Source organism: Schistocerca americana, chromosome 3, assembly GCF_021461395.2.
Source record: "Schistocerca americana isolate TAMUIC-IGC-003095 chromosome 3, iqSchAmer2.1, whole genome shotgun sequence".
Taxonomy (NCBI): Eukaryota; Metazoa; Arthropoda; class Insecta; order Orthoptera; family Acrididae; genus Schistocerca; species Schistocerca americana.
Window position 1 is genome coordinate 717,759,958 of NC_060121.1, and position 72,089 is coordinate 717,832,046.

Here is a 72,089-nt window from a genome sequence, read left to right on the forward strand (position 1 = left end):
GTACTGTTGAATGTGCGTGGCTGCACAAGATCGTTAGTCAACAGTTGTGATACTATTAGTTAGGTAAGCCTATCAACCACGGTGGGTCGTACGACATAGAATGAGAAACATCGGTTTATAATTGTCCTGGGGCCAAAAACCACACGAAAAGCAAAATTACATCGGGTTTTTTGTCCTAGCGCCAAAAACTGCGCAAAAACAAAATGACATCCCTTTGTAATTGTCGTGAGACTGGCTCAAGACATGTTCAGTATGCCGTCCGCCATTTTCTGATACTAGTTGAAATCGAGAAACCCAAGTTCCTCAACAGATCGGCGTGTCTAAGAGTCACGTTCAGAATGCGTTGTGCAATGCACACCTTCAGTTCGGCGACGTTTGTAGCTGGAGCACTGAACACAACATCTTTCAAATAGCCCCACAACCAGAAGTCTCATAGATTAAGATCAGATGATCTGGACGGCCAGGCTTTTGTATGGATAGCAATGCAGGATGTTTGATAGGATTTCAAGCACTGCGCTCACAGGCATGTACAACGGCTGGACAATTCCTAATGCACTGCATGTTAGCATAACACCTTTCGAACCCCCTGTAATGCTTTGGGCATATGTTCGACAGACGTCAGATAGCTATTTGCCATCCTTTGCCACATTACACTTCGAAAGTACCTTTAATCATTTTCTCCTGGCCCTTAGCGGACATCGGGCGAATGCCTCTTTTCCTGCCCTTTAGTGTCACGAAATTCTGCGGTGCAACTGCCGCACATTTACCGTTCTTGTAAAAGAGCTTTACCAGCATTGTGCTATTTTGCATTGAGACAGCCACGTTGAGCGCGTCGGACGTTAACTGAGGAATAGCTGTATGCCCCGCGTGTGTTGGTGAGCGTGTCCTGACACTTACAGCACCACCTATTGGCCAAGTTGTGGTAATTCTGTTTTTGTTTCATGATGTTTCACCCCGGGTCAATAGCATGCCGTTCAAATTTAACGTAATTATGACCCTTGTTTCTCTTTCTACAGCGTTTTCAAATTGGTACTTTAACTATGGACACACTGTATGTAAGTGGAAACCAGCCTCAGTGAAATTAAAGCAAATGTAATTACACTAAGAGTGTAAAAAGAACTCCATTGTTAAATGACGAGGACAGAGCGGGTACGGGGAGAGAGTACACTGAAGGCCCCTACGAGGGGAGAGGAGTAGTTTCAAGACATTACAGAAAAAGGATTTGGTGTAGTTATGGAAGACGTAATGGATTCACTATTAAAGTCAGAGTTTAAAAGAGATGTGGAAACCTTGAGATCACACAAGCCAGAGGGGATATATATCACTCCACCGGAATTTACAAAATCAATGAGGGAAGCGAGTACCGAACGACTATTCAGGTTGGTAAGTATTTTCTATGACAGTGGCGACGTCCAATCATACTTCTGGATAAACCTCATCCCCACAATACCGAAGATAGCAGGTAAGAGAGTGAAGCAGCCCGTAAGTTTCTCAAGAGCTCGTGCATCCAAACTGCTGGCAAGAATAATTTACAGAATGGAACAGTAAAGTGCAGATCTGTTAGACGACCATCATTTTTGCTTTAGAATGGTAAAGCTACCAGAGAGGCAGCTCTGAAGCTGCACTTGATAATGGAAGCAATCTGAAGAAATATCAGGACACCTTCATAGAAGTTTTCGACCTAGTAAAGGGGTACGAAAATGTAAAATGGTACAAGACGTTCAAAATTCTGAGAAAACAGGAGTAAGCTATAGGATAAGAGCGGTAATATACAACATGTACAAGAACCAAGAGGGAACGATAAGAGTGGAAGACCAAGATCGAACTCATTTGCTTAAAATGTAAGTAAGGCAGGGATGCAGTCTTTCGCCCCTACTGTCCCATCTTTTCGTCGAAAAAGCAATTACGGTAACGGTTCAAAGTGAAATGATACCAGTGATGAGATTCGTTGATGATACAGTTATCCTCATTGAAAGTGGAGACGAATTAGAGGATATGTTGAATGAAATCAGCAGTATAATGAAGACAAAATGTGGATTTAGGTTCAATCGAGGGAACACGGAAGTACCGAGAAGTAGTAGAAATGAGAGCGAGAAAGTTAAAATCAAAACTGGGGACCCGAAGTAGACGAAGTTAAGGAATTCTGCCACCTGGGCAACAATGTAACTGACTCTGGACGTAGCAAGGAGGTCATAAAAAGCAGACTAGCATTGGCAGAAATGGCGTTCCCGGCACAGGGAAACTGGTATTAAACTTTGACATTAATTTGTGGGAGAATTTAATGTGAATGGACGTTTGGAGCACATAATTGTAAGGTAGTGAGGCATAAACTGTGGTTAAACAGGACATAAGACCATCCAAGTATTTGAGATGAGGTGCTACAGTCGAGTGTTGGAAATTTGGTGAACTGGTAAGGTAAGGAATGATGAGATTCTCCGCAGAATCGGCGAGGATAGGAATGTATGTAAAACACTGGCAAGAAGGAGGTACAGGTTGACAGGACATGTATTACATGACGTAATAACTTCCATGGTAGTGTAAATAGCTTTAGAGGGTAAAACTGTAGAGAAAGACGCAGATTAGAATACATCTAGCAAGTAATTGGGGACGTAGAGTGCAGTTGCTACTTTGACATGCAGAGATTAGGGTAGGAGAGGCGGCCCACATCAGACCATTTATAAACCTGATACTTAATAAGTGCAAATAAATAAATAAATAAATAAAATCGTACAGCGTCTGTGCACTAGCGTACGAGGCCAGGAATTGATCCATAGAATAACTGAATCACTCACACCGTAGTAAAGATTAGTGGATGGTAAAGTGGTCTGCCCGAATGTGTTCAGGTGATTGTTGAGTTGGTCGCTACCTCAGAAACAGGGAAAATACATCACATATAAAAACGACGATTCGTAGGCTTAAAATTCACACTACCATCCGCGTTTGTGTTAGCTTACGGTGCTGGCAGGTCATTAAGGTTCAGAGAAGTAAAAGATGGTCGTGGACTACAGTGAACCCTAGACCATCATGCACTATACACAGAGCATATACAAACATGTAAATATGTGCAAATTCTGTACATATTCTTCTCTGACTCATAATTTGGAGGAGATCTTGAGAATCAGTTGCATATAACAATTCCCAATAGCGAGTTGTTAAATGATACTTTAAAACTGTTGAAAGATTAAATAATATAGCTTAAACTACAAACGTATGAGTAAATAACGTTGGTTGCTCTTTTGTGTGAAAATCTGAGACTTCAGTTGAATTCTGAGACTATTCATATTCAGTTTATGCTTTACATCTGAGACATTCCGTGAAAAGCGACTTGGTCCCTACTGAGCTAATGTGTCACTGTTCATCGATGTTGAGTATCAGAAAGAGTCTGACGCAGCAGCTTCTGTTTGCCCCAGGCGTCCCGTACCGGTTAACCGACCCTTCGCAGTATAATGGGGAACAAAGGAAGGAGGCAGCGAGAAAAGGCCTCGTTTCTCCTTTTATCTTAGCCCTGCGCGGCGCTCGGCGAGCACAAACAGAAGCCAGCGAAAAGGGAAAGACAAACAGGCTCTGGGCCCTCGAGGTCTCTGACGGCCCGATCCAGGCATGAGGTCGTGTTGGCCGCAAAAACAACTCGTATCTTTCACTTCCCGCCACTCGACGCAGATGAGCAAATGATTAGGTTACCTCTACGATCCCTATCTCAAAGAAGCCCACAGTTTTCTGCACCCTGTCATTGGCACGCAATTTCATGCAGATGTTATGTATTAGATATAGGCCTTCTGTGTTATACATTCTTTACGTCTTTCACATTTAACGCACATAATAGAATTTATCATTAGGTATACGAAAAATTTGTTTGTTCGTTAGTTGTAGACTTTAGTAACCTGGCTATCCTAGATCAATCCAATTCCGAAAAAGGTAGGTGCTTACAGGAGTAAATTTTAACGCACAACCACGTTAATTAGTCAAAGTTGCGCAATAGCCACGCTGCAGTCGTTCAATAAGTGGTGTAAGTTCACGAACCTCTTGTCGACTCCTGTTCACGAGACAAGCCAACGACTGATTGCTAAACCGTGGAGGTCCCTTTTATATAGAGGGCATAGAGTACTCCACCACTCGTAAAGTGCAGTCGACAGTAAAACTATCTCGAACGTCGCTACTCTTGATCAAACCTAGTCGATTGTCACATCGTTGATACAAAGTAAACCGCCATATCTTACCTGTTCTGTTAAATTAATGTGGTGTTTATAAATCCTTGTGGCTTCTTTACACACGTGCATAATAATGCGAGGTCTTAGCTAACACGCTCGTATCACTAAATTTTATTTCATGATCACCATCTTCAAAAACATGTTCCACTACAGGCGATTAGTCGGTGTATCCCAGACGAAAGTTCATGTCGTGTTCGTTTAGGTGGGTATTAAATCTTATTTTCGTTGTTGCAATATAAACCGTCCCACAACAAAACGGAATTTTATACACCCGAGGGATTGCTAAAGGGTGTCGAGTACCTTTCGCTAATGTTAAACATTCGCTAATCTTCTTGGTAAGTCTAAAGATTGTTTCAAATTGAAACTTGGTCAGTATTTCCCCAATACTGTCCGTAATATTGTGAATAAATGGAAGAAAAACTCTGTCCCCGTAGTAAATTGTATCTTTCGATTAATCCTATTAAAATGCACCAATAAAGCATTTAATTCCTTTTCATCATGATTGCATATCACAGTTGTTTCATCCACATACCGACACCACTTTAAAGGACTTTTATTGGCTGACTGCAGCGCCTGCTGTTCTAAAAATTCCATATAAAGCGTAGCAACAGCTGGACTTAGAGGGCTCGCCATTGCCAATCCTTCTAATTAGAACTCATTATTATACTGGAAATGAGTCGTGGATAGCCGATGTCCAAACAAAGCTACTAAATCAGTGGCAAACATGTCAGCTATGTAAGAAAGAGGTTCGTTAATCGGAATCATGGTGATCAGGGACACCACATCAAAAGTGACAAGGATATCATTTGGGCTGACAATCCGCATCACTTGTTCGATAAAGTGCTCAGAGTTTTCAATATGATGATCAGTTTTTTCGATATACGGCTGTAATAAGAAGGCGAGATATCTATCCAACTCTTGAAGGGCTGATCCATTAGCACTCACTATCGGTCTCAGTGGAACATTAAGCTTATGATACCTGGGCAGTTCATGTAATCCAACTCTTTAAGTGCTGATCCATTAGCACGAACTGTCGGTCTCAGTGGGACATTAGGCTTATGATCCATGGTCAGCTCACATAATCTGGGAGGATAAGCTTCCTTTCTGCAAATATACTTTTTATCCGCTGTAGGAATGGTAGACTTTCTTATTAATCGAGTTTTAGCTGTTAACACTTCCGTTGTAAGATTCTTTCTCAAGTTTTTAAAAGTGGTACGATCGAAGACATCACTGATCTTCATGTGGTAGTCTTCACTCTTCAACACTACTACTTACCAGCAGTAAGTACGATAATATTCTTGTCCACATTAATCTCCCATAACGCTTTCTTTTATCCTTGAAACAAATTTTACCACTAGGTGGCTGAGCTTTACGTAGTATCCTGGCTGTTTCCTTCCTACTTTTATGAGCAAAATGTGATGGTAACAGACGAATCCCTGCTTCTATCATCCATTCATTAGCTCACCTCGGAAGATGTTGCCCGCAGTTGGCTACGAAACATCAGGAGGAAGAATCTCTTCGCCCGGAAGTTTTAATTAATGAAGACGTCGACCGTGAAAGCCTGCATGTTGTGATTATGCCTAAGTAAAAACTAAACATTCATTACTAATAAAGTTATTTATCTTACTATGTTTCACATTTTAAACTGTTATTATTTTCTTGAATTTTATAGTGAATTTTACAACAATTTATGCATGAATTCAGGTATTATAGTATAGGCCAGTAAAATTTTACTGTATATATTAAGTCATATTTACAACTTTTAGTATTAGGTCATACCTCGGCCAACGGTTGCAATAATAGGCGATATTTGGGCCAACGATTTCCAAAAATGAATACATTTGTCATATCTTTAAGGAGACACGAATAAAAACATGATAGAGTTACTCACATGACAATGTTTCATTTGATATTGTCACAAACAGACACAACGATAGTTACAAAGCTTCATTTATCATAACTGTAGTAGACAAGCAGTGTAACACGCTAGTCCATTCGATGGCGTAAGACATTGTTGCGCAGGGTCCAACAGCAGCGTCCCACACATGTGGTCATACTAGTTTGAATACAAACTCAGTTTGGTTCAAGACGTTGAAAGTAAAGTGTTCGAAAGGCATGAAGTTGTTATGTGAAGTGGAAGTCAGTGCGGCAAAGCGCTTTAATGTGCAACAATACTGTAATACTGCCAAACACAGGCAGCTGTGTTAAGACAAATGCTGTTATTTGAGCAGACAGGTCGATTTTAATTGTGCAGTTATTCTTTAAGGCCAAATGTCATGTTGTTTGAAAACTGTGGATGTACTGTGGCCAGGTGGAGTGAAGAGAGGCCACGATTTGTTGAGAGTAACAAATGGGGCTTCATATGTGGATACAGCAACCAAGAGGCTTCAGATTCTCTATCTCTGTGTGGTTCACGTCACTTCCCTTGCACATGCATCACACAGAGGTCAGACGAAGTCTATTAAATTTCTCTGGTGTGGACAAATTAAGTTCCTGAAGCAAGAAACTCCATGTGAAAGCTCCACAACGAGAGCACACTTCACAGCCCCCACCCCCTCCCTCTACCCCTCACCCTGTTCTTATATGATGGGGTTCTTGCCTTTATAATGCTAGTGTTACTGCACTAACCAAACCAAAATAAAGAAAATCTCTCTTGCATTGAAGCAAGTGCCATCAAAACTGTGGAAGACGTCTGGAAACTTGGCAGACATCAGCGCCAACTTTTTCGTGGTACTGAAAGTCACCGCACGATTTGAAGCTGCTGGTACTCGACTTTGTGACGCCTGGGATGTTGTGTAACGTGTGCAGAATGAATTGGAGAGAGCTCGTGGTCATGTGACTGACGAAGCGAGCAACAAATTGCAAAGTGCAACATCAGTGAAATTCTGGATATTCTACAACTAAGTTTCACGTGAAGATCGAAAACGTGAACCACAACGATTGACTTTAAAAGTATATCAGTTAATTATTGGTATTAGTACATTGTAAGAAATACTGCAGTATAATTTACGTGGCGGTTACGTATGAGATAGCTTTGTACACGATATGTGGCGCAATTGGTGATTATTGCCCAATAGAAAATGCGACAACCAAACCCTTGACATCTATCTGTTTGATTATACATGACATTACAGTTGCTTACCTATAATTCAGTCACAGTTTGCATTCATTCTTACTCAAATTACTAACATCAACATTTTTTTTCATATCCATAGGTAACTAATAATATGTAATGTACTATTTGAACTGACGGAACACTATTTACCACTACCATAACTGTATCTGCTATTAATGAAGAATGTACCATCTACCAAATGGTGCTGTCATACGACTTGTTTTCTTTCCGTCTTATTTCTCACTACATCCGCCAAAGTGATTGAAAACAGCAATGACTGAAATTTTAGTCTGCTCAACTCGACAGTGCACTTCGACAGTGACTAGATAGTTTTGGAAAGAATGCAACTGAGTATCTACGTCAGTTAGTTATTGTGAATTAGGTGCGGTTTAAACGCTTAAAGCCATAATCTAAACACCAATCAAAACTGAGAAGTGGACTGCATTCGTCAATCCACTTTTTATTCTTCTTTTCTTAATTTTCAGTTATGGCATCTCTAAGACCATTGGAAGCCCTTTCATAGAATTAATTTTCCTCTTCTTCTAGAATCTCTTCATCCTTTCTCTTTTTCTCTCCAGCTCTTCTACCGAGATCTTCAGTCTGCTCCACTGGTTACTCTCTATCCTTTTCATGTATCCTTTCCTGTAGTCTTGTAACTGTCGGTCGTACTTGCTTCTCCAATTTTCCTTTCGGGCTATCTTTATCCTGAATTCAGACGATCCTGCCGGAGTTCAACAACCCACTTGGGTCCGGTCTTTTCCCCTGTTTTCACTGTTATTTTCCATTTTCTTCTTGTCCTTCTATTCATATTAATCCTAACTTTATGTCCAGCACACATTCCCCTCTTCAGTTTTATTTCTGCCGATACTGTCCTCATGTTCCACTACTGTTTTTTCCTCCGTCTTGTCATCCATCTCGCAACCTCCCCCCTTTTAGGAACTAGTATTTTCCACAGTATTTGTCTCTCCTCTATCTCTAGCTGTTGTGCAATTTGTTCCTATTGGGATCGATAAGTAGGATATAATACCATATTCCTCAGCTTTCTAGGGTCTGAGCTTAGCGTCTGCATAAGGGCAATTCCGGTTAGCCGTGCGGTCTCAAGCACTGTTTTTCGGGCGGGATGGCATGCCGGTCCCCGGCACGAATCCAGCCGGCGGATTAGTGTCGAGGTTCGTTGTGCCAGCCAGTATGGGGATGGTTTTTAAGGCGGTTTTCCATCTGCCTCGGCGAATGTGGGCTGGTTCCCTTTATTCCGCCTCTGTTACAGTATGTCGGCGATTGCTGCGCAAACAGTGTCTCCACCTACGCGTACACCATAATTACTAAGCAGACATTTATGATTACACTCGTCTGGTGTGAGACGTTCCCTGGGGGGGGGGGGGGGGGGGGAGGAGGTCGACTGAGGGCCGAACCGCATAATAACCCTGGGGCGGCGGTGGTGTGTGAGTGGATTGCTGTAGCCTGTTGTTGGGTTGTGAACCACTGAGGGCTACGGCGGGGATGGAGCCTCTCCGTCGTTTCTAGGTCCCCAGTTCAATACAATACAATACAAGGTCAAGTCAAATGATATTGAGTTACTTGGAGATAAAGTGGATAAACTGCTCATTATTTCAAAAATAATCGTCATCTCTGTGAACACTATTCCCACTGTGAGACAAGATGCTCAACACCTTCATGGGAAAATGTTTACGGTTACCTTTGAAACAATGGTTTCATTTTGGGTCTGCAGCTCTTCGTCCGAAGCAAATCGACCACCCGAATGTCTTGCTCCAGGGCTCCAAACCTTGGTAATTGCATGGAGATGGATCGGGACTGTATGGATGATGTGTAATGGCTTCCCAGGGAAACTTCTGCAGCGTAGTTGAAACAACCTGCAAACAAAAATGCCTGCACACATATTGCAAAGGTTGTTTGGAGCACGCTGCATGAGTTTCGCTGGGAAACCATTATACATTCTCCAGGCGATTCTCAGTGGCACTCTTATGGATGTCTTGCTTAGCTTGTCGAGTTGCGTCTTTGTGACTTTTCTCATCTCACTTACTACCACTATGTCGTCCGGAAAGCTTAGGCAGTACTTTTTGTACCTGTTGTTCTTTTTGTCCCTCGCATGTGTCTCTGCTATTCCCATTTTTTCGATTATTATTGCTCTTCTCTGCCTGATCAGTACGTCCAGTGTTATCCTGAAGAAGAAGTGTTCCAATCGATGACCACGTTTGACACGGGCGTTGATCTGCTCTGAATCTCGTCCTTGCCCTTGTATCTGTCAGAATTTCCTTATTCACTTCTCATGTAGTGCAATAGAGTTCTCTGTTCTTGTGGACCGTCCAGGAGTCGTACGCCGCCATGAAGTCCACAAATGTTACCACAGTCTTTTTGTTCTTTAAGACCCTACGTTCTGTCAGTTTCTTCAGGATAAATACTCGTATGTTCTATGCATCGTATTTCTTTCCTAAATCCCACCTGAGAGTCTCCAACAGCACTTTCGATATGTTCTTATAATCTCCTGAGGAAGAGTTTCGACAGTACCTTGAAGTCTACCTCTAACAGCGATATTCCTCTGTAGTTGCTTACATCCTTTTCTCCTCCTCCTTATGTAATGGCACTATGATCCCATTCTCCCATCCTTCTCGTAACTCCTTTGCTATCTAAATCTGGCAGATAACGTTGGTCATATCAGCTACTACTTCGCTGCGCCCCCACTTTATCATCTAGGAAGCTACCACATTGTCTCCATTTTCGTCATCATCCTTTGGATCAGTTACGACCTGTGCGATGACATCCCTGGTTGGAAAACGCTCTCTTCTCTCTGTCTGTCTTCAGTTCCAGCTTGTCTTCAGGTGGTTCGCAGGCCATCATGTCGTTTTCTTTCGCACAAACGACCAGTTCCCCTCTCTTATAAACAGTTGTCTGCCTTTGTATCCAGTCACACAAGATTTTAATTTCCCGAAAAAGTCTCTACTCATGTTTTTTCATTAAGATGTTCTGAATATCGTCCAGCTCCTGCTTCATGCCGTTTTCTGGTCCATCTTAGTGTTCAGGGCGCTTCCCTCCTTTTTCCTAGGAATGCCTATCATTTATTCCATTTTTCTTGCTGTTGCAGCACCTCCAGGCCGTCTTGCGATTCTCCACCATTTCCTCAGAATCTTTGTTGCGCCACCAGTGCTTCTTTCCCTTTTCTTTCTTTCACCAGAGTTCAGACTGTTTTCCCACCTTCAACTTTATGTCGTTGCATTCACTGGAAGTTTCTATTTCTTTCTCGTATTTGTATCTATAGCGTCTTAATTTGTCTCTATCTGTCTTCATGTTTCCGGTCGTTCTCATACTCTCTGACACTGTACCACTATTTGCAAGAAGCCAAGATTCTTTTCTTGTGTTCTTCCTGATCTTTCTGTTAAGATTTCTTCAGATTTCTTTAGTGTTTGCCCGATTGATTGCTAAATGGCCAGTCCAGTCTGCAGTTCTCCAAGGTGGGTGCATGGACTTGCCCAGTTCTCTCTTCTTTTTTTGATTACTAGGTTTGGCACGGAAGACTTGTCATCATTGTCATCAGTTTGTGTTCTCGACACAGTTCAGTTAACCTTACCACCACCTCCTTTAGTTTGTCCTCTGCTGTACTAGGCACTCGCCTATTAATCCGTTATGTTGGTCCTGCCTTCCTATTCGTGCATTAAAATCGCCCAAGAGAACTTTAACTTGTCTGCATGCTACACTTTCTAGATCCTCCCAGAACCTTTTGTTCTGTTCTGGTAAATTAGTAGGTGCGTGTCCATTTACTATTCATACTTTTACTTCCCCCCCCCCCCTCCCACCCAACAAGAACCATAGACCTTGCCGTTGGTGGGGCTTTCGTGCCTCAGCGATACAGATAGCCGTACCGTAGGTGCAACCACAACGGAGGGGTATCTGTTGAGAGGCCAGACAAACGTATGGTTCCCGAAGAGGGGCAGCTGCCTTTTCAGTAGTTGCAGGGGCAACAGTCTGGATTATTGACTGATCTGGCCTTGTAACAATAACCAAAACGGCCTTGCTGTGCCGGTACTGCGAACGGCTGAAAGCAAGGGGAAACTACAACCGTAATCCTTCCCCAGGGCATGCAGCTTTACTGTATGGATAAATGATGATGGCGACCTCTTGGGTAAAATATTCTGGAGGTAAAATAGTCCCCCATTTGGATCACCGGGCGGGGACTACTCAGGAGGACGTCGTTATCAGGAGAAAGTAAACTGGCGTTCTACGGATCGGAGCGTGGAGTACCAGATCCCTTAATCGCACAGGTACATTAGAAAATTTAAAAAGGGAAATGGATAGGTTAAAGTTAGATATAGTAGGAATCAGCAAAGTTTGGTGGCAGGAGGAACAAGACTTTTGGTCAGGTGAATACAGGATAATAAATACAAAATCAAATAGGTGTAATGCAGGAGTAGGTTTAATAGTGAATAAAAAAAATAGGAGTTCGGGTAAGCTACTACAAACAACATAGTGAACGCATTATTGTGGCCAAGATAGACACGAAGCCCATGCCTACGACGGTAATACAAGTCTATATGCCAACTAGCTCTGCAGATGACGAAGAAATTGATGAAATGTATGATGAGATAAAAGAAATTATTCAGATAGTGAAAGGAAATGAAAATTTAATAGTCATGGGTGACTGGAATTCCATAGTAGGAAAAGGAAGAGAAGGAATCGTAGTAGGTGAATATGGATTGGGGGAAGAAATGAAAGAGGAAGCCGGCTGGTAGAATTTTGCACAGAGCATAACTTAATCATAGCTAACACTTGGTTCAAGAATCATAAAAGGAGGTTGTATACATGGAACAAGCCTGGAGATACTGACAGGTTTCAGATAGATTATATAATGGTAAGACAGAGATTTAGGAACCAGGTTTTAAATTGTAAGACATTTCCTAGGGCCGATGTGGACTCTGACCACAATCTATTGGTTATGAGCTGTAGATTAAAACTGAAGAAACTGCAAAAAGGTGGGAATGTAAGGAGATGGGACCTGGATAAACTGACTAAACCAGAGGTTGGACAGAGTTTCAGGGAGAGCATAAGGGAACAATTGACAAGAATGGGGGAAAGAATTACAGTAGAAGAAGAATGGGTAGCTTTGAGGGATGAAGTAGTGAAGGCACCAGAGGATCAAGTAGCTAAAAAGACGAGGGCTAGAAGAAATCCTTGGGTGACAGAAGAAATACTGAATTTAATTGATGAGAGGAGAAAATATAAAAATGCAGTAAATGAAGCAGGCAAAGAGGAATACAAACGTCTTAAAAATGAGATCGACAGGAAGTGCAAAATGGCTAAGCAGGGATGGCTAGAGGACAAATGTGAGGATGTACAGGCTTATCTCACTAGGAGTAAGATAGATACTGCCTACAGGAAAATTAAAGAGACCTTTGGAGAAAAGTGAACCACTTGTATGAATATTAAGAGCTCAGATGGAAACCCAGTTCTAAGCAAAGAAGGGAAAGCAGAAAAGTGGAAGGAGTATATAGAGGGACTATACAAGGGGGATGTACGTGAGGGCAATGTTATAGAAAGGGGAAAAGGATGTAAAAGAAGATGAAACGGGAGATATGATACTGCGTGAAGAATTTGATAGATTACTGAAAGACCTAAGTCGAAATAAGGCCCCAGGAGTAGACAACATTCCTTTAGAACTACTGACAGCCTTGCGAGAGCCAGTCCTGACAAAACTTAACCATCTGGTGAGCAAAATGTATGAGACAGGCGAAATACCCTCTGACTTCAAGAAGAATATAATAATTCCATTCCCAAAGAAAGCAGGCGTTGACAGATGTGAAAATTACCTAACTATCAGTTTAATAAGTCACGGCTGCAAAATACTAACGCGAATTGTGTCAGACGAATGGAAAAACTGATGGAAGCCGACCTCGGGGAAGATCGGTTTGGATTCCGTAGAAATGTTGGAACACGTGAGGCAATACTGACCCTACGACTTATCTTAGAAGCTAGATCAAGAAAAGGCAAACCTACGTTTCTAGCGTTTGTAGACTTAGAGAAAGCTTTTGACAATGCTGACCGGAATACCATCTATCAAATTCTGCAGGTGGCAGGGGTGAACTACAGGGAGCGAAAGGCTATTTACAATTTGTACAGAAAGCAGGTGGCAGTTATAAGAGTCGAAGGATATGAAAGGGAAGCAGTGGTTGGGAAGGGAGTGAGACAAGGTTGTAGCCTCTCCCCGATGTTATTCAATCTGTATATTGAGCTAGCAGTAAAGGAAACAAAAATTCGGAGTAGGTATTAAAAACCACGAAGTAGAAATAAGAACTTTGAGGTTCGCCGATGACATTGTAATTCTGTCAGAGACAGCAAAGTACTTGGAAGAGCAGGTGTACAGGATGGACAGTGTCTTGAAGGGAGGGTATAAGATGAACATCAACAAAAGCAAAACGAGGATAGTGGAAAGTAGCCGAATTAAGTCGGGTGATGCTGAGGGAATTACATTAGGAAATGAGACACTTAAAGTAGTAAAGGAGTTTTGCTATTTGGGGAGCAAAATAACTGATGATGGTCGAATTAGAGAGCATATAAAATGTAGAATGGCAATGGCAAGGAAAGCGTTTCTGAAGAAGAGAAATTTGTTAACATCGAGTATATAGCTTTAAGTGTCAGGAAGTCGTTTCTGAAAGTATTTCTATGGAGTGTAGCCATGTATGGAAGTGAAACATGGACGATAAATAGTGTATACAAGAAGAGAATAGAAGCTTTTGAAGTGTGGTGCTACAGAAGAATGCTGAAGATTAGATGGGTAGATCACATAATTAATGACGAGGTATTGAATAGGATTGGGGAGAAGTGGAGTTTGTGGCAAAACTTGACTAAAAGAAGGGATCGGTTGGTAGGACATGTTCTGAGGCATCAGGGGATCACCAGTTTAGTATTGGAGGTTAGCGTGGAGGGTAAAAAGCGTAGAGGGAGACCAAGAGATGAATACACTAAGCAGATTCAGAAGGATGTAGGCTGGAGTAGGTACTGGGAGATGAAGACGCTTGCACAGGATATAGTAGCATGGATATCTGCATCAAACCAGTCTCAGGACTGAAGACCACAACAACAACAACAACAACAACAACAACAACAACACTTTTCCTCCCTGCTCATATTGTCAGAGTTGATAACTCTTCTTGCCTATTCTTCATTTCAGTTATGCTATCCACGTTCCTCTTGTCTACTGTGAGCCTCAACCCAAAGCTGGGATGTGTTTTGTTTCTTGCATGGCAACTATCCTGAAGCCTGTCTGTTTACCAGTCTTTGTCACTGTCCATACATTTACGGTTTCCATTCAGACACTCGTTTTAATTTCAATCTTTTTTGAAGTTTTTGGGAACTCTAATTATTCCCTTATGTACTTTCCTAATGGTTCCCCGAAATCCAAATACCTTCTTTCGTCGACCCCCTTCCCCTCCCTAGTCCATTCTTTCCTTCCCCTTATCCGTGTTCATCTCCCCTTTCTCCCTCACTGTTTGTATGTCTCCTCCTCCCCTCTTCTGTCTGCACATTATCACGCTCACCCCAAGAGGAGGCTGACGGTTCCTACCCCTGCTGCACTTCTTTCCAGATCGTAATTAATAACTATGGAATCAAAAGTATCCAGACACCCCCAAAAAATGTTTTTCATATTAGGTGCATTGTGTTGCCACCTGCTGCCAGGTACTCGATATCAGTGATCTTAGGAGTGTTTAGACATCATGAGAGAGCAGAAGGGGGCGATCTGTGGAAGTCAGGGCTTCGGTACAGGTGATTGGATGATACTTGTGTCATACGTCTGTACGCGAGATTTCCACTCTCTTAAACATCCCTAGGTCCACTGTTTCCGATGAGATAATGAAGTGGAAATATGAAGGGGCACGTACAGCACAAAAGTATACAGCCCCCGTCTGTTGACTGACAGAGACCGCTGACAGTTGAAGAGGGTGGTAATGTGTAATAGGCAAACATCCATCCAGCAGACCATCACAAAGGAATTCCAAACTGCATCAGGATCCACTGCAAGTACTGTGACAGTTCAGTGGGATTTGAGAAAACTTGGATTTCATGGTCGACGGCTGCTCATAACCCACTCGTCACACCAGTAAATTCCAAATGACAATTCGCGTGGTGTAACGAGGTTAAACATTGGACGTTTGAGCAGAGGAAAAACGTTGTGTGGAGTGACGAATGACGGTACACAATGTGGCGATCAGATGGCAGGGTGTGCGAAAGGCGAATGCCTGGTGAATGTTATCTTCCGGCGTGTGTAGTGCCAACAGTAAAATTCGAAGGTGGTGGTGTTATGGTATGGTCGGGTTTTTCATGCAGGGGGATTGCACTCCCTGTTGTTTTGATGTCTCAGCACAGGCCTACACTGAAGTTATAAGCAGCTTCTTGTTTACCACTATTGAAGAGAAATTCGGGGATGGTGACTGCATATTTCAACATGATCGAGCACCTGTTCACAACGCACAGCCTGTGGCGGAGTGGTTACACAACCATAAAATCCCTGTGATGGACTGGTCTCCACAGAGTCCTGATCTGAATCCTATAGAACACTTTTGGGATGTTTTGGAACGCCGACTTCGTGTCAGGCCTCACCGATCGACATGGATACCTCTCCTCAGTGCAGCACCCCATGAAGAATGGGCTGACTTGTAAGTCATTTTCAGCCAGGTGTCCGGATACTTCTGATCACATAGTTTATGTGTTCCAAATTTGGTTGAAATCGTTCCAGGATTTTAAGGTGAGCTTTCAATCCGTAGCTACGCAGCTGTACACACTTGTAATACGTATTCCACATATATTTAACATATTGTACACCTATTTTTACACATATTCCACTTGTACTTCTGCCGAATTTCATCCAGCAATTTCATTTTCACGTATGTTTATGACGTAGTTTTTCCTGAACAATGTGGTGTACAATAATATAATTTTGCAAATGCATTCAATGGTATATGTGGCTACTGTCTCCGATAGGTGTTGGGAACAGCTTAAATAGCAACGAAGTAATACAATGTGGCCATTTTTCACGCACCTTAATGTTTATAACGTCGTGTCTCAATAACTGTGTGTCGTACAGTGATATATTTGTGTAGGTGCATTAAGCGTCACATGTTAATATTGTCTGTGAAGTAAGTTGCCAATAGAGTCAGTAGCAACGACGTAAAGAATTAAAACGTCTTAGATGACCCTCCCTCCAAGTCAGAGTGATATCAAAGAAATCTAACAAGACCTTTATGGATAACAGGAGAAAATGTGGTGCATGCTTCAAAGGGAGAAGAAGGATATTAAAGAACGCATTCAGATACATAATGTGCGCAAAATTTAGTGCGAAAATTATTTTAACTTAGAGAATAAGAATGTAGCAAAGGTGGAAATTAAAACTAGCCATTAAAGCACACAAAAAGACAACCAAATAGACTTTTCATTAGACAAAATATGCACTATAATAAGAAGAGTTACCAGCACAAAACCTCTGCAGCGAAGTTCATGTAATGAATGAACAAAATTTGAGTGGCGGGCATTGTATAAAGAGTTTCGTATCATTTGTAATAGTATCATGGAGAAAGGCAGGAAAGGAAGTATTATAATTCCAGTGCATAAATAATCGCTGAGCAATTACTCTGCTTGATACCACCTTACGACTGTTAACATCTGTAATAATATATATCAGTAATAAAACGACAATAAAAACACACTACAGGTGAAATGGGACAAGATAAGGGAATCAGACAAGGAGACGCATTAAGCCAAGTCCTGTTCAACTTAATAATGGACCACATCAGTGATGGTGTAAGAATGAACCAGGCTGTAAATGTTAAATAAAGTAGTAAATATTATATTTTATGCTGATGATGCAGTACTTGTAGCAAGTAATGAGGATAATTTGCAGATATTACTTCAAAAATTTCCTGAAGCAGATAAGCAATATAACATGGAAATCTCATCTAAAAAATCTAAGCATACAGTACTATCAAAAGGAATCCAGCCCAGCTAGCCGTGGTGTGTAACGCACCACTTCTCGAGAGAGAAGGCTTGCCGGTCCCCAGCACGAATCCGCCCGGCGCAAACACCGTTCCCACGTACGCGTACACCATAATTATTGTTCCACGCGAACATTTGGGGTTACACGTGTCTGGTATGAGACGTTCCCGGAGGGATCCACTGGGGGCTGAACCGCACAGTAACTCTGGGTTCAGTGTGGGGCGGTGGTGGGTTGAGTGGACTGCTGTGGCCTGTTGTGGGTATTTTTTTTTTTTTTTTTTGGTGGGGTTTAAGGGCGCTCAACTACGGAGGTCATTAGCGCCCAGTCATAAGTGTTAGGGCACATGGAATCTAGTAAAACTCAAGGGGAGGGGGGGACACCAGAAAGTCCGTACAAAGATGCAGATAAAATAAGTAAGAAGTTAGATGTCTTTGCACAAGCCAGTCAAAGTTATAAAACGCAGAACACGAGCAGCTGCTCGAGCATCATCAGCTAAAATATCCGGTAAAGTAGATGGCAGGGTCAGGACAACATGAGATTGACTAAAGCGGGGACACAACAGTAAAACATGGCGCACTGTTAATGCTTGACCACAAGGGCACTGCGGGGCTGGGTCACCGGAGAGCAGGTAGCGGTAGCTAAACTGGCAATGCCCAAACCGCAACGTCATCAGAAGGACCTCTTCTCGCCGAGACGGTCGGGAGGAGGTCGTCCAAGCAGTTGGGAGCGGTTTTACTGCCCGGAGCTTGTTTCCTTGGAGGGACGACCAAGGATCCCACCACAACGACACAAGCCTCTTACAAACAACCCCACGAACGTCAGATGACGGGACACAATGGGAGGCTGGCCGAGGCAGGAGGACTGCAGCTTTGGCTGCAGCATCAGCAGCCTCATTCCTAGGCACTCCTACATGTCTGGGAACCCACAGAAAACTGACAAGAGAACCATTATCAGCGAAAGAATTGAGGGACTGCTGGATCTGTTGTACCAAGGGATGGACCGGATAGGGGACTCCAAGGCTCTGAAGAGCACTGAGTGAATCAGAGCAGAGTACATACGATGAATGGCGGTGTCGGCGGGCATATTGAACAGCCTGATGGAGAGCAAAAAGCTCGGCCGTAAAGCTGGAACATTGGTCGAGGAGCCGGTAATTAAAGGTGACGGCCCCGACGACAAAGGCACAGCCGACACCATCGTCAGTTTTGTAGCCATCAGTGTAAATAAAGGTGTGACCGGCAAGTCGAGCACGAAGTTCGACAAACCGTGAGCAATACACTGCAGCCGGAGTACCCTCCTTCGGAAGTGAACTGAGGTCGACATAAATATGAACCGAAGCCTGGAGCCAAGGTGGTGTCGGGCTGTCACCGTCTCTGAAGGTGGTAGGGAGGGCAAAATCCAATTGTCGAAGCAGGCGACGGAAGCGGACTCCAGGGGGCAGCAGGGCAGACACATACAACCGGTACTGACGGTCGAGAGAATTGGCGAAGAAAGACTGAGTAGAGGGGTGGTCGGGCATTGACAACAGCCAGCAGGCATACCGACACAGCAGTACGTCGTGTCGGTAGGTCAATGGTAATTCGGCAGCTTCAGCATAAAGACTCTCTACGGGACTAGTGTAGAAAGCTCCAGTCGCAAGATGTAACCCCCGATGGTGGATGGAGTTGAGACAGCGTAAGATGGATGGCTGAGCAGACGAGCAGACGAGTAGACGAAGCTCCCATATTCCAGCTTCGATTGGACTATGGACAGATACAAGCGAAGCAGGAAAGCGCGATCCGCTCCCCAAGATGAACCACTAAAAACTCGGAGGTCATTAAGGGAACGTGTACAAGGGGCCGCCAAATAGGAGATCTGCGGAGACCAACAAAGTTTCGTGCCAATGTGAGTCCTAGAAACCTAGTTGTTTCCACGAATGGGAGAACAACGGGACCGAGATGTAAGGATGGCGGAAGGAACGCTTTATATCGCCAAAAGTTGATACAAACCGTCTTCTCTTCAGAGAACTGGAAGCCATTTGCCACGCTCCATGAGTATAGGCTGTCTACACAACGCTGAAGGCAGCGCTCCAGGAGGCATGTTCTCTGGCCACTGCAGTAGATCGCGAAGTCATCGACAAAAAGAGAGCCTGAGACATTAGGTGGAATGCAATCCATAATTGGATTGATCGCGATGGCAGAAAGGGCTACGCTCAGGACGGAGCCCTGAGGCAGTCCATTCTCCTGGAGGAAGACGTCGGACAATATGGAACCCACACGTACCCTAAACTTTCGATCCGTTAAAAAGGAATCAATAAAAGGGGGCAGGTGACCGCGTAGGCCCCACCTGTGCATAGTGCGGAGGATACCTCCTCTCCAACAGGTATCATAAGCCTTCTCCAAGTCGAAGAACATGGCTACCGTTTGGCGCCTTCGCAAAAAGTTGTTCGTGATGAGTGTCGACAAGGTCACAAGGTGGTCAACAGCGGAGCGGCGGCGACGAAAGCCACATTGGACATTGGTAAGTAGCCATCGAGATTCGAGAATCCAGATTAACCGAGCATTAACCATGCGCTCCATCACCTTACAAACACAGCTTGTGAGAGAAATGGGGCGGTAACTAGAAGGAAAGTGTCTATCTTTCCCGGGTTTGGGTATAGGAACAACGACAGCGTCACGCCAACGCATGGGGACCTGACCGAAGGGTCCAGATGCGATTGTAGGTATGAAGAAGGAAGCTTTTGCCCGCCGGAGAAAGGTGTGCCAGCATCTGAATGTGAATGGCATCTGGCCCCGGAGCAGAGGACCGGGACAGTGCAAGCGCACGTTCGGGTTCCCGCATAGTGAAAGGGGCATTATAAGTTTCCAGATTCAGCGAGTGGAAGGAAGGTCGCCGAGCCTCTTCTGCCTCTTTCCTGGGAAGGAAGGCAGGGTGGTAATGGGCGGAGCCTGAAACATCCGCGAAAAAGCGGCCGAAGACGTTGGAGGCAGCCACAGGATCAACGTGGACCTCATTATCTGACGTCAGGCCAGGTACTGAGGAGTGGGCCTTAATGCCCGACAGCCGGCGCTGGCCACCCCAAACGACAGAAGAGGGAGTAAAACTGTTAAAGGAGCTAGTGAAAGAGGCCCAACAAGCTTTTTTGGTGTCTTTGATGACTCTACGGCATTGCGCTCGGAGTAGTTTGTATCCAATACAATTCGCCAACGTAGGATGGCGGCGAAAGGTGCGTAAAGCACGTCGTCGAGCACGGATAGCGCTTCTACAAGACTCATTCCACCAGGGGACGGAAACGCGACGTGAAGAAGAGGTAGTACGAGGAATGGAACTTCAGCAGCATTGATAACAGCCGTGAGATATTCGACCTGACTGTCACAACTGTGAAAATCGTGGTGCGGAAAGGCCGCCAGGGAGGAGTAAAGTCCCCAGTCGGCTTTCGGTATGTTCCAGCTCGAAGGACGTGGGGATGGGGTGTGGTGCAGGAGACGAACGACGCAGGGGAAGTGGTCGCTCGAATAGGTGTCAGAAAGGACATACCACTCGAACCGATGGGCAAGAGTGGTAGAACAGATCGAAAGGTCCAAGTGGGAGTAGGTATGAGTAGAGTCCGAGAGGAAAGTCGGGGCGCCAGTATTTAGGCAGACAAGATTGAGATGGTTGAAGACATCCGCCAAGAGGGAGCCTCTCTGACAGGATGCAGGAGAGCCCCAAAGGGGATGATGGGCATTGAAGTCGCCAAACAATAAAAATGGCGGAGGAAGCTGAACAATCAGGTGCATCATGTCAGCCCGACTAACTGCGGATGACGATGGAGTGTAGACGGTACAAACAGAAGAAGTAAAAGCAGAAAGAATAATACGGACAGCTATTGCTTGGAGTGGGGTGGTCAATGGGATGGGATGGTGATAGACATCGTCCCGAACGAGCAACATGACCCCACCATGAGCTGGGATACCGTCCACAGGGGTCATACCGCTCCGAGGTATAGTGGGTAAAGGCAGTATGGTTAGTTGGGCGCAACTTCGTTTCCTGGAGACCAATTACAAGTGCAGTGCAGGTGGAGGAGCAGTTGTAATTCCTCCCAATTAGATCGCATACCTCTAATGTTCCAATGTAACATGGCCATCGCTAGTCAAAAAAAAAAAAAAAAAAAAAAAAAGAAAGGAGGGGGGGGGGAGGGGGGGGAACGAGACGGGGGAAGAGCTGGTCACCTCGACGGCTGCGGAGGGCCAGGTTTCGAGGGAACAACGCTACAACCGGCGGGAGGCGGATCCTGTTCCATCGAATCATCGCCAGCTGCAGCCGCTGTCCTGGGTTACGTAGGAGGGGCAGCAACATTTGCCGACGAGAGGCCAGCTGAGCGCCTGGCAGCAGAGCGTCCCGGCGAAACTGAGGACGGCCGGGAGCAGCGACTCACAGATGGAGCGTCTGACGAAACACGCCGGGGTGGAGAGGGGGATAGAGACTTCTTCTTGGAGGTCTTCTTGGAAGTCTGAGGAGGCACAGAGATGGTGGGCTGGGCCCGAAGAGGGTCCTCATGCGTGGGGTCCGTTTTGGAACGCCGGACCTCGGTAGCCGGGGTCCGGAACGTTTCGCCGATGGGCGCCTGAGAAGAGGATCGCTTCTCAGGCAGCGGGGGGGGGGGGGGGAGGAAGAGGAAGGGTGGCCCCTTTGGCAGAAGAGGCGGGGGCAGCAGGGGAGGAGGATTTGGAAGAGAGGGATTTGGGAGGCGGAGGCATAGACCCTGGATGGGGGAAGGAGGTGGAGTGGGGACAGGGTAGGGGTGAGGATACTGTGGAAGGAGTGGACACACCTGAGGCAAACGAAGTGGTCAGCATCACAGGATGGAGGCGGTCATATTCCTGGCCTCAGAATAAGAGAGACGATCCAAAGTTTTGAGTTCTTGATTCTTCATCTCCTTCTGATACACGGGGCAGTCTAAGGATCTAGGCGAGTGGATGCCAGGACAATTAACGCACTGAGGTGGTGGGGTGCATGTATGTTCCTCACGAAGAGGACGTCCACAATCGCCACAAAGGGCCTCAGCCTCACACCGTGACGAGATGTGCCCAAAGCGCAAACACCAAAAACAGCGCATAGGAGGCGGGACGTAAGGTCGCACGTCGCACCGTTAGCACATCACCTTTACCTTCTCCAGGAGAACGTCCCCCTCGAAGGCGAGGATAAAGACCCCGGTGTCGATGCGACGGTTTTTGGGGCCATGCTGGACCCGCCGGACGAAATGCACGCCTCGGCGCTCCAAATTGGCCCTGAGCTCCTCATCAGATTGCAGCAGGAGGTCCTGAAGAAAAATAACCCCCTGCGTCCTAATCAGTGCCAGATGCAGGACAATAGACACTGGGATGTCCCCTAGTCAGTTGCACGCCTGGAGCGCCGCCGACTGCGTGGCGGAGGTGGTCTTGATAAGAACAGACCCTGAACGCACTTTGCTGAGAGCCTCTATTCCCCCGAAGATGTCCTCGATGTGCTGAACAAAGAACATGGGCTTGTAGGTGGCGAACGTCCCCCCATCGGTCCGAGAACAGACCAAATACCGGGGGAAGTACTTCGCCCCAAGCCGGCGGGCCTGTCCTTCCTCCCAGGGAGTGACCAAGGGGGAAAGGGCAGGAGAACCAGAACCAGAGACAGAACTTTTCTTTTTGAAAGACTTGGGCACAGAGCGACGTTTCATCTGCGAAACGTCCGCCCTGATACCACCCACTCCGACCAGGGGCTCTCCCACGGGCGCCACCCAGCCTCAGCAAGGGCCACCTGGCAGGATGACCGTTGCCGGGAGTCCTGATGCCCCAAGGAGACGGGCATCTACTCCTTGGCCGACGTGGGGAGGGTGCAGCTCAGGTATCAGCAGTACGATCCCTGTGTTGTCAGGGGGCTACAACCTAGAGGGTACATGACGACCCCACCACAACGGGCTGGCTACCGTGCTGGATTTCGGGTGCCATGGAAAGTCCAGCATGATCGTAGGTGCAGATGGGGACGCACTATGGGCGTAACTTTTACAACCCATCAGGCGTTTAGGCCCAATTTGTTGAATAGTGGGTATGGTTACAACGCCATTACAATGCTGAGTGCCAAGGTTTTAGTGCACAAGGACCAGTGATACACCTCGTAAGGTGTCCTTCCCCAAAAGGCTCGTACTTCTGTAGAATTTTGAAAAATGGAGGTCAAACCCCAAGGGGGACCATTACATGGAAGGCCGAAACGGCTGAAACTCCTTTTAGTCGCCTCTTACGACAGGCAGGAATACCTCAGGCCTATTCTTACCCCGGACCCGCAGGGGGGCTGTTGTGGGGTTGTGAACCACCGAGGGCTATGGTGGGACGAAGCCTCCATCGTTTCTAGGTCCCCAGTAATACATACATACATAAGTACATGCTTACACAAGTACAACTAAAAGCGACTGTATGGTGTGAATTAGAAGTAGATGATGTGTCAATTGAATAAGTGAAGAGATTTAACTATCTAGGGGCTGTTATCGCAAGCTATTAATTCTTAGCCACGTAAGTGAAAAATCAAGTGACAGAGGCAGTAAGGGTAACTGGATGTCTGCAAAATACGGTGTGGAGAAACAAATTTATTACAGCTGAAGGGGAAATAAAAATATATCAAACTACTTTTGCATCGTTTTGACATATGCAACAGATTAGAGTAGAAACAAAAAAGACGGCAGTGATAATGAAGCTACCAAGACAGATCAAAGGAGTAACCATAGAGACAAAAGAACAAATGTGTCGATAATGCAACAGATCAATTGAAAAGGATGGACTCATCCTGACTAGGAAACTACCCAGACAACCATCTAAAAGATGCGACAGCAATGTATCCAGTACATCCAAGGAATTAGGCAGACAAACAGGGCAAACCTAATCAGAAGCAGAAGAAGAATAAGTAGTCTTGCATGATGCGGCAACTTTTCACGCATCTTAGGATGTATAACGCCATATCTCCTTAACTGTCTGACACGCAATGACACAATTTATGTGGTATTTTCTGTGGTGTAAGTGATTACTGCATGGAAAATGTTTCACAAATACCATCAGTAGTAAAGAAGTATTAAACTAAAAAGTCATGCTTCATGCGACGGTTTTGCTGTGTGAACTGCGAAAATACAGTAAGCCAAAAACTTTTTTCCTTTTAATCATTTTGTGGAGGTTGTCAGCGAGAAAAAGCATCGTAATGGTTTGATATTAACAGCAAAGCTAGTTTCAAGTAACTAAGTACTCTCATTCTCAAATACTGGATGACTGAAGTCTGGGTATTCTCCCATCACTCGCTACACTGGTTTTTTGCTTCAACCGCCCCCCCCCCCCCCCCAAACCATTTCATAGGTAGGTGACTCTTAGCCCATAACGGTTGTTGTTTCCAAACTGCAAGTGGAATGTGTATCGAGTTTGATAGAAATCGGTTGGCGATTTGGATGGGAAATGTGAATCATTTATACATGCACACATTTTTATAATATATGTTGATTACAGTCATAATTATGTCACATCATAGGAAGTTAAAGTGCAAAAGATGTTAACATTGTAAATTTATGTTACTTTTATGTTTACTTTGTTACCCACGAGTTCGTTGATTATTTTATATTTTTATATTAACGGAGTCTTCTTAATCCATCTTTCCTTCTCCCTCCCTCTATCCATCTCCACCATCCCCTTGTATGTGCACCTCCTCCAGCTCACACTCAGTATCTGTCTCCTTCTGACCCTCTCTCTTTCCTTCTCCCTCCACTTGTTCTCAATCTCCTCCTCCCCTCTGTTCGTCTCCTGCTTCCCACTCTAGTTCCATCTCTTTGTCCCCCTCTCTTTGTCAGTCTCCTCTTCCACCTCTCTCTGTCCATCTCCCCTTCCCCTCCTCTCTGTACAGCTCCACTCCTTTCCTTTCTGCATCCATCTCTATCAGTACACCACCACCTCTTCCCTTCTCCATCCATTTTCCCCTCCCCCTCTGTCTGTTCATCTCCTCCTTCCCTGTCTTCCTGCTATCTTTTCTTTTCCCCTGTCCCTATCCACCTCCTCTTTCCTGTCCTCTGTCCATCTTAGCCTCTCTCATTCTGTCCTTCCACTATCTCTGTCCATTTCTTCCCCTTCTGCACCACCTCTTTCCACTTTATCACACTCATCCCAGTAGGAGGATGGTGATTCTTAACCCTATTGTATTTATTACTAGACTACAACCAGTATGTTCACCAAATTTGATCGAAATCATTCTAGGGGTGTAAGATGAGCATTCTGCCCGAGGCTTTGCCTGCCTATATCCCTCAAATATTTGTCACACATATTTAATACATATCACTCGCTGTGTACACATCTTTCACTTGTGTTTCTAGCGAACTTCAGCCTGCAGTTTCATTTTCCCGTAGATCAGTGATTATGATTAGGTATCTTCTGGAGTTAAAAACAGAATTGGTAACAAAGAAATAATAAATTAAAAAGCCATTGATGATGCCGCACTTCGTCATGCATGTCAGCGTTTACGACGTCGTATCTCGTGAACTATTTTTTGTACAGTGATATATTTGTCTAAGCACTTTTAGTGACATATGTGGATCCTGTATAGGAAATGTGTTGTGAATAGAATTAGTAGCAAAACAGTAGTAAATTAAAAGAATATACTACATGCAGTAGTTTTTTCATGCGTCTCACTGTTTATGCCTCATACCACCGAAACTGAGTGTCGTACAATGACGTAAGTTTTCTGATATATTAAATGGTATTAGTCAATACTATTTGCAAAGTGTGTCACGAATACAGCTGGTAGTAAGGAAGTAATAAATTATAACGTCATGGTTCATATTGCCGTTTTACTGCAGCAACAGCGAAAATGTAGGAAGCAATAATTCTTTTCCTTTTATAATTTTATGTGGGTCGTCAGGGAGAAAATGTTTGGGAAAGGTTTGAAATTAAGTGCAAAGTTTGTTGCTAGCCTCTAAGTGCTCTCCTTCTGACATAATGGGTGACTAAAGCCATGGATATTCTTGCTTCGTGGGCTACCTCTCTTTTTCATCCCCATTCCTCTTCAGATGAGTGGTTGTGTTTCTTACTCCCATATTGAGTCTTTCCAGGCAGTAAATGATATGTATACCACGCCTGATTAAATGTGGTCTTTTATTACCTATTCCCAGTAAGGCAATACACGCGAAAGGATGTTCCTAATTTCGAAGAAGTTTATTTACGCTTCAGCCACCGTTTAATTTTTAAAGATTTCTATACTTCAGATGATGTCTCTATGCCAATAGAAATAGCAAATTTGGTTTTGCTGCTCTTGAATTGGGTGTGTTTCCAGATAAAAATATTTGAATATAAGGAACGCCTATCATGCAAAACACAGTCTTTTTTCTATTGACCCAAATATGTTTCAGCACCTTTGTACCACCGTCAGTGGGTTTTATTTATTTAAATCAGAAAAATGTGAACGTCTTTTAAGCGATAATTAATGATTTAGGCTTAATTTTTGACGATTAATTATCGCTCCAAACATGTTCGTGTTTCACAGATTTAAATAAAAAAACTAAGAGCAGCACAAATGTGCTGAAACATGTTTGGGTCTTTATGAAGAAACAGTGTGTCCCATAACAAATGAGTTTACAGTGACAAACACGAACACAACCGGTAAATGTCTTCTGACGAAGATGATGGTGACAATCCTCGAAAGCTCGAGTTGGAACTCGACTGTGACGCGTTCTGTGCCCCAAGGAGAATTAAGATTTAATGCAAGGATGCCCCTTCGCTGTCATGTCAGTAGATATTGATGAATTGATGTAATTGCTATTTTACTTAATTTAATGTTCTGCTCATGGGTGATTTTAATGCCAGGATTGGAAATCGAACAGAAGGGTATGAAAAGGTTATGGGTAAATTTGGAGAGGATATGGAGGCCAACAGGAACGGGAAACAACTCTTGGATTTCTGTGCCAGTATGGGCTTAGTAATCACAAACTCCTTTCTTAAACATAAGAACATTCACCGGTATACTTGGGAAGGCAGGGGAACCAGATCTGTCATTGACTATATAATAACAGATCAGGAATTCAGGAAGGCTGTGAGGGACACACGTGTATTCAGGGGATTCTTTGATGACAATGATCATTATTTAATCAGCAGTGAAATTGGGATTGTGAGGCCGAAAGTGCAGGAGGTCAGGTCGATATGTAGGAGGATAAGAGTGGAGAAATTTCAGGATAAGGAAAGCAGGCACAAGTACAGAACAGCGATCTCAGAAAGAAACAAGTTAGTTGAATGTAGTCAATTACAGTCATTGGAAAAGGAATGGACAAGCTACAGGGACATAGTACTAGAAGTGGCAAAAGAATGTCTTGGAACAGTAGTGTGTAAAATTAGGATGAAGCAAACAGCTTGGTGAAATGACACAGTCATGGCAGCCTGTAAAAGGAAAAAGAAGGCGTATCAAAAATGGCTACATACTAGAACTCAGGTAGACAGAGAAAGTTATGTTGAAGAAAGAAACAAAACCAAACAGATAATTGCAGCATCCAAGAAGAAATCTTGGGAAGACTTTGGAAACAGGTTGGAGACTATAGGTCAAGCTGCTGGAAAACCATTCTGGAGTGTAATTAGCAGTCTTCGAAAGGAAGGTAAGAAGGAAATGACAAGTATTTTGGACAGGTCAGGAATACTGCTGGTGAATCCTGTGGATGCCTTGGGCAGATGGAGGGAATATTTTGAAGAGCTGCTCAATGTAAGTGAAAATACGATCAGTAATGTTTCAGATTTCGAGGTAGAATGGGATGGGAATGATGACGGAAATAGGATCACATTTGAGGAAGTGGAGAAAATGGTCAATAGATTGCAGTGCGACAAAGGAGCTGTGGTGGATGAAATTAAGTCGGAACTCATCAAATACAGTGGAATGTCAGGTCTTAAATGGCTACACAGGATAATTGAAATGGCCTAGGAGTCGGGACAGGTTCCATCAGACTGGACAAAAGCAGTAATCACACCAATCTTTAAACATGGAAACAGAAAAGATTGTAACAACTACAGAGGTATCTCTTTAATCAGCGTTGTGGGTAAAATCTTCTCAGGTGTTGTTGAAAGGAAAGTGCGAGTATTAGTTGAGGACCAATTGGATGAAAATCAGTGTGGGTTTAGGCCTTTTAGAGGTTTTCAGGACCAACTTTTGCAAGCAATTAAAGGTCTTTACATGGATAGTCAGGCAGCAGTTAGAGTTGACGGTAAACTGAGTTCATGGTTCAGAGTAGTTTCAGGGTAAGACAAGGCCGCAACCTGTCTCCACTGTTGTTCATATTATTTATGGATCGTATGTTGAAAACAATAGACTGGCTGGATGAGATTAAGATATGTGAACACAAAATAAGCAGACTTGCATATGCGGATGACTTAGTTGTGATGGCAGATTCGATTGAAAGTTTGCAAAGTAATATTTCAGAGCTAGATCAGAAATGTAAGGACTATGGTATGAAGATTAGCATCTCCAAAACGAAATTAATCTCAGTGGGAAAGAAATATAAACGGATTGAGTGCCAAATAGGAGGAACAAAGAACAGGTAGATGGTTTCAAGTACTTAGGATGCATATTCTCACAGGATGGCAACATAGTGAAAGAACTGGAAGCGAGGTGTAGCAAAGATAATGCAGTGAGCGCTCAGCTACGATCTACTCTCTTCTGCAAGAAGGAAGTCAGTACCAAGACTAAGCTATCTGTGCACCGTTCAATCTTTCGACCAACTTTGTTGCATGGGAGCGAAAGCTGGGTGGATTCAGGTTACCTTATCAACAAGATTGAGGTTACGGATATGAAAGTAGCTAGGATGATTGCAGGTACTAGTAGATGGGAACAATGGCAGGAGGGTGTCCACAATGAGGAAATCAAAGAAAAACTAGGAATGAACTCTATAGATGTAGCAGTCAGGGCGAACAGGCTTAGATGGTGGGGTCATGTTACACGCATGGGAGAAGCAAGGTTACCCAACAGACTCATGGGTTCAGCAGTAGAGGGTAGGAGGAGTCGGGGCAGATCAAGGAGAAGGTACATGGATTCGATTAAGAATGATTTTGAAGTAATAGGTTTCACATCAGAAGAGGCACTGTAACACCATAGCACTAATGCTCTACTGGTTTATTTTGCTTTTGTTTCATTTAATATACATCGTTAAGCTTCTGTAAACGTGTTTGTTTGAATCGATAACACAAAATTGTATGCTCCTTTCTTTGTAAAAACTTTGACGTCATGGTTTGGTTCTATGCAAAGTAGTGTATCTGTCATTTAAATTCTTTGTCCCATTTGGAGGGAAGAAAACTTACTGTATATAATTGTAATTTTGTGTGAATAATTTTTGGTAGAAATATTAATATGTGCAAATGTTCTGTTTTATTTAATGTGTTTGGTTGCTGTTATGTAAACTGCTGACCTTCACTTAGGATTCTTAGTTATTCTGTGTGCAAAAGATGTTGTAATTCCCGTCGGGAACGGAACTGTGTAGCGCGCGCAAATTGTGGTTGGCCTAGATAGAAAAGGTGGAATAAGAGTCAGTCGGGGACGAGCTACGAGTTGGGGACGAGCTACGAGTCGGGGATGAGCTACCAAACTGTGCACTGCCGTGAAAAAGATGCATGTTGTGCTGGTTCCGAGAGAGGCTTTTTCTGCTACTTTCCAATGCCTCGGATGGATGGAAAAATAGCTGGATCTATTCTGTAATTTGTATCTATCATCGCCACCAAGAGATGACGGAGTTCAGGAATTCTACCTGCAATTCCATCTACCAACATGCAGTTGCCACCACATTGCGCAATCATTGCATCAGAATACTACAATGATGCACAGTGAAGGATCAGCTTAATGGATGTGTTAGTGTGCTCAAGAATAAGGTAATTTATATCTGAATTTATGTACCTACCTTGATGTTTCTCCTCATCATAACACCTCTCTGGTTCTTCTCCGTTTGAACTAAAGTGATATCCGAGTGTCCTTACTGAAAGAATGCCCAGTGTTTTGCTAATTGATGCCTCTTGAACAGAGTAAAAAGAAAGTTAAAGTTAATGTGGCTTGCTGAAAATAATTTTCCTAGTAAAACTGCTTATTAATGTGTTGTTGCCAACTTCAAAATTAAAAGTTCTTAAGATTGAGGCTTATAAAGTGTTGCTTAGTAAATGATCACATTACTGCCTGTTGTAAATCGTGGAAGGTGAGTCAGTATCTTACATATATATTAATTCTGTGTCTCACTGTAGTAAAAGTGGAAACCTGCAGTTGTGAAACGTTATATACTAATGTTTACTAAGTGTCTGTCTCTCTTGTGTATTAGAAGTACATATTAATAGTATAACAGGATCCACAGTTTGTCTATTGTGTTAATGCTCGGTAACAAGTAACGGAAAGACCATTAATTATGAAAACCATAATTTCTTTATTCAAATGATAGTAAAGTATTTAACTGAGAGAGACTTAACCTGTATCCAATTAATTATTCTGCAATGAATGGTAATAATAACATTATAAAGACCATTCAGTTTGTGTAAGCCCTGAAAGTAATAGTGTGTTTCGGTATCTGTTATAATTTAGCAAATAATTTGTGCTGCTCTAACTATTAGATTCAATCTTTCTGTAAACATATGTATGTGTCAGAGTTCACTGCACTCGCGTGTGACAAAGTATAGGTTGTGTTTATCCATTAAAGGTACTAATAACTATTTTCTTGAACGAGAATGTTAATCATTCTCTTGCCTAGTTCGGCTGGCGACCGTTTTCTTTATCCGTTGAACAGTGCATATAGGCAAAATTTTGTTTTTTACTGTTCAAATATTTACGTAATTCTGACTTTAATTTCCGATAAGCCACCTCCGTTAGGTACAACACGGTCAACCTAGCAAAATTCCTCTCAGAGGGTAACATTGTTCTGTTGCTTTGTACCATTATTACTCTAACAAAATAATTCTGTTTGCAAACTGCCTCCAGTTTCGAGATTATTGTGTAGCAGTAGCAGGCAGGAGTGTTATAGCACCAATGTTAGCACCGAATAGGGGATCATGGAGAAATTTTATAACGGGGGCTATTCTCCAGACTGAACGCTGAAGGCATAATCAGTCTTAAATGATGATGATGATGATGATGATGATAACGTCCTGGCCTATCGCAGAATTCTTTAGGATTCCAAGAAAGTAAGACTTAATTTATAACACGTAGAACATTAACTTTACTGAATCGTTAGAGATCTGGATGGCACTTACACATTGCTCAGATTAGCCTATGAGAGGAAATGGAAATCGCTAAGGCTACGATTGAGGGTAGAGGACTGCGAGGTGGCAACCTGAGAGGCTTTGGGGGTAGGGGGCAGGTGTCTACGGGGGCGGCGGCCAGCACTCAGGTCCATTAGTGGGCGCAAACACGGCTTCTGCGGAGGCTGGCCACCGCTTTGTGCACCCTCCGTACCTGCTGCCCGCGAACAGCAGAGATCCTGACACGTGACTCTCCTGCTAATGTGTGTTTTCGTTGCAACTGTTTCTTTTCTTTTGTTTTTCTTTCTGGCGCTTTGCTAAAAGAATACTTTGAATCAACACAGAGAAATATTTACAAACAAAATTCTGCATCTGAGTTTGGTGACATATCGTGAGTTACTCGGCTCTACTAGGGCTTACTAAGAACAAGAATTTTATTTTCACCTATGTGCGAGTTTGCTTAAATGTTTAGCCAGGGATATCTCTTCATACGTTTTATGAGCAAGTAATTTCTTTTTGAAATGTTCTACACCTTTACACCCCCTAAAACATCGCGAGTCTAGGAATCTGCTGATGATACTTCTGATGGAGATCTCATTTCCTCTCGTACTTTGTATTAGCATGTAATGTCCTTTTCAAGTGCTTTGAAACGTCTCACTCCAAAAATAATGCGAATCCTTGGTACTACTAATGACACTTGCATGTCTTCACTGACTGAACAATGGTAAGTAATGAAAATGATGTTTAGATGTAGCCACCCTAATTCTACTTGCTTTCCCAGGAATTTAATCAGCCAGGTTTCGTACGAGATAACATATCGTAAATTTCATTATCAATTATCTGTTAATGTTTCAAGGCCTAGAAACAGCTGAAATGATCTACAACACTAGTGGGGAAATGATCTTTATTGCCGTTATTAAAGATGTCAGGAGCCAGGAAACAAGTTCAATATGCAGCGACAAAAATATTTGACCATTAGCCAATAATATGAAGTCTCAGAGAGACTAGCAAGTTTTAAATCTAACATAAAATGATTTTTCCCAGAAAACTCCTACTTCATTGACGAATTTCTACTTAAAAACTGGTAGCAAATAAAAAAACTTGTTTTTACATGTTACTGGATGAGTAAGACTAAAGTAATGATGTGTTCATTAATGTTAACACTGAGCATTCATACGCATCACGTAAACTAACTCCTTCCACTTCATTTGGATAAACAATCGTTCAAATGTCCTATGGGACATGTAACTAACTAACACTGGATTAAGTTTTTTATACTTATCTCCTAAACAACAGTGCAAAGTCTGTTTCCAAAACATACCACCAAGACTGGTAGAGACAAACCTTCAATTTCATTTCTGTGGAGAGACGTTATGTGGTAAACTAAGATGAACCATCTGTACAAGGCATGGACTTAAAGCAGATGTAAGCTTTTCGTTACATCGTGATACGAAACTGATGAAAGTTAATAAGAATAACAAACTGACCGATGAATGACAGGCGGTTTTCCCGGGTTTTAACACGTCCTTGTGCAGCTGACCCGCTGAATGAATCGGGAAAATACGTATACTAGTAGTAGTAGCTTTATTCATCTGTAGATGTCTTTTTACAAGGATATAGGACATGTCAAACTATTTACAAGTTTAGACCAATTTAAAATAAGCTAATTCGTATACATACGTATTTACAGACTTCTAGTTAGAGACAATCATTATATAGTACATAATACTATTTTTCCCAAATAACATATTAATGTAGTGCCACACTGTTCACTCATATCTCACTATCAGTCACTGCACACACACATTGTATTGTAGCACTTTACTCACTACACACACACACACACACACACACACACACACACACACACACACACGCACACGCACACACACACACACGCACACAGGTGATCACTGGGCCATGTTCTGTACCTCTACTTCCCATTTACTATCCTCTAAAACTGAGTCACTATCCCTCTATAATGAGTGAGATGTTGAGCCCAGAAAGAGAAAAAGGTGTTAGCGTTGTGCTATACATAGCTTGGGGGTAACTATTTATAGAAAAGGAAAAACGAAGGAAAAATCATAGTATGAAGGTGTTACATCCATGTTTTATATTCAATGTTATTATTTATTTGTATAACTTCTTTTTACCAAACCCATAGTCTGTCTTATCTAAGTAATCCTTCAATGCATAAAAGGTATTGCATAACAAGTACTTTTTAGCTGCCTTTTTAAATAAGTTAATTTTTGCAATTTCTTTAATATCATTGGTAATTTATTGTACAGTTTTATTCCTTGGTAGAAAATGCTGTTTGAGTTTCATGTTTGTTTTTTCTTGATAAATGTAATTTGAGTCCAGCTCTTGTTCCATGGTCATGGACAGAGATGTTTGTGCAGTAATTGCCAATGTTATTTTGATGTGTACAGCTGACTGGTAAATGTATTCACACGGAACAGTTAAAACCCCCAGTGTTTTTTTTTACAGATCTTTACAATGAGCTCGACTGCTACTTTTGGTCATTATTCTCATGGCTCTTTTCTGGAGTTTCAAAATGGCGTCTAATTTTGTGCATTTGTTCCCCAAAACAGAATGTCATAGCTAAGAACTGAGTGTACATATGAATAGTATGTAACTAGAAGACACTGCATGTTACACACTGATGATGGGATTCTAAGGACATAACACACTGATAAAATTCTGTCTGCCAGTATCTTTGTGTGTTCACACTACTTCAACTGAGAATCAATATTCATTCCTAGAAATTTTTCATTTGTTACACAGCCTATAGAGGTGCCATCTATATTTAATTTAACATTGTCATTTTCCATCTTCAACCTGGAATTCATGGCATTAATTTTCTTTATGTTCATTGTTACTTTATTGCTTATTGACCAATTGTAACTTCCTTGAGAGTTTCATTTGCTTTCTCTGCTAGAAGTCCTCTTGTTTTCTCAGTGACTATAACATTGCTATCATCAGCGAAGAGAATTTTTTCATCATAAGTAACACTACTGGGAAAGCCATTGATGTAGATCAGGGATGGTATTCTTCCTTACATGCTAGCTTGTGGAACGCCTATATTTATGTATTTAGATTCTGATGTGTGTTTTACTAAATGTTGGGATCTTTTTGAAGTATGTGTTATCTCTACTCTTTGTATCCTATCTGCTAGGCATGATCGAAACCAGTCGTTAGCTAACCCTCTTGTTCCTAATGTTTCTAATTTATTTAATAGAATCTTGTTGTCGACTGCATCAAAGGCCGTAGAAAGATCCCAAAATATGCCTGTGACACACTCATTTTTATTGAGAGCATCGAGTATAACTTTTGTGAATTCTACTATGGCTTATTCCGTACTTTTGCCACTTTGGAAACCAACATGTGATTCGCTTATAAGATTTTATTTATTTAGGTAATTCATTAATCTGTCTTTCATAACAGCTATTATTTTGGAGAATGGTGACTGCAGGGAAATGGGCTGGTAATTTCCTATGTCTTCTGCTTTACCTTTCTTAAGCAAAGGTACAACTCTTGCTCGTTTTAACTGCTCTTGAAATGTCCCTGATTTGAAGGATTCATTTACTCTATTTGTTAAGGGGCCAAGTATAAACTCTGTGCATTGTTTTTAGCAGACACATTGGTACTTTATCTAAAGATACTGACTTTTCATTTCTTTAGTTTTTGAACAGTTTTATTGACTTCATTTTCTGCGGTTGGGAGTAACATCATTGCTTTTAGTGCAACATTAATTACAGGTGTTATATTTGTTTTGGTGAATTTTAGGCGTAACTTCTCTGTAATACTTGAAAAATGCTCATTTACATAGTTTGCTAAGTGTTGTGGATCATTTATTACCTTATCCGCCTCACTTAGCAGAATGTTATTCTGCGTTTTTCCGTTTTTTTAACATCCCAGACTGCTTTGCTTTTATTATATTATTTTGTCATTAAATGTCTTTTTTGCAGCAGACAGCACCTTCCTATAGATCTTTTTGTACCTATGATAAGAATTTAAGATCTCTGGCGCCCCTTTTTCATGGAACTGAGGTATTTTAGTGTTTGGGAAGACTTCTTAATACCTGCTGTCATCCACCTGTTTTTGTGTGATGGTGCTACAGATATGCATACTTTAGGAAATTCCTATTGCTAGTTCAATTTAAATAATATCGAAAATAGAGAATTTCTTATTCACACTGGTTTCCTTATACACTTCGTACCACCTTTTTTTTGAAAAATCTGTTATTTTGATTTCCGTTAGATGTCATTTGTAGGCTTGTTGTTTAGGGAATGATTCGGTGCCTGATTGTGCTGTTGTCATTCGACATACATTGTTGAACTGTGGTACTACACAATTCTTTATAAAATCAAAATTACAATCTCACCACATCATTTAAAGAACATAGGAAGCCCGGGATCACTGATGATGACAAGCTTGTGATTGCTTTACAGTTTTAATTTGACTCAAGACAGAATTTATTATAAACTTCAATTCGGACATTTGTAAAGTTGGCCAACCAAGGTCGGAAAACTAGCACACAGGAAAAATAACTAGTTGCATATTCATTAAAGATACACAGATGATTAAGATAAGTGTTCATTAAGAATGGCTAGTAATAACCAGTAAAACAACTTACAGAAACGCAAATATTAACAAGGTTGCCTCACTTAACTTTAGAGAACAGCGTTAAGGTCCACAGCAGTATTTGGAAGCAATAACGCTACGGCTGGCAGGCAATACAAGCATTCACTCCCCACGGCTTGTGCACAGGCTCACAAGCAGGCGGTATATATTTACATATAGGCCGACCGGACTCGCAATGCGAGTTCCTGACAAGAATCCATAACCGCATCGACGCCAGGAAACGAGCAGGCTTAACAAATGGCCTGCAGCACAAATAGATTGCAATGAAAACAAGGCTAAATCACAGCCACACTGGAATATATAATAAGCATGCCCCCAAATTCTTACGGAGCAATACTCTAACAGTACCCATGTCCCAGTAAATTAACAGGTAACATAGAGATCACTTGCAGTTGTCTTCAGGCTCTTTCAACATTAAATGAACATACCGAAGCCTGCCGTGACAAATAATTAAGCCATTGCCGGCCAGAGTGGCTGAGCGGTTCTAGGCGCTACAGTCTGACACCGCGCGACCGCTACGGTCACAGGTTCGAATTCTGCCTTGGGCATGGATGTGTGTGATGTCCTTAGGTTAGTTATGTTTAAGTAGTTCTAAGTTCTAGATGACTGATGACCTCAGATGTCCCATAGTGCTCTGAGCCATTTTGATTAAACCATTAACTCTACAGCTGCTGGGCGCGTACACAGCGGCAACCAGTCACCAAGCGGTCAATATGTCCTAAAATAAGTAAAACCTGTATGAAAACCACTTAAAACACACACTCCACAACTGATGAAAAACGACACGAGGAACATCAGCCTTCTTAAAATAGCCACTTTGGAACCAAGTTCAGAAACATCTCTGGCAGTTACCCATGCCACAATAAGTTTCAACAATCTTCCTAGTTAAGCACAGAGTATTTCGGAGCTTGCAGATTACGAGCTGGGAAGGTGTTCGGCGTGAGACGATGAACCCACCACAATTTTGCACGTCAAGGCGCCCCATGATTGGCACCGTACGTCCGACGCGACAAAAGACAAGGACGGCGAGCACGGCGAGGCCCATACACAACAGTTAGTGACGCCGGCTTGTTTTCAACACAAGTTGGCTCGATGAACACCGACCGGAGACTCTTCCGACAAACGTTCACCCGGGAAACCCGCCGGGGAGGAGCAGCCAAAGATAGCGAGCCAGCCGAATATCGATCTCAGCGATGCCAGTAGAACACCGTAGCGCCAGCCACCACGGTTCCATGGTCTGATAGTCCTATATCTTTAACAGCTACATCACATTTTTCCCTGTCCATATTTGTGGCCACATGGCCAGTTACTGATGAAGTCTTTGTAAGTTCTGCTGTAAGAGTTTACCGTTTCTTACAATGGCAATACTACATGTTGGATTTATGTGTGTCACACGAGCGCTCAGTAACACGAACTACTGTGCAGATCAAAGATTGGAGCTTCTAATAGTTGTATTTTATTTTTTATTGATAGAATGTTTTTACGGAGGATTGTTAAGTCTGTGAAATGCCCCATGCTAAACTTTCCAATGGTTTGTTTTTCTTTGTGACATCTGGTATGTGTGATATCTGAAGTGTTGAAATCTGTCTTGTGACAGTATTTTTTAAACTGCTGGAGATAATAGGCAGGGGAACCTGTTGTCTGGATTTGTCCTTAAATAAAGACCTACTTCTCCTATCCATTACAACAGATATTTGACCATGTGTGGCCCGTGATACACCCCCTATACTTTCATGAATCAGCTGTACCAATCTTCCCTTCCCAATCCTATAGAATTATAGACAGAAATAAAACCTCAAACGAAATAGGAGATAGGGCGAAAGTAGAAAAGGAACTTAGATGAATAACAATCATAACAAGAATCAATCAACCAGAAAGAAAATGTTTTGTACATTTAAACGTGTGTCAACTAAAGTCTTGTAAAGCGATTAAGAGAAAATATTACAACAGCTGTTTTCATAGATTACATTGATATGATTCACATAGGTCATTAGTAATAAAGAATCTATTTCTACCTATGCTTACTTGCTAATTTACGCCTGCCTTCTGCACGAAAATTGTACATCTACTTCCTACTATGTTTTACAGTTGTATATTTTATGTTTCACACTTCATTCTCAATCTTCATCTCATATGTGTTGGTTTATTTGGCTACATCTCATCTGCACATTCACTAAAGCTATTTAGTGCCGAATGAAAGAGAATTATCTCCCAGAAAAAGGACTTCATAGCACCAGATTAGTAAAGAAGGCCGTGTCGTAGTACGAGGGTTGGAACAGAAATAGTGGTAACTATTTATTCACAATTGATACAAAAGAGTTACATGTTTGCAGCCGTTACTGGCCTTCAGAGTAATCACCAGCGTTGTATAGAACCCGTTGCCAGCGAGGAGGAAGGCGTAGTATACCGTTAGCAGAGCCTGTTCTGTTGATGGCGTGCCGGCCGGAGTGGCTGAGCGGTTAAAGGCGCTACAGTCTGGAACTGCACGACCGCTACAGTCGCAGGTTCGAATCCTGCCTCGGGCGTGGATGTGTGTGATGTCCTTAGGTTAGTTAGGTTTAAGTAGTTCTAAGTTCTAGGGGACTTATGACCACAGCCGTTGAGTCTCATAGTGCTCAGAGCCATTTGAACCATTTTGTTGATGGTGTGAATGGAGCGGTCTAAAGTTACGGTGATTATCGTGTACGATGGTGATGGTCTTATCCTAATACATTACGTTCCTCCACGGCAGAGGGTCAATGCACAGTATTACTGTTCGTTTTTGGAGTATCACCTCCAATCACCTTTGCGAAAGAGGCGGCGACACTTTCTGCGCAACCCACACATCGTTTTGCACGACAGTGAGCGGGCGCTTCCAGCACAAGCTGTGGCTGCTCTGTTCGGTCGACGGGACTGGGAAGTACTGCATCATCCACCATACTCCACGAACTTATTCCCTATGTGACTTTTATCTGATTCCGAAGATGAAGGAACCACTTCGTGGCATTCGCTTCAGAACTGTTCCAGAGATTCGACAGGCAGTAAACCGCTCCATTCGCACCATCAACAGAACAGGCTCTGCTAACGGTATACTACTCCTTCCACATCGCTGGCAACGGGTCTTACACAACGCTGGTGACTACTTTGAAGGGCAGTGCAAACACGTATCTCTTTTGTATCGGTTGTGAATAAATAGTTGTCACTATTTAAGTACCAACCCTCGTAAAACGTCAATAATTCAGGCATCATAATCAAATAGAATCATAACGTCGTTTTGCTAGAATGATAGGCCAATGAGATGTTTCTGTTTGCAGAAACAAGTGTGACCGAATTATGACAATTACCGTGAGAAGTTTGACGTTAGATAATCAACGAAAGCATATGATAAATAGCCAGAAATTTAAAAAAAATTGTATCACTTATTTGACAGTTTCTCTTCTTCTTGTGAGCTGCGTAATACTTGAAGATACGTCTCACAAGGGGAGAAACGTTTTATCCTTCCTCGTTGGGTTACGGACCTCGGGTCTTATGCTGGCAAGTGTGGTATCGGAAACCAATAAGGTCAGGCGACGTCGTAACTGGGGAAGAGCGCCGGGCTCTCGGGGAGTATCGAAATTCCTTCGTCACCGCAAGCAAAGCTCAGACTGTACATGGGACAGTCTTCCAATCTGAAATCCGCCTAATAGCGTTCCCATAGGTTACATTATCGTACTACACGTTGATGTTGTGTGTGTTGTACTACACGGCTACTATTAATGACTCATTCGGTTTCAGAGCTCTATATTTTTCAAAGAGTTCCATATTCAAATACGACTGATACATGAGCATAGCCGCAACTCTTCCGAGTTTCCAGGCAGATTAAAACTGTGTGCCCGACCGAGACTCGAACTCGGGACCTTTGCCTTTCACGGGCAAGTGCTCTACCAACTGAGCTACCGAAGCACGACTCACGCCCGGTACTCACAGCTTTACTTCTGCCAGTACCTCGTCTCCTACCTTCCAAACTTTACAGAAGCTCTCCTGCGAGTTTTTGTTTTGCGTTCTACAAATGTTCTAGGAGTGCTCCTCTGGTCACACGACACACGTCCAAGAGGTTGTCAGGTTCGTTTCATAACTTATGTAGCCATATCTCGCTTATGGTCACCATAGCAGCGTCGGTAGGACCTCTGAGCTGTTCCAGTGCAATTGGCAGTGGGGTGTACGCGAACACGGTCCTTAATGGACCTCCAAAGGTTAAAGTCACAATGCGATATGTCAGGCAACCTGGGGCTGACCAAGGCAACAGAGGCACATCATCTTCACCGATACTCCCAGTCCAGCGGTTCGGAAGTACGCCGTGTGGGTAGTGACGAACATTGATGCTCCAAGAGTGGATGCTCCCTCTTGTTGGAAGATGAACTTCTCGGATTCAGCAATCAGTTGTGGAAAAAATCACAACTGCAACACGTCCAGTTAAGAGGTAACTGTCACAGTCTTTGCACAGAAGAAAAACAGACCATACAACTGCGTCTCTGAGTGCGCACGGAAAACATTATAGCTGGGCAAATCTCGTTCATGGGGAAGAATTTTGCGTGGATTTTCAGTGTTCCACATACTCACGTAACGACGATTCACCTTCCCTCGTAAACTGAACTCTACTTCGTCGCTATGGCGCGGATCGTAATCTTCCGCTTTTAACTGTTGCACGAGCTGCAGATGATACGGCTCGAAATGTAAACGCCGTCGCGAAACCTGTCACACAGCTGCTGCGGTATTCCAAGTTCGTAGCTTTCGTGGACTGATGATTTTTATTTTTTGCATCTGTCGCACTTGGTCGACTGGTACTTTGCTGTTTACAGAGATACTGTTCCTAAATTGTCAATACCAGCACACAGTGCTCTGATTACATGGCGACTCTTTTCATATTACCTTCTGAACGTACACTTCACTATTGTTAAGAGACAAATACCCCGCCCATTCCAACCCACAAAAACCCTTTCTTGCTATGTTGCCTTATTGTCGAGGAACTGCAACTCTTAACACAAACGGGGGACACAGTGCAAACTTGTTTAGTTCACTGCTCTATTCGTGCATCAGTCATATTTGTACATGAAATATTTGACTCTGAAGTCAAATGAATCACTACTTTTTACCTGTGTTTTGGGTCTTGAAATACTTGGTACAATTATGTCTTACTTTTCTGTTATTATTATTATATTTAAGAGAATACGTAGCTAGATTTAGATAGCCAATCTTTTCATTCCATAGATTCACACGGTCGAGATTCTCAAGGCCGCAGAAAATGTCATAGACATATATATATATATATATATATATATATATATATATATATATATATATATATATATATATAACATTAAGAGATACGTTTAAGACCATTCTGCAGATTAAATCGTCCTCAAGAATGTGGAATACGTCAAAATACCTACAGTATGTTGTAATTGAGAAGTTAATAACAAACTTGTAACAAGACCTGTAAATGCACAAGGCACTGATGTCAATATGGTAATTTTTAAGCTAGACCATCAACGCATATTTAAACAGAAAATCAGTTTTAACCCTTATATACATGAGCACATCACTGCATTACAAGACGACAGACTATACGTAAGTAGTAATATATGAATACCATCAGTCGTTTGGACAAAGAATGAATCAGTGGAATGTCATCGATACCACTGATTCCGTGTGTCATCGATTTTTAATTTTTGAAGCATAAGATTCGTGTCTAATCGAACTTTTTAATGTTTTCGTAGCAGGGAAAGTGTTTCTTATTAACTACAAAACTAACAATATTTAGTTATTGCACTAGCTGTGTTTGTTTTCTGCGATGTTTAGTACGCTACAGAATAATGTTTCAAGCTACTGGAAAAAAATGCTTCGACCCCTACAGAGCTACAAAGAAATAAGCTGTGGTATAGACCTACTTTAAGGGTGTACAGCGTTCCATCCAGCCGCTGCCTCGTCTATCGACACGAGATAACCGTCTTGGACTACCTCACACTCACTTCCCAGAAAAGGAAAGCCCTTAACCTGTTAGCATCTAATCTTCATTATTCAAGGAGATTCAGCTGTCTCAAGCGATTGGTATCATGCAGCCAGCAACGCCTTCAAATACCAAGCTCGAGATCTTCATATTCATTTTTTCGCTGCCAGTTATATTTTGTATTGAGATACGTTTTCGCTGGACTTTCTAATTTTTCTTCAGTGATCAGAAAATTATTGCCTCTAGCGAGAACGTATCCTGGTACAAATTTAGCTGCATTAAATTTCCTACAAAAGATGATCATATTCGTCTGTGGGACTAATAGTCCGTGCATAGTGAGCGGAATACTATGATAATCTTTGAAGATGTTGCAGGTTGCATAGAACTGATCAGTAGGGGTGTTTGTCACCCTTCATAACTGTTACTGATTTTGCTGAATCTAAAAATAATTAATTACTGAATGGATCGTGTGTAATCTAACGCAATATTGTCAATTTTAGGTAGAAATTTTGTCTCCAGCCTCTCTCTTAAGCGTGATGAGAATAAAGGAGCTCGGTTTGTAGTGATTCTGGTACACCACAAAGGATATTACACCGGATAATGACTTCGCTAGCCACTTTCGAGGTTTATCCTCACCACTGTAATGAATGAATGTGTCAGCGTACGACAATTCCATTGAAAAAGATAATTCTAAGACGATCTGCGGTCACCAGATCTGCAGGAGCAATGAAACTTCATTCTTTCAGAAGTTATTTGTTACTAAAATTAATTTACACTATTACAGTTAATTAACAAATTTGCAACTGCAAGCAAGATGGATCCAACTGGTGGGATTCTGATGTAGAGCAATGGCTACTGTCTTTGAATATGCACTTACTTATTACTGAAAACTGGACAACTGAAAATGAAGTGAAAGTACTCTTAATATATGAAGCGTTGAGTGAATTAGCAATGTGACCAGTCAGTTTCATGCACACACAAATGAAATGCAAAGCTGTCTTTTACATTTAAATGAACTTGCGACTATTTTGCATTATCGCACGTCTGAAATTTTTCTATATCATCTTTTGACCTTTTAAGTTTACTCAAAACGGTTCAAACACAGTAACAATGATATAAAGATTCAGTTTGTGACTTTAGGATGATAAATTAGGCAGATACTTTAAATTACTTAAGCTATTCAACAGGTAGGTATGTAGTTTGTGATTTAACATTCTTTATAATTCTATTAACATAGGTTTAATATAACGTCTTGCCTTGTTCACCTTAGTTGTCGTGCTGCTATAGCTGTATGTTGCAGAATGATAATTCAATAGGCTCTTCATATTTCCAGCAAGATGGAACTAATTTATTGTTACCATTATCGAAACATTAGCCATTTTCCCTGATATTGTGTTGACTACATATTCCATCACAGATTACTGTTCGATATACTTGAATATCGCAATTTCTGGAGTAGATTTTTACGTTACATATCTTGCTGCTACACCAACTTTCACTCGATTATATACAGTTTTAGCACTCAGAAAATATTAACATCACCAGATATGATACAGTTACGTACTAAACTTGACTATCCTGCTGAGACTGCTGTCTTTTCATTTCATTCCGTCCTTTCTGCAACACTTGGCGCCAACGTCAGCCACGTATATGTGGGCTGAGAACCCAAAGTAGGTTCCTTACGATATATGCTTTGTCAAAAGCGTTACACGTTTTCAATTAACCTACTAATCTTAGAATCGTTATTAATTCTAACAATCATTCATTATTATGCTTCAGGTTCCTTTAAACAATATCTATTACATCATTCGCTTTTAACAGAGCACTAAACGTATTAAACCTAATTTGGAAACATGGATAAATTTTATATAGCTCGTAAACATCAACAAATCTCTTTGGGTTCTTAGGGTTTCGGGTTGAAAATTTTAATAAAATTTTGGGTCAAATTTAACTTGTTACGTTATGTAAGCTGCACATTTAGTTTAATTTCACTTCATGGATATTATTCTTTAGATAATGAAACTGTCACTAGATTATTAGTTTACTTTCAATGCTATTACATTTTCTAACAAAAAGAAATTTACAAATCATATACACTATCGCTTAAAAGTTTTATACGTAAGTGATTTTGAGGGAAAAATGCAAATTCGAACCAGAAATATTAGAAATACTCATAAGTCAGATTTGGAACTATCTTTTGTTGAAACTAAATACATGCAGTTAAATTTTACTTTACTTAAAGTAGCCTTCCTTCAGCTTTAATCAATGCTCTGCATACATAAGGTATTCTTGCCGTCAACTTCATCAGGGTATTCTCGGTGATGTGCCGCCATTCCTCTTCCAGTCTGGTCCAGAGATCATGAACGTTGGTAATGGGCCATGATTTAAATGCTCTATCCAACTGGGTATACGGAATGAGTTTTTCGATGAAAAAATCGATTTTTTGGTAAATGCATTTTCGAAAAATTTAGACTCTCCCGTTTAATACCATGTATAAAATATTTGGATGACGTGAATAGAACTATTTTAAAAAATTATTTTTAAATAATTTCGACACATGATGTTCCGCACCTTGTATATGAGACGCGAAATATACCTAATATAGACAGCTTTGCCAGAGATATAATTGAGCACAAGAGAGTTAGCTTTTCTATTGGCTACACTGCTAGACAGTTGACAATAGATTCTGCACCATTTGTATTGTTTCCTTTGTCAATACATCCATGTCATTGTTGTGAAAGTCGTATGTGGAGACGTCATTGAGTTTTCTTTCCTTCAACATGCCAAGACCTAGTCTGAAGGTATTTAGAAATCGTGTACATTGGCCCAAGAAAGTAAAGTGTTCTAAAAATTCGTCTGATTCATCTTCGTCAGTATCTGATGTCCCAGTAGCGACTAACCTCAACACTGGTAGTGATACATCGAGTGATGCTGCTGCCACTACACCGGAAAGTGCTTCAAGAAGAAAACTAGCTGGAATTGAAGAAGAATACAAGATACTAAATGCTGGGACTACAAAATATGAGGTAATTAACGTCTCTTTATTGTCAGACGTTTTGGAGACCAATGTGTGCTGCAAACAATGTGGAAAATGTGGTGTTTCATTGAAAACAAACTAACATGTAGGACTTGTTTGTGAATTAGAGTTGATGTGCAGTTATTGCAAACAGTGTTACTTTCTTCAATTCCTCACATGTTACTGCAGATACAGGTAAACTATACGATATAAACATTAGACTGGTTTATGGATTACGGTGTATAGGAAAGGGCAGGGCTGCAGGTGCCATGTTGTGTGGTGTGATGAACCTCCCTCCTCCACCTTCAAAATTTAACAAACACGTAATTGCAATAGGCTCTGCTGTAGAAGATGTGGCACAGGAAAACATGAAAGATGCTGTTGAGCAAGCAGTTGTTGAAAATAATAATAGCACAGACTTGTCCATAGCTTTCGATGGAAGCTGGCAGAAGGGAGACCACACATCTCTGAATGGTGTAGTAACAGCTGCAAGTGTGGACACTGGTAAGGTAGTTGATATGGCAATACTTTCCAAGCATTGCAGATGCAAGGAGAAAATGAAAACTAAACATGAAGCGGAGTGCATGGCAAATTACCATCGGTCAAGTGGTAGTATGGAAGTTGCTGGTGTAAGAAGTATTTATCAACGCTCAGTAAAATGGTACAACGTTAGATACATTAATTGTCTTGGAGATGGTGACTCAAAGGCTTTCAAAGAAATTGAGGAACTGAGACCCTATGGTAACGATGTGAAAATTTCCAAACTGGAGTGTGTTGGCCATGTTCAGAAAAGGATGGTATCAAGACTTTGACGGCTCAAGGCTAGCATGAAAGGCAAGAAACTGAGCGATGGAAAAACTTTAGATGGGAAAAATAGACTGACAGATGCTACAATAGATCTTATTCAGAAGTGCTATGGTCTAGCAATAGGAAAGAATACAGCAGTTGCAGAATTAATGAGAAGAGCAGTCTGGGCTCTGTTTTTTCATACAGCTTCAAACAATGAGAATCCCCAACATGGGTTATGTCCAAAAGGAGACGATAGTTGGTGCAAGTACAACAGAGGCAAGGTAACTAAGAAACAATACAGTCACCCTCATCATCTGCCACCTGCCATAATGGATCAAATAAAACCAATATTCCGAGACCTCGCAGATATTAGTCTACTAAAGAAATGTCTTCATGGCCGGACTCAAAATCCAAATGAGTGTGTGAACCATGTGATATGGAATAGACTACCTAAAACTGTGTTTGTGAGTATAAACACACTTGACTTTGGTGTTTATAATGCTGTTTCATCATTCAATTAGGGCAATATAACAAAGTCCAAAGTTCTGCAGAAGTTGGAGCTCTGTGTAGGACTACGAACTGCGGCAGTTATGCTTTGTCTGGACAAGGGACGGCTGAGGTCTTCAGATAATGCCATAAAAGTATATTCAAAGATGGCTAGACAGCATAGCAGAGCCATCAAGAGGAAGCTGTTGGACGATTCAGATGATACAAGCTATGGAGCAGGCTTGTACTGAAGTAAAAACTTTGAAGCTAATTTCACGTAACTTTAGTTTTTTTTGTGTATAAGGTACATTTTCTCAGGGCCTATTTATAGTAGAAAGATGAAATTTTCTGTAGTTGTTCCTTAAGACCTTCTAATATATCTGAATTGAAAGATATGTGGAATTATTTTGTATTCATGGATGTAAATTTTAAAATACTTGTTAAAATGTATAACTTTTTTAACATTTACAAAAAATAAAATATCTGTAAAACTATACATTATTTTTTCAAAATTAATAATTCAGCATAAAAGCAGAACATATCTCTGCGTTCTGTGAAAAAATCAAGAGTATCGTCTAAATAACAAATGAGAAAATGTTCCTATCTTTTAGCTCAATTTAACATTGTAAGCATAGGGCGTTCCGTTTTACCCTAAATGCTGTATCCAAGTGAACCCAAAGCAGATCAGGCCCAGGAATTTGGGGCGGCCAGACCATGGTTTTCAATTCTTGCTTTTTTCTAAATGTGCCAAATACCCTTTGTACAGTTTTGACGTTTGTTTATGGTCTTTATCTTGCTGTAGGATGAATCCCTTGCCACTCAAACGTCTTCCACTTGGCTTTGCATGATGGTGTAGAATACGGTGGTAATCCTGTTTCTTCATTTTTCCGTTTATTTGTACAATATGACCAGTCTTACCGCCTCAAAAATATCCTCAGACTATGAGGGAATCCCTTTCATGCTTTAAGGTTGGAGATATTCATTGGTGTAAGATTCGTTCACTTTGCAACCGACGAACAAACTTGCGTCGCTTTGTGGCAACGAGCTCAAATCTGGATCTGTTCAGTGAAAAGCACCGTTTTACACTGATTTACTGCCTAACTCCATGTTATCTTGACCAGCGTAGCATCTTTTGCCTATTAATAGTTGTCAGTTATGTTTGGTAGCCACCATATGCCCTGCAAGGTTCCCTGCCTGAAGACGTCTTTTCACAGTACTTACACTCATCGGTCTTTCCCTATTATAGTTGAGTTCTCCTGATAAAACTGGCGCTGTTTACTTGTGATTACTATATACTTGTCATTACGTTTTGATGTGACTTTTGATCTACTCTTTCGAGATCGGTAGATATTCTGGCAAGTATCCGAATGCCTCTGCATGGTATAATGAATACATACCAACGAAATATGTTCTTGACGTGTCATTTGCCGCCTATTAAGACAGGCTGTATGTAAAGACACAATTGCTGAACGTTTTTCTGTTGACAGCTCCTTTCTTCGTTCCATTATCTGTGTTTGCACTGAGCACTCACTGAAGTTCACTCTTAACTATCTCGTCCATAGCCGCAATATCCTTTCTTACATGTAACCGCGTTTACAGATATGTTGACGTCCTATGAACACTATATAAATTATATCATACAACCACAACACAAAATTAGCGGCATGCAGTGATTGGAACTTGAACAGCTTAACAGTGAAATTTTATGTTTTGAACGATTTCATTCATATTTTAAACGTTACACTAAGCATGACACTGGGGAAACAATATAGCTAATTCATATTTGAATCCGATAATCAGCTTCTTTTTATCATACTTTCAGGGCATTCGAAACTTTTGAGCGATAGTGTACATAGATAAAACGCTTATTGACTAATACCTTTCACAGTGTTTATCATTATGTAGTGTTCCATTTTGTACATAAAGTCAACTATTATTTAATTAACGAAATGTGTATCATACTTTCAGTTGAAAATCTGTAGGCTAAATTTATAGATGAATGTTCTCATTACTAATTTCTAAACACGAATCATTCACAACAAACAAATAATTTTACTGGCAAACGTTCTGAAATATTAAAAAAGCCCATATGACCTAGAGCGTCCCTAGCTCACACTTCATTGTAAATTTCGTGAATTTAGTAAGTCTTTGTTCACTGTCTTTGACATCCCATTTCTCACTGTTTTGTGAGACATTCAGCACAACTCATTTATTGGTTTTTTATTTTTATTATTAAATTTTTTGAAGCACTTTTCTGTAAGGGAATTCCTTTTTGTTAAAATTTACATGATCATAGCGTTTTCTCTGAAACTTGAGAAATCATATTTAGACAATTTCCTTTATCATTAACATTTACATGGATATTTATTGTATATAACAAACATTAGATAATCAAATTACTGTTGTTTTGTACATTTTAAATATACATTTATTTTAGAGTGTGCTTTATGTCCGTTAATAATTTTGAACTCTTTTTTTTGTATTTTCTCAAATCTGCTATGTTTCTTATATGGAAACCCTTCCTTGATAATGGATATTCCATAAAGTAAGCATTAGCGGAGGGATAGTTACAATTAATTAATATGCATGGTAAATAAATTTGAATTTCCTAATTTTATGATTAATTTAAATTTGATTTCTCGTAATTTTTCATGAGAACCAAATCGCCAGTTTTGTGTATTGGAAATTTGAGATTTTCGTCATGCTGGTAAATCCTACATTCAGCTTTTTTTGCCATTTTGTTTGCAAATAGTTTTTTTTTCTCATCAAGATTAATATCCTTACAAGGAGGGATCTAGTAAGTTTCGCACTAGACTTTCTGATTCCTCTTCTTTTAATTAATCTTCTGGAGTAAGACACAAAATTCCATAATTAAATGTCTTCATTATTTGTTAGATATCTGTTACATACTTCCCCCAAACACAGTGGTTTCCATAGCAGTAAGTCTAACATAACCGCTTAAATTCATCAAATACAACTTTCTGCCAAATTACTTGATAGGTGGTAAGCTGTACATGGTTGCCTTCCATGCTGTCATCCATAATTTTTAACAGTACTGAGAGCCATTAGCAGAGAACACCCTCTTTGTTTTACCTATGTTCACAGAATAATCCAGAGCTATTTTATTGTATCTGTTCTGGCAGTCGCTTTGCTCATCAGGAATATTTTTATGAAACTTGAAAAAAGCTCCGCAACTACCACAATGTACGAAAATTTACCTGAAATTTTTGGTATTGGCCCAAAAATATCTGTTATACATCTAAATTTAAATGGATACTCTGAAAATCACATTAAAATGCCTGGCAGAGGGTTTATCGAACCACCTTCACAATAATCCTTTATTATGCCAGTATCGAGCAGTACGTGGAAAAATCGAACACCTATGTCTTTCAGTGTGAGCTCTGATTTCGCTTATTTTATTATGATGTTCGTTTCCCCCTAGGTAGGTCGGCATCAACAAAATATTTTCGCATTCGGAAGAAAAAGCTGGTGATTGAAATTTGCTGAGAACATTCCACCGCAGCGAAAAACGCCTTTGTTGTTATGATGGCCACCCCAAAACCTGTGTCATTTCAGTGACACACTCTACACTATTTCGCGATAGTACAAAACGTGCTGCCCTTCTTTGAACTTTCTTGATGAACTCCGTCAATCCTGTCTGGTATGGATCACACACCGCGCAGCACTATTCTGAAAGAGGACGAACAAGCACGGTGTAGGCTGTCTCTTTAGTAGAGCTGTTGCATTTTTCAAGTGCCCTGAAAATAGAACGCAGTCCTTGACTTGCCTCACCCACAAGATTTTCTATGTGTTCTTTAGAATTTACGCTTTTCGTGATAGTAAGTCCTAGGCATTTGGTTGGATTTAGGGCGTTTAGATTTGACTGATTTATCGTGTAACCGAAGTTTGATTCCTTTTAGCAAAAGGTGAATGACCTCACATTTCTCCTTATGTAGGGTCAATTGTGGATTTTTACACCACACAGCCATCTTTTCTAAATCGGTTTGGGAATTGTTTTGATGTTCTGGTGACTTTAGTAGTTGGCAAACGACAGCATCATCTGTAAACAATCGAAGAAGGCTCCTCAGATTGTCTCCCGAATCGTTTATATATGTAGATAAGGAACAGCTGAGGATCTTAAACACTACCTTGGGGAGCACCAAAAATCACTTCTGTTTTACTCGATGACTTTCCGTCAGTTACTACCAACTTTGACCTCTGTAATAATAAATCATGAACCAGTCAAATAACTAAGACGATATTACAGAAGCACACAATTTCACTACAAGCAGAGTGTGAGGTACAGTGTGAAAAGCCTTTAGGAAATCTAGAAATTCGGAATCAGTTTGAAATCCCTTGTCAATAGCAGTCAAGACCTAGTGCGAGTAAAGAGCTTGCTGTGTTACGTGTGAGTAAACAGCTAGTTGTGTTTCACAAGAAATATGTTTTCTGAATCCGTGTTGACTAAATATCTATATACCGTTCTCTTCGAGGTAATTCTTGATGTTCAAATACAATATATGTTCCAAGGTCTTACTGCGTATCAGTGTTAATGATACCTGCCTGTAATTTAGTGGATTACTCTTAGTATCTTTCTTGAATATGTGCGTGACCTGTGCAACTTTCCAGTCTTTGGGTACGAACCTTTCGTCGAGCGAGCAGTTGTATATGATCGTTAAGTATGGGGTTATTGTATCAGCATACTTTTAAAGGAACCTAAATGGTATACAGTCTGGCCCAGAAGACTTGCTTCTGTTAAATGATTGAAGATGCTTCATTACTCCTCGGATATCTACTGCTACGTTACTCATGTTGGCAGCTGTTCTTGATTCGAATTCTGGAATATTTGCTTCGTATTCATTGGTGAAGGAATTTAGAAAGACTGTGTTTAGTAAGTCTGGCAGCACTGGCCACGATAGTACTTCCATTGCCATGGCGCAGAGAAGACATTGATAGCGTCTTGCCCCTAGCATAATTCACATACGACAAGAACCCTTTGGATTTTCTACTAGGTTTCGAGATAAGGTTTCGTTGTGGAAACTACACTACTGGCCATTAAAATTGCTACACCACCAAGATGACGCGCTATAGACGCGAAAATTAACCGACAGGAAGAAGATGCTGTGATATGCAAATGATTAGCTTTTCAGAGCATTCACACAAGGTTGGTGCCGGTGGCGACACCTACAACGTGCTGACATGAGGTAAGATTCCAACCGATTTCTCATACACAAACAGCAGTTGACCGGCGTTGCCTGGTGAAACGTTGTTGTGATGCCTCTTGTAAGGAGGAGAAATGCGTACCGTCACGTCGGATTGTCGGATTGTGGCCTATCGCGACTGCGGTTTATCGCATCGCGACATTGCTGCTCGCGTTGGTCGAGATACAATGACTGTTAGCAGAATATGGATTCGGAGGGTTGAAGAGGGTAATACGGAACGCCGTGCTGGATCCCAACGGCCTCGTATCACTAGCAGTCGAGATGACACGACCGCGTGTTGAAGGTCCTGTACGGGCCTTTCTGGATACGGAAAATGTTTGACTGCTGCCCTGGCCAGCACATTCTCCAGATCTCTCACCAATTGAAAACGTCTGCTCAATGGTGGCCGAGCAACTGGCTCGTCACAATACGCCAGTCACTACTCTTGATGAACTGTGGTATCGTGTTGAAGCTGCATGGGCAGCTGTACCTGTACAAGCCATCCAAGCTCGATGCCCAGGCGCATCAAGGCCGTTATTACGGCCAGAGGTGGTTGTTATGGGTACTGATTTCTCAGGATCTATGCACCTAAATTGCGTGAAAATTTAATCACATGTCATTTCTAGTATAATATTTTCGTCCAATGAGTATCCATTTATCATCTGCATTTCTTCTTGGTGTAGCAATTTTAATGGCCAGTAGTGTATTATTATTATTATTATTATTAAGCATTACAATCCATGAAGGCTTTTTGCTGCAGAATGGACAATGTTGAACCACTTTGCTCTGTCTTTACAAGTAATTTGCCACTGTCTGTCATGTCCTAGTTTTCTGAGATCGTCTTGAATATTGTCCAAGTATCTCATGCGTGGGCGTCCAAGAGGTCGTCTTCCGGTGGGAATCTCTTCAGTCACTTTCTTGATGGTCCTGTTTGGTGGTGCTCTGATGACATGCCCTATCCATTTCAGTCTTTTGGCTTTAATTTTGGCCACTATATCGGAGTCTTTATATAATTTGTAAATTTCATTGTTATTTAGCAATCTCCATTCATCACTGATCCTATCTCTTATGGGTCCAAATATTTTTCTCAAAATTTTCCGTTCAAATACTCTTAATCTGTTTTCCTCTTTTTTTGTGAGAGTCCAGGTTTCGGATCCATAGGTGAGTACTGGTATAATCAATGATTTGTATACTTGTAGTTTGGTGTTCCTAGAAATTAACTTGCTTTTGAAAACTGTCAAGAGACTATAGTAGCATTTGTTAGCCTTCTGAATTCGTGATTCTATTTCAATTTTTATGGAGTTGTCAGAGGTTACTATTGTACCAAGGTAATTAAATTCATTTGTCTTTGTGAAAGCTGTGTTATTAATTTGCAGTACATTATTATTTGATGGATAGCGGGATAAGATAAAGTACATTGTTTTGTCTGTATTCAGCTGGAGGCCTGTGCCATTTGTGGCTTTAATTAATTGTGCTGTAAGAAGCTTCAAATCATTCTCACTGTCAGATAATAATGCAATGTCATCAGCGTATGCTACAATGTTAATTTTGCTTTCCAGTTGTGCTCCAATTTGTAGTAGCTTTACTTTTTGGATTATTCTATTGATTACTATGTTAAAAAGAACTGGTGAGAGTGAATCCCCTTGTTTGACTCCCGTTTTAACCTCAAAGTCTTCAGAAAGTTTGCTAGCTACTTTTATTTTGTATTTTGAGTTTAAAGTGCAAGATTTTATTAAATTTATCAATTTGTTAGGGATGCCAATCTGCCTCATGCACTTCCATAAATATTCCCTGTTGATACTGTCAAAAGCTTTTTTAAAATCAATGAAAAGCATATGTACATTTTGATTGAATTCATATTTCTTTTCACCCAACATCCTTAGGACATATATATTGTCAATAGTCGATCTGTTAGGTCTAAATCCACATTGGGCATCATCTAGGGAGTCTTCAACGTAAGGGCTTATCCTTGCTAACAGTATATTTGTCAGAATTTTATATGTTGTGTTTAGTAACGCAATTCCTCTGTAGTTTGAACAATTTGTTGGGTCCCCCTTCTTGTATATAGGGCACACAACTACTTCTTTCCAATCATGTGGGACCTGTTCCTGCTTCCAGATGTTGGTGATGATTTTGTGTAAGCAGTTTACAAAAGGAAATTTACTGAGCTTCCATATATCTGTGTCTATACCATCACTTCCAGGAGCTTTATGTCTCTTCAGCTTCTTGATGCTTTCTTTAATTTCTGCTAAGCTGGGCTCTTCGTCCGATGGGTCAGCAGTAAGATATTCATTGTCATCTTCCTGAGAGACGCTTATAGTTGGAGCATTTAGTAACTCATTAAAATATTCCTTCCATCTGTTAGCAATGTCACTTCTTTCTGTTAGCAAGGAGCCATCTGGGTCTGTTATGAACTGTCCATAATTTTTTATATTCCCACTTTTAAACATATTTATGCTCTTGAAAAATCCTCTGGAGTCTGTGGTACGGTCATTCTCAGCTCTTTTTAATTTGTAATTCATAAAATCCCTTTTCTTTTTCCTAATGAGTTTCCTGGCAAGTTTCTGTTTCTCTTCAAAAATAAGTTTGTTTTGTGTTATTGGTTTTTGTAGGAATTTTTCCCTTGCTAATTTTCTATCTTCGATAGCGTTCGAGCACTCGGCATCAAACCAGGGGTTCTTAGTTGTAGTAAAATGTCCCAAAACTGAGGTAGTTGCTCGTGTGATATTTTCTTTCAGAGCGTTCCAGGCTTGATTAGTATCATCATTGTTAATTTTACTTTCCACTTCAGGTTTGTGTGTTTCTAATTCTCTAATGTACTGGTTGAGAATGTTTGGGTTTTTCAGTTTCATTGTATTAAACCTAGGAACACCATTTAATTTAGACCATTTATGTCTTGAGAGTGAGATCTTGAACTTGGCTTTTACAAGAAAGTGATCCGAATCACAGTCTGCTCCCCTTTGACTTCTGATATCATGTATGCATTTATGATGTTGTTTTTCGATTAATACATGATCAATTTGATTTTTTGTGATGCCATCTCTTGAAGCCCATGTTTGTTTATGTATATCTTTATGTGCAAAATATGTACTTTTGATCAACATGTTTTTGGAAGTGGCAAAGCTAATAAGTTTTGTTCCGTTTTCATTACTCTGCTGATGTAGACTATGAGGTCCAATTGTAGGTTTATAATGATTTTCATGTCCTAACTTGGCATTGAAATCTCCTAGAATTATTTTAATTGAATTTTTCGAGAATGTATCATATACCTGTTCCAATTTGTTGTAAAATTCTTCTTTAATATTGTCCTCTTTATCCTCTGTTGGAGCATGGCAATTTATAACATTTAAAGTCTTATATTTGCATTGAATCGTAATGTGAGATATCCTTTCATTCACTGCCTCAAATTTCCTAATAAAAGGTAACAATTTGTTGTTTATTATAAATCCTGTCCCTAGTGCATGTATTTGTGTATCATTTCCCCCATACATTATTGTATACTTATTTTTGTTTATACTTCCATTACCCGTCCATCTGGTTTCTTGTACTGCAACTAAATCCATTTTATACCTTTCAAGTTCCTGTATGACATTTATCAGTGATCCTGATCTATAGAGACTTAATACATTCCATGTTCCCATATTCATAACCTTTAAATTTTGCAAGTTCGTCATCAAGTTTGGTGGCCCAGCATTCTTGTCATTCTGATTCGTAGCAATCCATTTTCTCCTACAGGATCCTGTGATAGGGTCGCTGGCCCTAAGCACAACCCCCAACCTGGAGGACCAGGGTCTTGATTTCGGGGATGCCTACCCCTAGAGCAGTTGCTTTCACTTCAGCTAACGAACTTGCTCTGCCCGGCCTGTTGGTCCGCGGGAGGTATTTGATTTCCCTCCTACCACCCATATCTGGGAGGCGTTCCCCGATCCGCCACCTGGGGACGCGCCCTCTAGGAGTTACAGGCTCTCCCGAGGGCCAGTAGTGTATTGTAAGTTAAATTTGGAGTTTCTGTAAAAGGTCACCAGTCTTTGAAATTTTGTGTCCCTTTACATTTGCCATGCTTTTCTAATTGTTTCTGTAACAGTATTCTGACCCGTTTTGCGAGCCAAGGAGGATCAGTTCCGTCGTTTGTTAATTTATTTTGTGTAAGTCTCTCAACTCCTGCTGATACTATTTATATGAATTGAAGCCACATTTGGTCTACACTTACATTGTTAATTTTGAAGGAGAGGAAATTGTCTCTCAGGAAGGCGTCAAGTGAATTTTCATCTACTTTTTTCAATAGATATACCTTTTTTATTTTAGGATTTGGGGGTCGCAATATTCAGCCTCGCTACGACAACCCTGTCTTTACTGATTCATGTATCCGTGACTACAGCCAACATGTTATTAGCTTTAGTGGTGTGCACATGAGTGATTCATCACTTTCATTTAAATTGTTGAAGGCAGCCTTGCACTCCTTTGACCAAATGAATGCACTGTTATTTTCAAGCAACATGTTTAAAATAGTATCATTGATTCTTTGCAGTTTACATTTTTGAGGTAGAATGGCCACATACCTGTAAACGATTTTGACTGCTTTCTTGACTTTACTGTAGCACAATCTCTTTAATGGTCACCTTCCTCAAATATTTTTCAGTACATTTTATCATACTAAAATAACGCAGGAATTTTGTTATTTTCTTCACGACGTTACATTTCTTCGATTTCAGTGTAATTCCCCTTCTTTTCAAAGTTGTCTTGTCCAGTTCTATTAAATGTTACTGGTGGGTTTTATGGCAATCGTTAGATGTGAACTTGTACGGAATCCTTGAATTTAATTTATTACTCAGTATTCCGTCTAGTTCCCTAATGAACACCGAAATGGAAGTGTTCATATAGATAGCATTTGCCTGTAAAAAGAAGCTCAGTTTACTTTCGCAATTGTTTATCCAAGGCTCTCAGCGAATAAAATGGCTCTGAGCACTATGGGACTCAACTGCTGAGGTCATAAGTCCCCTAGAACTTAGAACTACTTAAACCTAACTAACCTAAGGACAACACACACATCCATGCCCGAGGCAGGATTCGAACCTGCGACCGTAGCGGTCGCGCGGTTCCAGACTGTAGCGCCAGAACCGCTCGGCCACCAGCGGCTGGCTCGCAGCGAATACCTAGGAGTCAAATGTACATTGGTCATATATCGTACGTCATGAAATTTTTGGAGTAGTTTATCAAGCTCTTCATGACGTTCCACCTGTCGTTTTATTATTTAGAGTAATGTTCTGTTGTCGATCATTATCCGCACAATACCATCTCTTTAATAATACGAGCACTAATAGGTTATTATACGCCCAACACGATCATTCTATCTATCTCCATTCGAATTTCCGCTTTCTTAGGTATAGGAATGGCATATCGTGGTCTGAAAAATTGTTCATGTTATATCACATTCAAGTACCGGAAGATAGTCCATTAGCACTTTAAACAAGTCGTCTTGTTGTTTCACTGACATTTAATCAGATTATTCTCATATTCTTTATTTCTGTTCTTTGTTGTTATTTTCGACCAAAGTTCGTAAATGATAATGTTGAACATTGTCCTCTAGTCCATCATCCCCTCCTAAGCGATTTACTTGCAGTTGAGCTAGTTGGCTTCTTTCAATGTATTTGCTGTTTCCAAAGGAATTCCCAAAGATTTCACTTCTGTCTGAGAAGTAACCCTTTCCTGTTAACGATCAATTAAAACTCGCCGTTTAATTAGCTAACCACCACCCTTATTTATTTCCACATCCAAGTCCTGTACCACTAAGAAATTGTGTGTAATAGATTACCTTTGTATTTTGAAACCAAGCAATATTTGATGTTAATTGGTCTGCTCACTTTTCCAATGACTCCTATTTCTCTTACTAATTGTACAGGCGTGTATTCGACGCCTGGTTGCTATTTTATTATTTCAAAGAATGCATTGAAAATGACACTGTGTCTAACAAAGCAAATAATTCTTGACTATAAATCTCTATTGGTGTTATTGGTTGGGGTCTTGTGTTCTCTTGCTGTTCTCCTCACTCTCCCATAACAAATCCTTTGCAATGCCTAAGAAATGTGTCCAAGTATTACATGTCATTTCTTATCCGGTGTTTCTGTCCTGCTCTTCTCTTCTACATCTTTGATTAGTCCTTCCCTCTTTTGCATATCTTCTTCCTCTTCTTTGCCTCCTTCAGACTTATCGGTTAGTATTACTTCTGTGTCACGTTGTGCATCACTAACTTCATTCATGGCTTCTGTCACTAATGGTACCGTGCTACTATAGGCTTCACACAGGCCATTACTGCTTGGAGTATTAATTACTTCGAGTGGAAAGTAAACCTATCATTACTGCTTTCAGCTGCATCGTTCTCCAGATGTAACTCTGATTTATTGTCTTTTCCTCGTCATGCTGCTAGAAATTTCACGTAAGTCCATAAATCTTCATCGTCTTCATCCTCTTGTAACCAGTACCTGTCCCAATTACACATGTAATCTTGCCCTTCATCCTGCATTGACATAGCCCCGTGTTTGTATGACATCAGAAAAAATAGTATAGATCTAATGATCATTTATTTCCTCGGGTGCACACCTTATGATACAACTACTATCTTCATAAACACTTGCATTGTGATAAATTTCCGCCTCTATTGAATATACATGCATCAAAATTGGAATGGGTTTCAAGTAATTTTATTCTAGAATCAACATTTTTTTCCAACTGTAAAGTTATCTTCTGTTTGACAGTCTTCGTAAATCGTTGTTCGTATTCGAATAATGGGATTATCTAATCAATTTGCGCATGCATCGTCGTGCAAGGGTTTTCCCGTTCCTCAGTTTCTACTATTAATGGTAGAGCCTCTTCCAGGTGACTGCCTCTTGGATCCAGCCCGCCTTCCCATTTTTCACTTCGTCATATGTTTGACAATGTTCACCAAACCATGCAAAATCGTCCAAGCCGTCTTGTAAATTGTACTTACTGTTAACGTCGGCAACAGTATGCCCCTCCTCCAGTACTTCGAACCAGTTTCTTTCTGATCCCAATCCTCTATTTCTCTTCCTCTCACTATATCTTGTTCCATTTGATAATTTTAAATTTCATTTTCGTCCTTAACGATCGTTCTTCTGTAACTACATGTGTCTGTATCTGGTATTTACACTTTTATTATTTCGGCTGTGCAACTTTTTTCCAACGAAACCATGTTCTCTCTATCTGACCCTGTCGTCATTGGGATAATGGTTTTTGAGTCGTCTTCTGTTGGGCCAATTTCTTTTTTTCGCATGCGGCAGACCTGAAATACATACGAACGTTGGTTTTCATGATCCCCGTGCCCCTACAGTCATTGATGTTACCTCTGGCACAGTTACCAAAACTTTCTCTACCTCTTTCTCTCGTAATATTTATTTGTTGCTCAGTGTAGCCTCCTCTTTCAGGTAGAATTTGGTCCGTGAAAAATTCTTGGTCGTGTGTCTCACGCCACCGAGTTTCGTCTCCCATTTCACCTAAGAAATCGTCGACCATTTTTTGGTTGCTGCCGGCGTAACGTTTCGAATCGTCAGGAAGTTTTTTCCATAATTCGCACACTATCTCTGGTTCTAACGGTCTGACTTTCAAATATTGTAACCTTTTAAACCAGTACTTACGGTAGTGCTTCATGGTAGTACGTCAGTGATTCTCTGGCATTTTTGCGACGATGGACTTTCGCCACAATTTGTGTTGTTTTTGACCAGATCAAAACTCCACTAAAAACTTTTTCTTTGTACTCCGGGAACGTCATATTTAAAGTGTCTGAGTTCAATCCCTACGTCTTTGCTTTGTCAGTCATACCATCAACTGATACTCTAATTTTTTCCCGATCTTTCATGTCTATGGAAGCACTCGTGTTCAATTCTTTATTAAATCCGTCGAGTGCCATCCTCCCTGTTTCGTTTGAGGACTGTATTTCTCCTCTTTGATTAACAGCTCTGATTTTTGGACAACCAAAGGCGTTACGCTCAACTAATTTTGAAATTTAATGCATCGTGATACTACTTCATTACGAATTTGTGTAGTTACATGATCAACCGCTTCCAAATTGCAGGAAATCAGATTGTACTTTCGTGAAACTGTTTTCTAATTCCACAAAATCACCTTTCATTTCATCCATAATTCCGGTCTTTATTATCGGAGAGCGCCTCTGCAATTTATTGCCTACTATCGGTTCCACACTTTATTGTATTCTATGTGTCACACTATCAAAACTTTCCTTGATACCTGATACTTGGTTGTCTAATTTTTTTAAGTCACCCTTTACTGAAGTAATGGGAGTACTGAGTTCAGTAATCCTTGCCTCTGTAAATTCAGTACAGCCAAATTTGCAGCCATGTTATTCGTTCCGAGTTTGAATCTGAGTTTGTATCTCAATCTCCAATTTCTGCTTCTCAGTTTGAATATTAATCATTAGGTCATGTTACTGGTCCCAGAATTTTAGAGCTAGGAGGTTGCCCTTCTGCCCCTATTATTTAATTCTGTTCAGCGGTTTGCTGATCAAAATTCGGTATATAATTCTCTAATTTGAGAATTTGAATAATGGGCACGTAATCTGAAGCACACAGCCACCAGTGAGCGTTGTGTTTACTTCCTGGCTATTGTGATCACTTTCTCCACTCATGCCTCCATCATATGCAAACGCTCGTCATTGCTAACATTACCCAGGGCCATTTTGTTCTTCGCCCCTGATTATTGTTTCGTTTCACCATACTATATAATTCATTTCCTTGATTCTCTAGTTGTGTGTGTGAAATCTTATCAGACTTAACTGCTAAGGTCATCAGTCCCTAAGCTTACACACTACTTAGCCTAAATTATCATAAGGACAAACACACACACACCCATGCCCGAGGGAGGACTCGAACATCCGCCGAGACCAGCCGATTCTCTAGCATCCTAATAGTATCCAATACAAACTGTCATATGATTCTGAACGCTTTCGTTCCACTGTTTTACAATTTGCCATCACGAACTTTACCAAATTCTAGTACTTAGTTCTTACGCGAAAGTGATGTAATTCCCTTATCACAAAAAGAGTTTAAAAGTCCTGCGACATTCACAACGTGTAAGCGAACCCACCGAATTGACATGTGACCGATTCGTCTTCTATTTCCAAAGTGCAAGAATCGCATGTAATCGAACTTGTCAATGCTTTGGTAGCAGCAAAAGTATTTCTTTTTAACTTCTAAATTAGCAACTTTTAGCTCTTATAACAACTGTGCTTGTTTTCTGTGATGTTAAGTATGGTACAAAATAATGTTTTAAGTTACTGGTAAGAAAATTCTTCGACGCCTATGGAGCAATGAGAAGGCTAGTCACTGTATCGCCTTGTTTTATGGCCCTGTTTTTGACCCACCCACTGCCTCGCTAATTGTCGCAACCAAGCCGTACGAGGTGCATTCAAGTTCTAAGGCCTCCGATTTTTTTTCTAATTAACTACTAACCCGAAATCGATGAAACTGGCGTTACTTCTCGACGTAATCGCCCTGCAGACGTACACATTTTTCACAATGCTGACGCCATGATTCCATGGCAGCGGCGAAGGCTTATTCAGGAGTCTGTCTTGACCACCGGAAAATCGCTGAGGCAATAGCAGCATGGCTGGTGAATGTGCGGCCACGGAGAGTGTCTTTCATTGTCATTAGGAGCCAGGTCAGGTGTGTAGGGAGCATGAGGAATAACTTCAAAGTCGTTATCACGAAGAATCTGTTGTGTAACGTTAGCTCGATGTGCGGGTGCGTTGCGTTTGTGAAACAGCACATGCGCAGCCCTTCCTGGACGTTTTTGTTGCAGTGCAGGGAGGGATTTCTTCTTGAAAACATTTTCGTAGGATGCACCTGTTACCATAGTGCCCTTTGGAATGCAATGGGTAAGATTTACGCCCTCGCTGTCCCAGAACATGGACACCATCATTTTTTTGGTGGTGGTGAATCTGTGTGCTTCCATTGAGCTGACTGGCGCATTGTTTCTGGATTGAAAAACGTCTTCCACATCTCATCCATTGTCACAACCGACGAAAACAAAGTCCCATTCATGCTGTCGTTGTGCGTCAACATTGCTTGGCAACATGCCACACGGGCTGCCATATGGTCGTCTGTCAGCATTCGTGGCACCCACCTGGATGACACTTTTCCCATTTTCAGGTCGTCATGCAGGATTGTGTGCACAGAACCCACAGAAATGCCAACTCTGGAGGCGATCTGTTCAACAGTCATTCGGCGATCCCCCAAAACAATTCTCTCCACTTTCTCGATCATGTCGTCAGACTGGCTTGTGCAAGCCCAAGGTTGTTTCGGTTTGTTGTCGCGCGATGTTCTGCCTTCATTAAACTCTCGCACCCACGAACGCACTTTCGACACATCCATAACTCCATCACCACATGTCTCCCTCACCTGTCGATGAATTTTAGTTGGTTTCACACCACGAAAATTCAGAAAACGAATGATTGCACGCTGTTCAAGTAAGGAAAACGTCGCCATTTTAAGTATTTAAAACAGTTCTCATTCTCGCCACTGGCGGTAAAATTCCATCTGCCGTACAGTGCTGCCATCTCTGGGACGTATTGACAATGAACGCGGCTTCATTTTAAAACAATGCACATGTTTCTATCTCTTTCCAGTCCGGACAAAAAAATCGGAGGCCTTAGAACTTTAATGCACCTCGTATTTCTGGCGTACCTCTCTCGCTCTTCTCAGGAAACGAAAGCCTTTTGTTCACTCAGCTGAGTTTTGGCATCTAATCTTCACTATTTAACTGTCTACATTGCTTATTTTGAACAGCAATTAGTTACTGATTTCACCATGTATTGATCTAACGGAATATCGTTAATTTTAGGCAGCAATTTTCTCTTGGACCTCTCGCCAAAGCCCGATGAAGATAACAGGGCTTCATTTGTGATACTTTCGGTACACAGCAACGAACATTACATTGGATAATCACTCCACTGCTTACCTTGTAATTTTATCCTCACCACAGTAGTGAATGGACTGTAGACTGATATTATCTCACAGTACAACAGTCTTTCTGAAAGAGACACTAATTCGATAAAGATTTCCTGTCGCCAGCTCTAAAGGAGCAATTTAACTTCACTTCTTCAGAAGCTGTTTAACTGCTACTGAAATGAATTTACGTTATTACAGTTAACTATCAATGTTCTATTTGGAGCCAAGACGAATGCAAGCTGTGAGATTCTGACGTAGATCAGACTATCATCCTTAAATATGCAGTTACATATCAATGAAAACTGAATAACTGATAATTAAGTGAAAGTAATGTCAATATCTGAAATGTTCCGTGATTTAGCAATGCAACCAGTCAATTTTATATGCACACAAATAGAATGTGAACTTGTCTTTTTCAGCTAAATACACTTGCGACATTTTGTATTGTTGTTCTGAAATCATTTTATAGGACATTTTGACGCTTTAGATTTACACAAAATTATTCAAACACAGTGACAAGGAAATAAGGATTCAGCTTATAAAATTCAAAATAATGACTTTAAAAGATACTTTTAAATTACTGAATCTATTGAACAGTTATATAGGAAGTTTGTGACTGTAGTATTCATTGTCCTTTTGTTCACTTACGTTTAGTAAAAAGTCTTGTCTTATTAACCGTAGCTGTGGTGGTGCCGTAGCTATGGATTGCAGAATGATAATTCGATAGACTCTTCACATTCCCATCTTACTGCAATCATTTTCCTCGAAGTTGCATTGGCTGCCAGTTCCGTCAAAGATTAATGTTGGATGTTCTTGGATTCCAGAAATCACAATTGCTGGAGTATACTTTACGTCACAAATCCTGCTCCTGCACCAACTACCACTCCATTACACACCGTTTCAGCAATGAAAAACTTGTTAACATCGCCAGACATAACAGAACTGCTTCTAGTCGTGTCATAACGTAAGTCTTAATTTTCTTCTGCGATGATTAGTAAGTTCCATGTTCCATCGATTATTAGCACCATAAATTGTAATGATATGGAACGACACATTTTGTTTTCGCATCAAAAACTATTTTGTAGATACGACTGCATGCTGGTCATTTGCAGCTGGATGTAATGAAGAAAAATGCATACAGATTTGAGTTAGTAACTCATACCTAGTGCACTTTACACATTACAGTAACAGAAACTCTGATGTGGAACAGAAGTAGTGAAGCAAGAATTTTCAGTGTTTTCAAATGTTACGTTCTTTACTGTCTGTCAGACATTTGCTATCGCTGGGTAAGTGTTCACAACGACTTGGTTGTAGCATTGTGCATCCTCGTTTGTGTTAAAGGTTACCTTCATGTGGTGTAGTGGATGCCTTTTTGTCCTAATATTGTAATTACGTATGTCATTGTGGTTTTTAACTGCAGTGGATTGCTTACTTCACCGTGAAATAAGTGTCCTGTGAAGCATAGTAAATATGCTTAATTCCTTAAACAGGCGTCTGCAAATGACCGTGTGTGTGTTCTACATATTATTCTATTAGCAAGGTCCCCTTTTTTTTCTTTTTTTTTTTTTTTTTGAGCAGTGAATACTTTCTTGTTGAAGGATGGGTTACCCAAGAACATTATCCCATATGAATGACATTGCTGAATGAAAATATGCAAGACGCATCAGCTTACTGATCTTTATCTCCTCAAGACATGCATTGATTCGAAAACCAGATGTAGCTGAACTGGTTTTGGAATTCCGAAACGAGCTTATTCGAGTTTAAATTCTCATCAATATGAACACCTAAGAGTTTTCTAGTTTGTGATCTTTTTATTATTTTGGTGGCAAGTGTTACTATTATCACTGAAGCAGTACTTCTAAATGTGTAGAACTGAATACACTGCGTCTTTACAACTGTGTGAGACAATGTCTAGTAAAGCATTCTGTGACAGTTTTAAGAATACTGCTTACCATATCTTATATTGCTGCATATATGTTTGTATTGATTATAATACTAGTGTCATCTGCAAAAAGAACTGTTTCTCTTTATTGTATATTAGCAGCAGACCTGAAATTGAGCATTGGGGAAACCCATATGTAATTTCTCCCCATCAGAATAATCTCCCCTGACTTCGTTGGTTGTTTTAGTAAGTAGAAATTACTGCATTATTTGGTTAGATATGACAAAATTCATTGGCTGGCTGCTCCACCAGTTCCGTAGAGACCCACTTTATGTAGGAAAATGTTGTGGTTCACACAGTAAAACTCCTGAAACAGGTCGCAGAAAATGCCACCCGACGCTCTTTTGCTACTTAATGCATGTAAAAGTAGGCGAGTGAACATGTAAATGGTATTCTCAGAAGAAGAACTTGTTATGGGCAGTTTTTCCGAAAACTGTTCCATAAATTATTTAATAACCCACTGTCCATAGTAGACTACCAAATCAATTCAGTAGTGGTACATAAAAGAATAGATGTAGCTGAAATAAACAGCAATGATCGCTAATGTAAGAGGTACGTCTCAGTGTCGTTTGCGTTCGGTGAAAGGTAAGTGTAACATTTACCTGTAAGCTGGGTCCAATGGCTAACTATGGGAGATGGATGACCACAGGTGTATGAAGGTAAGAGGGTTGTAAAAACTGTTCCTTGCTGAAAGACTGAGTTCAGAGTCAGATACAGAGTGAACAGACAGGGACTGTAAGAAAGGGTAAGAAAAACTTGTAATAGAATGGACGCATCATTCGACAGGCTGTAAACTTCCATTATCAGAAGGAGGATACAGAATTCTTTCTAAAAGATAAAAATCTGCAAGAGGGTGGAAAAACACGACGCACTCACAGAGAGAAGAATCTGTTGGTCTCAAAGGTGGTCACCAGTTCTTGGTCTTTAAATTATTTGCGGGAGTTCCGGATTGGCAGACGAAAAGTGATTGCGGATGGAGACTCGTGTGTGCATACGTGCAGCTCCTATCATTGGCCGAAACATGAAACAAATCTCACAGTATGACAAGTTCTCTCTTCTACCACACACTAATAGATTAACGTATGTTACAGGTTAGGCATAGCATATTCTGTCGCCATTGTTATAAATTGCTATTGTTACAAATTTTTCATTGGTCTGAAGTTGGAAGGTTTACAGCGATTGGCTAACAAATATCTGGTGGTGAAAGTGCCAGCAGGATTCTGAGAAGCAGCGGAGATACACACTTCAGCTTAGATATAGAGGGAGAGATGCCTTCACTTCCAGGCAAAACGAAGGACTTCGTCCTAGAGCGGATCTTCGATAGTGAGGTTGAATTTTCAATTAGCCACTGTCACTGCAGCTGTACTCCACATCTGAGTTTAACAACGATGGCATGCATGAGACGAATTTTTGTGCCTCGTGATGAGGGGACCGCGAAGTAATATGTTTTGAGTAGATATTTTTAAATTAATTTTCTGAATTAATTTACACTGTCAGGCATTTAAACTCAACATGTGCTTACGCAAGGGAAGTGGTTTCTATATATACTTCTCTGGAACTAGTCTTTAGTCCCTTGACTAATTCAGCAATCATAGGGGTTTAAGTGAACACAGTTAACTTTATGATTTCCTTTACAGTTTTACCCACCTGTGTCAAGGAACTCATTTATGATTAATGATTCATTTGAGTGCGTGGAATCAAGTTAACGCAATTTAGCAGTAAATAGGATTTAATTTCCATTTCACAGATCGATAAAACCCCTTTCTCGCTATTTTTGAGCCATGGTATCAATATTTCATGTTTAATAGGGAACTCCTGTAAAAAACTGGATACTTATAAGTTTCAGTTGCGTGACGTTTTGTTCGTTACATTTATCGTGATCTTTTTCGAGAGCCATCTGGTCGTCGTATAGGTCAGCTGGTTCTGATCTAGTTTGTATCTCCAAGATGTGCTAACTGCTCAACCGTAGTCTCTCACAAACGCTTCGGAAATCCCAACTATAATTTATTGACGATGTTACTGTTACTAAGGTGGGATACTATTGTAGAACACACGACCTTCTCAGAAATTTTGGAAATCAGTAATGAAACGTTTTGGTAGTCATTGACATCTTTCCTGTTTTCTCATAGAGGGGCTTAGTAATGGAATATTTCAATCCCTCTGAGGAAAAATGACATGATTTCTTCGATGGCTCTCATCCCCATACTCGGCACAAATGCATCGTACTGTGTTCGCTGCCTTCAATCCTTTTTTGTACATAGGCTGTGGTATAACGATCCGCGTTTTTGTCTATAAATCACCGGCATCAGGGTTCGACTCTCAGGGAGGTCGGAGATTTTCTTGGTCCTGGAACAGGGTTTTTGGTATATCCTGATCGTTTCATCTCGTTCTCGACGTAGCATCAAATAAACAGGCCTTAACTAGGCAGCTTGAACGACATCAGATGGGGCCTCCCAGCCAATAATGTCATATGGTCATTTCAGTTCCTTTCCTCCATTAAATTCAAAGAAATCAGAATGACAGAAATGTTAAGATATTTTCCTTTTTGCAGTGTGTTTTCTAACACCTAATCCACGTGTTGACGTGTTCGATGTCTGTTAAGTCAAACCCCACGATCAGCATTCCTGTGTATGGGGAATTCAATATGTCACCGCCATAACAATACTAGAAACTTAAAAATGCTGATTGTTAAATATGCTTACAAAATACTGAGTTCGTTTTGGTTTTGTTCTGCTTTAGGGCGCGGAAAACAACTGACGCCACACGCGCCCAAGTCAAAACTATAGAACACTAAGACAGAGAGGAGTTAAAAAGGACAATACGTCAGTCCCAATTCACGTAAGAGAAGTCAGCTAAAAACAGGGACGTGGAGAAAGGGCTAGAAAAGACACCGTACAGAAACAGAGGCCTAAAACTAATAATTAAATGGCCTTAGCCATATTACTTTGTAAAAGTAAAACCGCAGTCGATAGTCCGTGCGTCATTTACTAAAACGGCCTACAACTCAGATGGCAAACCCATGCAGGAACGTAAATGTTTAAAAAATGGACATTCCGTCAGGAAGTGGCGGACAGTTAAAACTTGGGCTCAATGTGTACGAAGTAGTGGGGTAGCGCCACTTCTCACATTACGATGTGTAAAAAGGCAGAGACCAATACGCAGCCTCGTTAAAATGACCTCCTCCCAGCGGGAGGGCCAAGAGAAGGTCGTCCAAGCCGCTCGGAGACGCTTAAGGGAGGTCCACTGGCGATGCCAAAAGGACATCACGTCTTCACAGACGCAACACAGAGAGGGAAGATAGGAACTAGCAGGCTGAGGCACGAGGACTGCACCCTTGGCAGCTGCGTGAGCCGCCTCGTTTCCAGGCAGACCGCCATGACCAAGAACCCACATAAGCATCATAGCAGCTCCGCCAAGAGTGAGGAAGTGACAATTTTCCACGACCCACTGCAGTAAGGGATGGGCCGTGTACAGCGCACTTAGACTTTGAAGGGCGCTGATTCTGAGCAGAGGACTCAATTGAAAAGTCTGTGTCGCCGGATGTACTCCATTGCCTGACACAGGGCGAAGAGCTTGGCTGTAAATACAGAGCAGTATGCTGGAAGCCGATATCGATAGACCCCACGGTCAGTCCGAAAGTCCTCAGTGTATGTAAAGATACTAGCGCGATAGAGCGAGGCTGAAGTAGTCCCCTTAGGAAGCAAATGAAGGCCAAGGTTAAAAAGGGCCGCTTCACGAAGCCAAGGGTGTGGAGGGTTCACACCCACCAGGAGAGTTGCAGGTAGTGTGAAGATAAGCGGCTATAGCAAGTGCCGAAGGCGGACACTATTAGGTAATAGACAGTAGGAACGCGCCCCATACTGGCGATCAAAGGATTTATCAAAGAAGGAGGCATAGGATGGGTGGCCACGCTTCGCAGACAAACGGCATGCATGCCTGGTGAGGAGAAAGCCACGGCGGTAGGACAGTGGTAGTTCACCAGCTTCAGCATACAGACTCTCAACTGGGCTAGTGTAAAAGCCGCCAGTAACCAAACGAATGCCATGATGGTGGATAGTGTTGAGATGGCGTAAGAGGGATGGACATGCAGACGCATGAACAAAGCACCCTTATTTAAGTTTCGAAAGGACAAGGGTAAACGGTGGAGGGTGGTTCGATCGGCACCCCAGAAGTACCATCGAGTACATGTAGGACATTGAGGAACCGCGTACAGCTGACTGCAAGTTAAGACACATGGGAGGACCAAGAAAGTTTCCTAACGTGCATGAGCCCCAGGAATTTCGTAGTTTCAACGAATAGAGGGGCAACAGGCCCAAGACGTAAAGATGGTGTGAGAAACCAATTACGCTGTCAGAAATTCATACAGACTGTTTTGTTAGTGCAAAAACGAACGCCATTGTCGATGCTCCAGGAGTAAAGAAGATCAAGACATCACTGAAGATGTCAGTGAGAAAGGTCCGTGGAGAACTGCAATAGATTACAAAATCCTCAACAAAAAGGGAACCGGAGATGCCCAGTGGGAGACAGGCCATTATAGGGTTAGTGGCGATGGCAAAGAGTACGACGCTCAGGACGGAACCCTGAGGCACACAATTTTCTTGGATAAACGTGTCGGGCAAGGTAGAACTCATACGGAAACAGGGCAGGTGACCACAGAAGCCCCGCATGTAAGGAGTATGGAGGATACCAGTTCTCCAGCAGGTGTCTTAGGCCTTCTCCAAATCTAAAAACGCGGCCACAGTCTGGGATTTCCGCAGGAAACCATATATGACATGGATGGACAATGTAACGAGATGGTCAACTGCTGAACACCGCACTCGAAATCCACACTGTGCATTCGATAGTGAACTGCGAGTCTCGAGCCACCATACCAGCCAGGCATGAATCATATGTTCAATCACCTTGCAGCTGGTGAGAGAGAAGGGGCAGTAGCTATAAGGAAGGTTTTTGTCCTTACCAGGATTAGGTGTAGGTATGACAGTGGCTTCAAGCCAAAGACCGGGAAATGTGCCCTCTGCCATTATGTGGTTGTATGTGTTAAGTAGAAAGTGCTTGCCCACAAGAGAAAGGTGCTGCATCATCTGAATGTGAATAGCGTCTGGCTGTGAGGAGGGGGAGGGGGGGCGGATCGGGATGAACTGAGAGCATGATCTAGCTCCCTCAAAGTAAAGGTGGCATTGTAGCACTCCCAATTCTGAGAAGAGAATGGTATTGCCCCAGCCTGCTCCACTCGTTTGCGATGGAGGAAGGCAGGATGATAGTGAGAAGAGCTCAAAAGTTCCCCAAAATGGCGGTCCAAGGTGTTGGAGGTATCAATAGGGCCAATGTCTGCTACTGTCAGGCCGAAAACTGGCGAATGGATCTTGGTCCCAGAGAGCTGTCAGAAGTTGGCCCACACCACAGAAGTAGGGGGGGACTGTTAAAAGAACCAGGGAATGAAATCAAGATAGCTTTTTTATTTTTGCCTAACCCGAAGAACGCAACTACGCTTTTTACTCATTTGTTTATAATGAATGCAGTTCACCATCGTATGATGACGGTTAAAAACGCGGAGAGCACGTCTCCGGCGCGAATTTCGTCGCGGCATGCCCCTTTCCACCAAGGGACTGCGGCAGGACACGGTAAAGTGCGAGGAATGGAACGTTCTGCAGCAGTAAGGATAACGTTTGTGAGATATTCCACCTGGTAATCACTACTGGGGAAATTTTGTTCTTCGGAGGTCGCCAAGGAGGTGTAAAGCCACCAGTCAGCCATGGTGAGGTGCCATTTGGGTGTGCATGCAGGTGGGGTAGGAGTCAGCAAACGGATAGCGCATGGGAAATGGACGCTTGAGCAGGCGTCGGAAAGAATGGACCACTTAAGACGATCGGCAAGCTGGGCAGTGCAGAAGGATAGGGCCAAATGAGAATGGGTGTGCAAGGAGTCAGAAAGGAAAGTGGGAGCTCTACTGTGAAGGCAGGAGAGGATGAGTTGATTAAGAAGATCAACCAAGAGGGCACCTCTCTGACAGGTGCATCCCAAAAGAGATAATTGGCATTAAAGTCACCGAGTAGCAGAAAAGAGGGAGGTAGCTGCCCAATAAGGTGAAGGAAGTCTGCCCTGGTGTCGTAGAATGACAGAGGGAAAATGTCAGCTGGGGGAAAAAAAAGTGAAATGCAACAGCTTGAAGATGGGTAGTCAGGTAGATGGATTGACTGAGTGTCATCCCGTATGAGCAGCATGACGCCCCCATAAGATGAAATTCCGACCTCAGGGGGAAGGTCAGAATGAACGAGAAAGAAATGTGAAAGCTCAAAGTGGTCGTGAGGGCGCAATTTCGTTTCCTGAAGGCTGGGTTCAAGAGGATGCTGTGATGCTAAATCCTCTTTGTGGGGCTGAAGACCATGAACGTTCCATTGCAGGAGAATCATGATGAAGAGATGTAGGGTTGTCACCTCAGTGGCTGGAGGATGTTTCTCCATCGGTCCACATAAGCATCGGCTTGCTTTGCTGTCAGTATGTGGAGTCCAACACTGAAAATCCGTTGGTGGTTCACACTGGCAACACATAGGCCAACTGGGCTCAGGTATCACATGGAAACACCACCAAATATGATCTTCAAGCCAGCGAAGAAGACCGTTTGTCTTTGGTAGACAAGAAGGCTCGGGAGTTGTCTAGCTGGATGTAGGTTCATGGGACTACTCCTTCTGTTCTTTCCGGCCTACTGGTTGCGCCATGGGGGGCTTTGCCCCTTGAGGCAAGAGTTTGATAGATTGTTGCACAGATGGATGGAGGGGTGAAAATGATACCATGGCACTGAACGGTTTCAGAACGTCAGCGCTGAATTTGATTTCATGGGAGTACTCCTTCTGTCCTTTCCGGCCTACCAGTTGTGTGGCTGGTGGCTTTGCCCCTTGAGGCAAGAAATGTCTCTGAGCACTATGGGACTTAACATCTGTGGTCTTCAGTCCCCTAGAACTTAGAATTACTTAAACCTAACTAACCTAAGGACATCACCCACATCCACGTCCGAGGCAGGATTCGAACCTGCGACCGTAGCAGTCGCTCCAGACTGAAGACCCTAGAACCGCATGGCCACACCAGCCAGCTCTTGAGGCAAGAGTTTGATAGCTTGTTGCACAGTTGGATAGGGAGATGAAAATCACACCTTGACACTGGACGATTTCACAACGTCAGTGCTGAATTTGGGGCCGCATCACTGTGTGGCAATGTCCTTCATGGAGCAGGGGATAACAAGAAATATAGGTGCCATACGGGAGAATGCTGAGTTTGTGATTAACCAGTAACTTGCTAGCGACTGGTTAAGGCACTTTTCTCTTTACCCAGATACCTTGGACAGCCCGCTCATCAAGATACATAGGACAATCTCGAAAGGAAGGGGAATGGCAACCATTGCAGTGGATGCAGCAGGGAGAAGGAGGCAGGCAATCTCTCATGCGTATCCCTACCACAGGTCACATAGTTGTCTGGGTGTCGAAAATATGTTCCAGTGTGGTTGAAATGACAACAATGGTAGAGGCGCATCGGGTTCAGAATGTACAGCTGCACTGGGATAATTTCA

At 41.6% G+C, this 72,089-nt stretch overlaps 1 non-coding gene across 1 annotated transcript; it reads right to left on the reverse strand.

The window, feature by feature from the left end:
* Positions 1-40,000: 40,000 nt before the first annotated feature.
* On the reverse strand, positions 40,001-40,075 carry Trnas-uga. Its single transcript has one exon. It is a non-coding gene; the product is annotated as a tRNA-Ser (tRNA).
* Between the last annotated feature and the right edge of the window lie 32,014 nt (positions 40,076-72,089).